Source organism: Saccoglossus kowalevskii, chromosome 13 (assembly GCF_978046115.1).
Source record: "Saccoglossus kowalevskii chromosome 13, keSacKowa6.1, whole genome shotgun sequence".
Lineage (NCBI taxonomy): Eukaryota > Metazoa > Hemichordata > Enteropneusta > Harrimaniidae > Saccoglossus > Saccoglossus kowalevskii.
Genome location: NC_140653.1, coordinates 32218148 through 32290236, shown reverse-complemented (window position 1 = coordinate 32290236; position 72089 = coordinate 32218148). Strand labels below are relative to the sequence as shown.

At 33.9% G+C, this 72089-nt stretch overlaps 3 protein-coding genes and 2 long non-coding RNA genes across 6 annotated transcripts in view; 2 read left to right on the top strand and 3 right to left on the bottom strand.

The window, feature by feature from the left end:
* The window catches only part of LOC102802788 (endonuclease 8-like 1), a 14051-nt gene extending 2759 nt beyond the window's left edge, over positions 1 to 11292 (bottom strand). Inside the window, exons 1-5 of the mRNA XM_085507224.1 lie at positions 10475 to 11292; positions 9950 to 10069; positions 2851 to 2990; positions 2269 to 2424; positions 628 to 698 (exon numbers count right to left, since the gene is read on the bottom strand). Coding sequence (XP_085363350.1) covers positions 628 to 698; positions 2269 to 2424; positions 2851 to 2990; positions 9950 to 10069; positions 10475 to 10932 — 945 coding nt within the window. The 5' untranslated portion in view covers positions 10933 to 11292. The remainder of the gene's footprint in view (positions 1 to 627; positions 699 to 2268; positions 2425 to 2850; positions 2991 to 9949; positions 10070 to 10474) is intronic.
* A 2859-nt stretch (positions 11293 to 14151) lies between these two features.
* On the bottom strand, positions 14152 to 17027 carry LOC100373871 (uncharacterized). Its single transcript, XM_078010880.1, has 4 exons — positions 16956 to 17027; positions 16277 to 16334; positions 15554 to 15723; positions 14152 to 15414 (listed from the first exon to the last, which is right to left on the bottom strand). The coding sequence occupies exons 1-4, from the start codon at positions 16986 to 16988 to the stop codon at positions 15394 to 15396; spliced, it is 282 nt and encodes a 93-aa protein (XP_077867006.1). The 5' UTR covers positions 16989 to 17027; the 3' UTR covers positions 14152 to 15393.
* A 1815-nt stretch (positions 17028 to 18842) lies between these two features.
* On the top strand, positions 18843 to 23085 carry LOC146735235 (uncharacterized). Its single transcript, XR_014931426.1, has 3 exons — positions 18843 to 18974; positions 19124 to 19234; positions 23014 to 23085. It is a non-coding gene; the product is annotated as an uncharacterized LOC146735235 (long non-coding RNA).
* A 10701-nt stretch (positions 23086 to 33786) lies between these two features.
* LOC144355847 (uncharacterized) lies at positions 33787 to 35220 on the top strand. The gene is made up of 2 exons (XR_013421321.2): positions 33787 to 34559; positions 35047 to 35220. It is a non-coding gene; the product is annotated as an uncharacterized LOC144355847 (long non-coding RNA).
* An 11170-nt stretch (positions 35221 to 46390) lies between these two features.
* LOC100374025 (molybdopterin synthase catalytic subunit-like) lies at positions 46391 to 70241 on the bottom strand. Of its 2 annotated transcripts, XM_078010881.2 has the most exons (5): positions 70066 to 70241; positions 68359 to 68472; positions 56866 to 57016; positions 52440 to 52563; positions 46391 to 47367 (listed from the first exon to the last, which is right to left on the bottom strand). In XM_078010881.2, the coding sequence occupies exons 2-5, from the start codon at positions 68462 to 68464 to the stop codon at positions 47281 to 47283; spliced, it is 468 nt and encodes a 155-aa protein (XP_077867007.1). In that variant the 5' UTR covers positions 68465 to 68472; positions 70066 to 70241; the 3' UTR covers positions 46391 to 47280. The 2 variants fall into 2 exon arrangements, with proteins under 2 accessions (XP_077867007.1, XP_085362921.1); XM_085506795.1 differs by lacking the exons at positions 46391 to 47367; positions 70066 to 70241 and adding an exon at positions 50440 to 50596 and having other exon boundaries at positions 68359 to 68468.
* Positions 70242 to 72089: the final 1848 nt, after the last annotated feature.

Below are 72089 nucleotides of genomic sequence, written 5' to 3'. Positions count from 1 at the left end.
ATACGCTGCCCATTAATTGAGCTGGCCGTTGGCCATGTTATTTTATAAGTTAGAGTGTAGATCATGTATATTAATAAGTTGATTATTATGCAGAACTTGTGTATAGGGTACACCTACCACAATTTCAGTATGCAGACTGTATGAGAACAATGAATATGAATTCCAAAATTTTTACTATATTCACATGTTGCATAATAATTGTTCTCTGACTTGTATAGCATATTCTATTTGGAAATACAGGCATGGTCTCTCTTTCATATTACCAATTTCATGCAGTATAGTTGACAGGACTCATCGAATGCCTTCAAAAGTATGAGAATTTCCCCAAAATATGTATATATATATATATATCTATAGATGGTCTGGGACGGTGGTTTCTAAGTCGGATAAGTTCCTCATACTCGAACTGTTCTGGGATATAAAGTCCTCCCCGCCTGTGGCTTTGACCCTTTCTCCTGGGTTGGACTTTATATCCCAGAAGGGTCCTTGTAATCTGGCTTCACCCTACACTCCAAAAACAAGATAGTTTTATTACATGAACTTCCATACACAGGAAAGGGACTGCATGTCATCACATGCAAGTACTGTGAATATACCTACATGTACACATAACAGAAACAATCCTACCTGCTTTTTGCTCTTGCTAACATCAGTATTCTTCCGCTTGTTGGATTTCTTCATTCCTCGAGACTTACCATCTAAACATTAACATCATATTAGCCTAGAATCTAAACTTCTTGCAATAGTAAATGTCCCACTCTACAATAGCCTGGATATCATTGGTATGATAGTAAATGTCCCACTCTACAATAGCCTGGATATCATTTGTATGATAGTAAATGTCCCACTCTACAATAGCCTGGATATCATTGGTATGATAGTAAATGTCTCACTCTACAATAGCCTGGATATCATTTGTATGATAGTAAATGTCCCACTCTACAATAGCCTGGATATCATTGGTATGATAGTAAATGTCTCACACTACAATAGCCTGGATATCATTGGTATGATAGTAAATGTCTCACTCTACAATAGCCTGGATATCATTGGTATGATAGTACATGTCTCACACTACAATAGCCTGGATATCATTGGTATCATAGTAAATGTCTCACTCTACAATAGCCTGGATATCATTGGTATCATAGTAAATGTCTCACTCTACAATAGCCTGGATATCATTGGTATCATAGTAAATGTCTCACTCTACAATAGCCTGGATATCATTGGTATGATAGTAAATGTCTCACACTACAATAGCCTGGATATCATTGGTATCATAGTAAATGTCTCACTCTACAATAGCCTGGATATCATTGGTATCATAGTAAATGTCTCACTCTACAATAGCCTGGATATCATTGGTATGATAGTAAATGTCTCACACTACAATAGTCTGGATATCATTGGTATGATAGTAAATGTCCCACTCTACAATAGCCTGGATATCATTGGTATGATAGTAAATGTCTCACTCTACAATAGCCTGGATATCATTTGTATGATAGTAAATGTCCCACTCTACAATAGCCTGGATATCATTGGTATGATAGTAAATGTCTCACTCTACAATAGCCTGGATATCATTTGTATGATAGTAAATGTCCCACTCTACAATAGCCTGGATATCATTGGTATGATAGTAAATGTCTCACACTACAATAGCCTGGATATCATTGGTATGATAGTAAATGTCCCACTCTACAATAGCCTGGATATCATTGGTATGATAGTAAATGTCTCACTCTACAATAGCCTGGATACCATTGGTATGATAGTAAATGTCTCACACTACAATAGCGTGGATACCATTGGTATGATAGTAAATGTCTTACTCTACAATAGCCTGGATATCATTGGTATCATAGTAAATATCTCACTCTACAATAGCCTGGATATCATTGGTATCATAGTAAATGTCTAAATGTCAGTTTGGTTGGTAGAGCGATTGCTAGTCAGATTGGTTGATACACAGTCAAATAGTTGGTAGATAGTAATAATGTTTGATTTATAGTTAAGTTGATCGATTGGTTGAAAGATAGTCATGTTGGTTGATAAACTGAGGCTTGTTGATAGACTGGTTTGTAGACAGTTGATAGGTTGATAGACAGTCTGGGTGGTGGGCAATCAGATTGGTTGTGATGTTGCAAGTCAAGATTGGTTGATAAATATGAAGAAATGTTGTTCCATGCACTATAAACGATGATATCTGTTTGATGCTTACGACTTTGGGGCCTGCACTTTATGATAACTTGATTTACCTACCCTTTGGTGCCATTGGTCCAGCTGGTCCTTTGAACCAAACTGTTCTGCTATTATGATCAACTATATTATTCATTCCTGGTTTTTGATAACACTGTAACCAATTCAGGAATGTCTGATAATCAGCAGCTCTGCCATCCGGATTAAAACCAGTAGTTCCTACATATATTAAAATATGGCACAATAAGTAATGCCTTGCCTATACACACATGGCTAAAACTATCATAATATATACATATAGTTCTCCATTCCTCTACCAGGGGGATATGTACATCTGACATCTACAGTAAAGACTTAATTTTTAAGCTGGCTTTACATATAATTTTTAAAGCAAGTGTCCATGTCAATAATTTCTACTTATACTTTACATAGTATTTACTTAATAATTTAGAAATGTAGCAGATTTGAAAGTAAGCTATTCTAATAAAATTCAATTTATGAAAAATCAAAATAAAAGCACAAATTTGTGACAAATGCTTTTAATCTTGTCCTAATAAGTTGATAAAAATTAATTTCCTGAAATTCTGCAATTCTTCGGTTCTTGGATTATCTGCAACTCATAATATCATAAATATTAATGTTTACCTTTTAAATTAATGACCTCTAGGGGGACCACATGACATAAATGCAGTATATCACACTTGTCCATTATTTTGTTATCTACTGGTATTTCAGGCAGCCCCTCTAGTACATTTCTGGCTTTGGTGAATGGTGCAATTCCACTCCTGAGGCAAACATAAAGGAATAAAACAGTGTATGTAAAATACAAATTTGTAACACAATTACATAATTTTTTTATACTATGCCAATGATTGACCCTTGAAGATCACACATCCTGGTACTTTGCTTGACCTCTGAAGGTCACATCCTGGTACTTTCCTTGAACCCTAAAGTTCGCACATCCTGGTACTTTGCTTGACCCCTGATGGTCACACATCCTGGTACTTTGCTTGACCCCTGAAGGTCATACATTCTGGTACTTTGTTTGAACCCTAAAGGTCACACATCCTGGTACTTTGCTTTACCCCTGAAGGTCACATCCTGGTACTTTGCTCGACCCCCTGAATGGAATACATCCTGGTATTAGCTTGACCCCTGAAGGTCACATATCCTGGAACTTTTCTTGACCCCTGAAGGTCACACATCCTGGGATTTTCTAGGGGGATACAATTTCACTATCCATGAAAATTTGTCAACTATACCGGTAAGAAGTAGTTTACACTCAGGCACCAGCAACTCTTACAAGAGACATGAATATAATAATAATAATAACTTTATTACACAACTGCACCATCAGTGGGTGCTGTATGGTAAGGATACAGATCAGAATAAACAAACACAAATAAACAAAAACAACAAAAGTTTCAAAATTACAAACAAATCAAAGGGTATATATAAAATATGTATTACAATTAGGTTTTATAAATTGTATTTTTTAAGTATTTTGCAAGTGCAGTACTACTATTTATGATGCAAGTGAATATTAAATTTCGGTTAATTGTACTGCATATTTCTAATGTACAATCTTAGCAATTTAGCAGCAACTGGATATTATGGTGCCAAGACAGATAGGCAATGTTTGTATAGTTCTGTCTTTTGTGATCTAATCAGGCAATAATATATAAATGCAGTTGACTGTGGCACTCAAATTTTAGGATGCCAATGTACTTACAATGCCATTTTCGAATGGTCATTGGTATTGCATTCTTCAAAAAAAGTCATTGTCAATGACACTTCCCCGTTTTGTCATATTTGAGTGACATATACACTCAAAGCAAATCATGACCGAAATCGTACATTGTACTAAATCTGAACAAGATCCATTCATGCATGACTGAGATCCAGTTCCGGAATTGTGAAAATACGTGATTTTGATGCATTTTCGGCCTTAAAATGGCCATCATTCAGCTATTGTTAAGCGGATCATGAAACAGATGCACATATCTATTTGTGACATGATGTACCATGTGTGTGTGAAGTTTGAACTTAATCAATCCAGACATGTCTCGGATACGGATCCAGAACTGAATTCTTTAAAACAAAATGGCCACCAGTCGGCCATTTCGAACTTGATCCGAAAAAAAAAATGACGTGCATCAAGGTCCTATTATGTTTAATGTATGTACCAAATTTGAACAAAATCCGTCCATGCATAACTGAGATCCGGGTCCGGAATGGTGAAAATGTGCAATTTCAATGCATTTTCGACCTCAAAGCGACCGCCATTTTCCACCTTAAAATGGCTGCTATTCGACTATCATTAATCGGATCATGAAAAAAATGCATGTGCATATGTCCCATATAATGTGTGATGTATGAGTGAAGTTTGAACTTAATCGGCCCATGCATGTTCGAGATACAGGTGATCACGGACGCACGGACACACGGACGCACACAGGGCAAACCATAAGTCCCCGTTTTTGGACTACGTCCGAACGAGGACTAAAAAGTAAGTAACCATGCTGGCAATGGGGTTTCAACTCCACCATATTTAATCCCCAGGGTAACGTGTTCAGACCTGTTTTTAAGTCGATCAGTGTAAGTATTATGTATAGAATATAATAGAATAATGCTTTATTACATCCTTAATGAAATCTGACATTTCAGTTTTGGTAATTGCTGTATCAAAGCTTTTTAAAATAAACTACAATACAATTAAAACTACACATACAATACAATAGTAGATTTCAAATAAACAAAAACTAAATCACACTGAAAATATAGCACAACAATACATTAATTAATTATCACCTTTTCTTTTCTTATTTTGTAGGCTTTCTGTATGTAATTTAATAACCCGAGTAGACATTGTTTGTTAGTTGTGTTTAAATATATCTTTGTTGTTGTAATTTTTGAAATTTGGATTGGAGAATAGACTAGATTTATAATCTTGTCTATTTTCTGTATAGAGATCACACTGACGAAATGGATTTCATCCTCAATCACATTACATTTGTCACATTTCCTGTCCTGAATTTTTGTTTTTGGTTTTGTGTGTCTACCCACTTCTATGTACAGTTGGTGGCAGCTAATTCTAAATTTGCTCATTGTTTGAACCGCTTGCCTATCAGTTAACTGTTGTAAATACCCCCCGGTAACATTCTTTTTTGAATAAACTGTAAGTCCTCAGTTTAGATTCTGTTCTTTGCATGTCTATGTTCCATTTGTTAGTGCAGTACTTTGCTGCCATTTTGTTGAAGTTTTGTTTTGTAATATCCATATGGATTTGATGTTCATTCACAATTTTGTTGAGTCTTGGAAGAAATTCACCCAAACTTTTGTTGTTTTGTTTTAGGAGAACACATCAATCTTGGGTATTTATGGGGAACTGGGAAAATACCCACTTGACGTATTCATCAAAAAACAATTAATTAAATACTTCAACAGAGTAATGAATACATCAAATGAATTGGTAAGGGAGGCAGCAATTATGAACAAACAATTAAACAGCAAATGGTACAGTGCCATAACTACACTGTTAACTCAAATAAACCAACCACAAATTATCGAAACAACAACTATACTGAACGACAGAGAAACTAAGATATGTTTGGAAGTTGAAAAAATATATAAATTATACTGGAAAAGGGAAATTAACATTGGGGCTGATGTTAACCAAAATAACAATAACAGAAGGAATAAACTCAGAATGTACAACAATTTCAAAAATGAATTTACTTTAGAAAATTATGTGATCAAAATAAAGAATGCCGAGCTACGTGAATGTCTAAGTAGGTTCCATCTGAGGAATCATAAACTAAAAATTGAAACAGGGAGGTACACCAAATCAATAACTGAAATAGGAAAAAGAATCTGCGAACTGTGTTCAAATAACAAAGTAGAAGATGAGTACCATTTCATGATTGAATGCCCCTTTTACGAAAAATCACGGAAAGCATTATTTGAAGAGACTACTAAGCACATTCATGAATATGAGTGACTACAACAAATTTTTAAAATTAATGGGTGATACCAATCTGAATGTGCAAATACCAGTTGCCCAATTTATCAAAAATAACACGAATCTTAGACAGCAACATCTTCTGGCAAATTAACATAAATACTTTTCTCCTTTAATACGTTTTTTAATTTATTTACTGCTTATTTCCAGTAATCATTTTCTTTGTTTGTTTCCATTTCCTTCATAGCATTGAAAGCTATGTTGTCTTTCGTCAATGTAATTAAATGTTTGTACATAGTTATTGCCTTATAGTATAGTAAGTGTAACAATGGTAATCTACCAGTATCCATTCTTACTGCAATGTTGCTTGATCTGTTATTCACATTTAGAATGTGCCTACAGAATCTGAGGTGGACTTTTTCAGTTTCTGTCTTGTCCCAGTTTTTGTTCGTACATACTCCCCATATTTCTCCCCCATAGAATAGAATAGAATAATGCTTTATTAATACCGCAAAGAAAGATTTAAAATTTCCTTTTAGGTTTTCAGATTAATAAAGTAAATAATAAAAGTACATGAAATGTAAAAATTGATTTAACAAGTCATTGTCAATGACACGTCCCCGTTCCGTTCATATTTGAGTGACATATACATTCAAAGCAGATCATGACCGAAATGCACCTGCATATGTACAACACATTGTGCTAAATCTGAACAAAATCCATCCATGCATGACTGAGATCCGGTTCTGGAATTGTGAAAATATGTGATTTTGATGCATTTTCGGCTTTAAAATGGCCATCATTCCGCTATTGTTAAGCAGATCATGAAACAAATGCACATATCTATTTGTGACATGATGTACCATGTGTGTGTGAAGTTTGAACTTGATCAATCCAGACATGTCTTGGATACGGATCCAGAACTGAATTCTTTAACAAAATGGCCGCCAGTCGGCCATTTCGAACTTGATCCGAAAAAAAAAAAGACGTGCATCAAGGTCCTATTATGTTTAATGTATGTACCAAATTTGAACAAAATCCATCCATGCATAACTGAGATACGGGTCCGGAATGGTGAAAATGTGCAATTTCAATGCATTTTCGGCCTTAAAGCGGTCGCCATTTGGCTATCGTTAATGAGATCATGAAACAAATGCACATACATATTTGTGACATGATGTACCTTGTGTGTGTGAAGTTTGAACTCGATCAATCCAAGCATGTCTCGGATACGGATCCAGAACTGAATTCTTTAAAACAAAATGGCCGCCAGTCGGCTATTTCGAACTTGATCCGAAAAAAAAAATGACGTGCATCAAGGTCCTATTATGTTTAATGTATGTACCAAATTTGAATGAAATCCGTCCATGCATAACTGAGATCCGGGTTCGGAATGGTGAAAATGTGCGATTTCAATGCTTTTTCGGCCTTAAAGCGGCCGCCATTTGGCTATCGTTAATGAGATCATGAAACAAATGCACATACATATTTGTGACATGATGTACCTTGTGTGTGTGAAGTTTGAACTCGATCAATCCAAGCATGTCTCAGATACGGATCCAGAACTGAATTCTTTAAAACAAAATGGCCACCAGTCGGCCATTTCGAACCCGATCCCCCCAAAAAAATGAGGTGCATCAAGGTCCTATTATGTTTAATGTATGTACCAAATTTGAACAAAATCCGTCCATGCATAACTGAGATCCGGGTCCGGAATGGTGAAAATGTGCGATTTTGATGCATTTTCGGCCTTAAAATGGCCGCTATTCGGCTATCGTTAATCGGATCATGAAAAAAATGCATGTGCATATGTCCCATATAATGTGTGATGTATGAGTGAAGTTTGAACTTAATCGGTCCATGCATGTTCGAGATACAGGTGATCACGGACGCACGGACGGACGCACACAGGGCAAAACATAAGTCCCCGTTTTCGGACTGCGTCCGAACGGGGACTAAAAAGAATTCAAAATTAGTGAACGACAAAAATACTACAGACAATTATTAATAATATAAGAAATATTAAAATACTGTCATATGTAAGTATCACTGTATGTAGCATAGAATATGTAAAAAATATAAAAGAACATGACAAAATAAAATAATTAGTCTTGTTTAGATTTAACTAAATATTTGCAGAGAGTGATAAGATGGTTTGTATTTGGTGACTGTAGTACAAGTTTAAATTGTTCTTTTTTGTTCAAGTTTTGGTAATCACTGTTAATTTCTTTAAGGATATTATATATGTCATCTCTGTGTTCTGTGTACAGTTTACATTCTAGTAAATGATGTAATTCATCTTCTATCTCTTTACAATGGGTGCATAATCTGTCTTTTATCAGTGTTTTTGGTTTTGTGTACCTTCCTGTTTCTACAGCTAGTTTGTGACTACTTGTTCTAAATTGTGCTAGTATTTTGATGTAATGTCTGTTATCAATGTGTTTTATGTAATGTTCCATGTCTAGTGTGGTTTTGTATGTACTGAAACGCACAGTTTTGCATCATCTCTTTTATTGTCATTGTTCCATGTGTTAGTGTAATATATTGGTATTTGTGTGGTCTCAAACAATTTTGTTTTAATAGTAATATTGTTTCTATTATAGATAGGTGCTTGTGCCCTTTCTGCTCTCCTTGCTTTTTTTGCTAGTGTTGACATTGTTAAGTTCATAGACCCATTACTATTAAATTAACACCCAGATAGGTGAAGTTTGTTGTTTTCTCAATTACTCCATTTCCATACCTTATATTTAGCTTCTCTGTATTGTAACCATTTCTATTAAATATAATTGATTTTGTTTTCTTTATGTTTACTTGTAGTCCCCATTTGTTTGCATACCTATGTAGACAATTCATGGAATTTTGCAGTCCATCTTTACTTTGTGACATAAGGATGATATCATCTGCATATAACAGACATGGAATTGGTGTGTTATATAATTGTGGTGGGAGACTGTCTTCTTGATCCAACTCGTCAATTAAGTCATTAATGTAGATATTAAATAGTGTAGGACTCAGTGGACAGCCTTGTTTTACACCGTTTTCCAGTTTGAAATTCAGGGTTACTTTAACTTCAAGCTTGACTGCACATTTCTTGTTCAGATACATATGTTTTATGACATTGTAGATATTGCCATTGATATTGTTTGTATTTTATACATTAGACCAGTGTTCCACACAGTATCGAAGCATTTCCTGAGGTCAATAAAACTGAAGTAAAGTTTCCTTTTCTGTGATTGATATTTTTTTATTATCGTGTGCAGGGTTAATATGTGGTCAGTTGTACGATGTTTTTTTCTGAAACCACCTTGGTTTGGGTGAATGATGTTGTTCTCATCTAGAAACTGGATTAGTCTATTATTATTGATGGAATTATATGATGATTTTTCAAAGGCAGATGTTTTGGGCGAGGGCGGTTTTATAGATCTGGCCATGGAAGTTTTAAACTTTTAAGCATAAGGACGGCGTATTTATATTTACATGTAATTGTCAATGTGTTTATATTTTGTTTATGATAAATTTGGCTCTATCCTCTTATATAACAGTTTTGTTAAGAACATTCAAAATCTTTTTAAAAACACTCAATCATGGTCGAAACATCATCCATTGGTGCTGTTTCCCTCTCCCCTTCCAAGGGGCTTAAACTCTTCCACATTCAAACCCCCTTTACGATGTTCACATCTATTTTTCTCTTAAAATATATACTAGTAGGTTATGTCAGCATAAAGGAATGCAAAATAATAATGAGACTAACCTCACACAGACAATTGTTTACTCTGTTCTTACCTGTAAAGTATTTCTGCTCTTAAATAATTTCCAATACCATTGAAAAACTTCTGATCTAAAAGAACTTCACAGATTGGTCGTTCAAAAACTTTATTACTGATATTCATCACAATGTTGGATCTAGAAAAAAATTATTTAGATTGTTTACTTTATGGTCTGAATCCTGATTTCAAATCTTAGATACAATGTCAGAAAATTTCGTTAAAGCCTAGACTCTCTAAAATCACAAGCCAACATTTTGTTTTATTATATGTTATTGCTAACAATAGATTTGAGACAACTTTATTTTCTTCAAAAATTATCCCTGAAAGCATATAACTTAGAAAAAAGGGGCAAGAAACTGTAGATATCCTTCTTATGTAACATTAGTAATAATCCCCTACCCAATTACCACCTTAGAAGGACTGACAACAAAGCTATGTCAACAATGCTGCATCCTCTCCTGTATTTTGTACTACCATGGAAGGTACTAACTTCCATGGTAATACAAAGTGTTTTTCAGTCTTCCTTTTAAAGACACCCTACCTGAAAACCTGATATTCGAACATTGGATCAGGACTCCTATCCTTTGACCAATCGGAATTCACTTCCCATCTACCAAAGCGTCTGGTGTCAACAAAACTCAACACCATTGGTGGAGTTTCTTTAGTGAAAAACTTCAAATGGGCATGTTTGTGTAGTTCATTAATTGAAGAGAAATGAAAGCTTCCTGACATTCCAAATCGAAACAAAATCTTCGTCATATTTCCGGACGATGTTTTATATTTCTTCTCCTTGTTTACCAACAGGCTGGAGTTCGGATGCAAAGCAAGTTGCATTTCTTTGCCACGCGCCGATGCACTCACTGTGTACGACTCGCAATCAAAGGAAACGTCGTCACATTTTGACACAACTGATTTCACTACTTTACCAGAGAATATCCGGTTACTGCAAACATGGTTCACAAATCTACAAGCCAAATGTATTTCTGGACCCTCTGGCATATTACTGTTTTGTTACCTCTTATTCCTTCTTAAACTTTTGTAACCATTGCCAATCCCTCCGGGGAATGTGTAAGTGTTAATAAAAATTACTGCAAAGTGCTCTCGTGCCCGCGGCGGCCCTCGTGTTCTGTCACAGTCTCTAAACAACCGGTTGGGAAACAATGTCCAAGGTGTTAATCACCCGACCACTAGTACAGTGCGTATTATTCTTTACAACAATGATGAGGGACTGAAGTTCTGGCATAGACCATAGACATTAGAAAAAAATCTATGGTTCTGGTAACAAGTAAATACACTGCTCAGCTGTTTGGTTCGTTTGTTTTTGAATAGCGCCACCACAGTTGAAACAAACTGAAACTTTTTTTTTTATGTATACAGCAAATTACAAATGTGATCTTGAGGCACAAAAGTTATGACCTTGTATTGGCAGACAGTAGTTCCCTGCACTAATATGGGAGGGCTTAATTATCAGCCTATTTCAGAGATAAATGTCTTAAATTAAAACCCAGTGAATATTCACAAACGAATGAATATGCCAAAACACCAATTGAACAGGTACATTTGAAATTCTGCAAAAAAATACTAGGTAAATACTTGGTAAATTCCCATTACTTATAAATATTCAGGAAAATCTTATTAAATACTGGTATCGTATTAGTGCCTTACCAGACAGTAATATTACAAAACAAGCCTTTGAAGAACAAAAACAAAAACAAAATTTAAATTGGTTTACATCAGTAAAAAACATGGTCTCCGAAAATATTACAAACTTATCCTCGTCTGTTATACCTCAAAAATTACCACACAGTAAAATAAAAAAACATACGAAAAAACATCCAACAAAGGTATGTAGAGTTCTGGAAGTTGGGTGTAACAAATGATAATAGAAAACTGAGAACGTATATAAAGTTTAAAGACTCGTACACTTTTGAACCATATTTGCTCTTATGTAATCTGAAACATAAAATCTTATTGACTCGTTTCAGAATAAGCAGTCATGTATTAGAAATTGAGAAGGGTAGACATACCCAACCCAAAATACCTTTAGAAGACAGAATCTGTAAGCAATGTTCCCAGATCAAAATTGAAAATGAAGAACATTTCTTCATGGAATGTCTTAGGTATCAAACAGAAAGACAAAAGCTATTTAATAATATCAGTATTCCAGAAGAATTGAAAAGTGATAACCAGATATTTAAATATATTATGAGTTCAAGAGAAGATGTACTAATAAGACAAGTTGGTGAATACTTATACCAAATATTTGGAATCAGAAATAACAATAACTGACATTTTACTTTTACTTTAGTTTTATATGTATTGTACTTTATTGCTAACATTTTATTGCTGTTCAACCAAGGATGCAATAAATTCATTATTATTATTATTATTATATGCCTGCAACATCAAAATTAAACATATTAAATGTTGATCTACAGTAGTTTATGCAATTGCAGCTCCTATTTATTATGCAAATAGTGAACCCCTAATTTAAAAGGGTTGCAACAAATAAACCTATGGAAGATGTTACCTTTGAATGGTGACATTCCTTGCTAATGGCCAGATTAACTGGACATGTGTATCAGTGGCGGATCCAGGGGGCATGCCCCCCCCCAAACGCATGATGATTCATATCATCTGGATTACGCATAGCTTCTCTGCGATTTATGCTCCGTATATTTTAAGCATACATTTTGCTGGATCCGCCACTGATGTGTAATAATAATAATTATCTTTATTGCGTTCGTATCCCTATTAGGATTTTGACTAAAATGCAATACAGATGTGAATAAAGACAAACAAACAATTAAAGTGAGAATAAAAATACACACAGGATAATAAAAAAAAAGTAAATTGGATTGTTTTCCACATTTGTGTTGGTGAATGTTTAGATTACTATTGCATGTACATGACCTTATCTTGAGATAGCTGACTATAATGTTTTCAGTTTTTCCTCTCTTGTTTTGAAACCGTTCTCTATGTATTTTGCTATTTGTATTATTGATTTCTCATTTGTATTATTTAAAATATATTTTAATTCTTCTTTATTGTTTGCTAAATGTGGGGGTGATAACAGAGATCACATGTTAAAAGAAAATGTTTTTCGTCCTCTATGGCGTTATTTTCACAACAGACATTTTCTGTCAGATATATCTGTGTTGTTATATCTCCCAGTCTCTATTTGTAGTCTGTGAGCACTAAACCGTCGTTGATGACCTGTGATGAGTATTTTTGACTATGTGTAAGTAGTATTCAAAGCCAAAGTCTGTTTTCAGTTCTCTGTAAGTGCGCAATTTATTTTTGTTATTTTTCCTTTGTTATCATTGTCTAAAATCTGTTTACAATTTTTTTCAAATTTTGTTTTTAGTTTTTCTGATATTATTTTATCTATATTTACATTGTTCGCATTTTGCTTGTGTATATGTTGATGAATGCTACTGATTAGATGATACCTATGAGCACAAATATACGTCACATGATCTAATTTAATGGACATGTGTATTTGGATTGGGGGAGGCCATTGATTGGATGGTACCTGCAAGTGGCAGGGGAAAGCAACTCGTATGAAGGCTGCTGATTGGTAGATTGAAACATCACATGAGCATATATAAAGTGTAATGTGACATTACACAAGACTTTCCACGTGACATAAGCTGTGTTGAAACATCAAATTGATGGACGGTGGTTGAACCAGGATTACTAGAAGAACATTCACAGATGTTTTTTGGGGTACAAAATGCCATGGTCAATTTCAATTCACAGACGGCAAATCTGTCAACAAAACAAACTATCGGTATTTTTTTCTCAAAAACAACGAAACCTTGAGTATCACACAACATTCGCACAGAAGTTGATGATGCTGCTACGTTGATCTTTCAGCTTAATGAGCCCTATTTCTAGAATAGTGTTTTTTGGAAAATGAATGAGGATAGCAATACAAGCGATGACGTCATAGTGATTGGACATGCATCAAAGTGAAGTCAATGGATAATGAGCATATCTAACAATAGAGTTTCCAAGCTTCAAGGAAAGGTGCATGTTTTGTGCTTGGCAAACTACTCCTGTGTGTCACCATGTGTCTGTGAAGGTATTGAGAGACAATTTCGTATGAGATTACAGCTGCCAGTCTACACCTATGTTAATCACAACAGTGAATTGCCGAGACTGAAGAACACCCATTAATGCGACATTGGACACATACACCACCATGACAAGATATCCGAGTTTTGGCTGGGGGTTTATTGTAACGAATTATTTTGATATAATTTTTTATAATCTAACATGCCATTATTTTGATCAACTGGTATATTTATCACATTACATTGTAAGCCAGCATAGTTATCATTTTATTTAATGTTTGGTTGATTTTATGTATGCATACATTGCACATTTTTGTGTATAATAAATGTTAATATAATTTATTTAAACATTTCCATTGCATCTTTGTAAGAATTTGTGAGGGTGAAAATATATTTTGACCTTTTTATATTTTTTATATTTTTGAAAACATTACGCCAGTGTGAATATGGGTTAATGAGAGTTTGATGTCACTTGAAAGAGGTCAGCACCCACATAACCAATTTTTTACTTACTCTGGCAAATATGTTAGTGAATAAAATACAGGTACACAACAATGTTCATGTTTAGTGATAAACACGGCAAACATAAAATACATCCATTATTCATGAATAACAACAGATTATTCTGAGACTGTCATTGAAAAAGTAAATTTTTTACTGTGACTACAAGTAGTGAAATATTATACATTAATTGAATCAAAAAGTCACAATGCTAAATGAAAGCCCAACTGGTGCACCAGCCAAAGCACAGCAAGCACAGAAACCTGTCACCAGGCACAAAAACATCAGAATCAGGTATATGTAGCAAATACAGAAGGTAGTAACCAGAGCCAGGTAACACTCATTGGCACCAGATATAAGAGCCAGAGATCAGCATTTGGAACCAGTCATCAAAGCCAGGTTACCAGCTTCTTGAGCCTGCCTCAGAGGGCTCTAGCCAGAGAGCTTTCAGTTGGACTTATTGCAATACAAGGTTATATTAATCAACAAAACATAATTAAGATTATAAAAGTTCAATAATTACAATCTTGCACAATGTGTTGATAATATATCATATAGTCATTTCACTGTGTAAGTTAGTGTCTGCCAGCAATGTACCATCAGGATAAATTGTGTCAGAGGAAATAACTACCAGTAAGAGAAAAAACAGTTTCCATCTTTTTAAAAACCAAATTCATTTTAGTGATATTGTCTAGTGAGCTAAAATACAGGTATACAAATGGGAACATTGCAGCACATCTTGACTACGATTTCACACTGTATACACAGGGTCATTGTTTCATTTTCTTCAACAACTTGATATTGCTACCAATTTTCACACAGACATTAATAATTCAACCGCTGACAAACTTGGAGCCGGCATATAAACATAATGACTAGATCATAGGTCAGCACCACCTCTCTGTAAAATAAAGTAAATTAAAATATAATAAATTCAAAGATAAATATATCTGCAGAGCTACTTCCACAGTCAGGTTACAGTTTTAATAAAAACATCTCCACACACATACTCTTTCAATATGTATGTTCATTATACTGACCTGTATAATTTCAATTTCATCTGCTGTAAGAGGTTTGGATTTATACTTAGATGACACATGCTTTGCTTCAACACCAGAACCTTTAACACTTGTGCCTTTTACAACAAAAGATGACTGCTGTGGTGCTTTGTGCACAGGAGTAGCCACAGCAGGAGGCACTGTGAAATGCTCTATAGAGAGAATAGCATGGTACATTACACATCAACAACAATACTCTTCAAATGCTATATGTTACGATCACCTTTCTGATATGGACAATTTGAATCCTATTTGTGTCATATTTAAACATACGACTGAACACAGTAAACATGCTACCCAGTAACACCTGGTGGCATTCAAGGTGGTTATAACTCACTCAATTACAAGCATGGCAATACATTACTAACCAGCCCCTTTTAACATAGTGTCTGCTAACTCCTTTTTTCCCATTAATTTTGGTATGTCTGTGGAGCTTTCTGCAGGCATTGTGTTACCGTAAAATGAAATATATCCAAATGATATCAGATTGAAAAACAGAATGACATACATATACAGACCATGTCTTGTCTATTTCTACTCTGTACAGAATTGCTCAAAGCGCTAGAGGAACTAAAATTTGAAAGTATTTGTATACATAGCTGTAAACAATACGATAAAATGTTTATTGCCCTTGTTCATGGCGCACCAATAATAGCACCATTTAGAAAATAATTGAAGCAACAATTTGTTTGTATTACACCTCACCTTTTTTGGGTCCTTTGCCACCGCGAAACTTGATAAGAGGGACATGGGGTCTGAGGACCTGTAATGACATAGTGTTATAATAATGAGTAAATCAAGATGATTACCTTTTAAAACTAACAAATGGAGATACATGTACGTCTCTTAGGATTAGTTTGCCCCACACAAGTGTTGTTATACCTGCGACAGTAAACAGCTTTGAATATGTGAACACAAAACTTGACAACAAAACTGTTTTGCAGAATAACCCTTTGTTTAGATGTACCACAGATCTGCAATCATGAGAAGGGGTGTCAAATTTACAGACTGTGAGGTCTTACTATTTTTATCTCTATGTGTACTCTTTTGAGTAATTAATGACCATTTGGGTTTTACATCACTATAAAACTGTCGATTTTCTTCACATGTGTTTGTACACTCTATATCAACCAAATTACACCTCTAGTGAAGTGTAACTTTTACACAACCAGCGATGCCAGACCCCTCGGCCTGAATGTTAGGAATTGTGTTGATATGTCCAAATTCAATTTGCATATTTAGTACTAGTACTCTCGAATACTTACGTTAATTAGGTTTTGTTTATACCCAAACCTCCCGTATTCATCACAATAACCAACCAAAATCACGGAAAGCATAAAATATATTAAATTTTACGTGCAACTATGGAGAAGATGAAAATTACCTGTGTCAGAGCTATCGTTCGTGCAGCCGCCATGATGGACGTACTTTTATACGCCCTCAACGATAGAATTTGTTGACCAATAGATCAATAGAGGGCATAGTACAATCTCCTTCCCGTGGATCTTTGAGCTTTATTTGTACATTCCCGAACAAGTAATACAATATGATTGTAATGACTTACTATCTACTGTAAACAACAAATACAAAGCTAAATATATATATTACAGATGTTTTATCATAATCGTTTTCTCGTGTCAAGTGTGTGTAGTAGTGATTCTGTTGTCTGTTCATATGCACTGGCCACAATCTTTATTCGAACAAGAAATATTTGTTTTTTCGTTTCTAAACTATATTCTACATTTTTCAAAAAAAAACACAGAATAATCTTGTCACGAGAAATAGAAAACGATAAACTTGTTGCCACCTAGAGTAAATGAGCCTTAACATAACACACAAAACAGTTCAATTCGGATGGGAGATGAGAAGATAGAAAACATTTGACCTGAAAGATAGAAAGTGTTCTGTGTAAAATCTTCGGGACATGGAGTAAAATGCCCATTTCGTCGAAAGTTGAATATATCGTTATTCAAATATCCAAATAACAACTAATGCGGTAGGAATTGAAAGAAATGTTTTGCGTAATTGCCAGTTTAAAAGCAAACAATGTCAGCGTTTAGCTGTCCGTGATCACATCTGATTCACATATTATTCGCCGGCAGTTTGTTTGGTTTTAAGGTTGCGGTGATTTCGAATGTTGATCAACCTTTGCCATAAAGTCATACGAATTGATATAATTTGCTATGCATGTATTGTATTAAAAAAAATGAAGAAATACGCCGTAATCATTACTAATTGGTGTTATGTTGATGATAGAGTGGTAAAATTGCGCGTACTGATCCGCCCTTCACTTGAAACAATTGTGAGCAATGATTTCGTTGATTTCTACTACACTTCATTGGGAGGTAGTTGAACACTTAAATAACAATAATATTGACTTTCAACGAAACGGTCTTTCGATGAAATGGTTTTCGACGAAATGTTGTAAACCCATTCACCAAAAAATAAAATTAGAGCCATTTGATAAGAAAAACAAATACGCTATTAAATCTGCTTTCACATGTTACTTTTACTAGGTAATATGCTTAAACTTAGATAAATAAGTATGGTCAGATAAAGGTTTACATACGAAGACAATAATCGTGTTTTTCTTTACGATCATATGGCACCACCTGTCAGATTTAACGGAGTAATGTTTTCTGTGCACAATGTAATTAATTACTTCCTTCCCATGAATTTTACAATAAACTGTCAAGCTGGGTCTACTTCATTGTAATCGTGGTCAGTACAATGTAAAATAAAAAAAAAAAAATAAAAACTACTACGATTCTGCGTTCCATTGATTGAAACATGTTTATATATATATATATCACGGATAATGCACCGGAAATGGTATAGGCGCGGGTGATGAACCGGAAATGACATCGGCGCGAGCCGTTCACTGGAAATGCCATGATGTTATGTATTGCATCGATGCACCAAACATTGATAAATTGGTATACATAAATCGTTGAATTATTTGACGGTGCATATTTTTGCAGAAATTTAGAAATATTTTGCGATAGCTTCCAGGTTAATGCATATGAAATCCTGGACGATGAAATGATATGTAGAATATTGATCTTTCGTTGATAATGTAGTTTTATTGTCAGATGTCCTTGACGGTGTTGAGTAAGTGACTTTACCCATTAGGGAAATGGATTAGCCTAGCGCCATTTCGTTGTCATGGCAATAGATCGATACACAGGTGGCACGAACTGCCATAAAATAAGTGTGTATGTTTCAGCGTTTGACATGATATTTCGCTGGCGTAAACAAAACAGATAGTGGCGTGAAAGACTGGTTCTTCCTCGTCATAACAGTGCGTCTACGTCGTCGTCACCATAGGGATAGTCTTGTTTCCCCGGATTCGTGTCTGCTACAAGATTGGATCATTAGTCGAAAATCGGAGACTTGCTAGTCGGTAATTTGAAAATTGTCCTTTTTTTCTTATATTTCAACAAAGCATACCGCATGCGCATCCACTTTTTGCATTAAGGCCAATCAGTTTTATTTGCTGGGAGGAATATATATGAATCGATAAGAACATTTGTATTTGGTCTTTCACTATAGCTCGAGCATACCTAACCTGTGGCGTAATTGAACCTGCACGTGGTGTATCAATATGTACAGGGATTGCTAGCAACAACCACCATATAGCATCGTGTCTTCATAGACATTCAGGTGAGTACGTCCACTCATAACACACATACTCACAGTGTTAACACGCGACATTGCCAGGGACGATAATACCCAATATGCAAACATGTGCCTACAATAGGAACGACATCGTCACCATCACTACCGAGGTAGTGCGTGTACAATTCACTCATTTACATAGAAATGAGTATTATAAAATATACTGACAATTTTAATAAATCGACGCGAGGAGGACATAAAACGTTAGTTTCGAAGTCGGTTATTACCACACATATCGAGCTTGTTGGTGGCAGTAAATTCGTGATTCCAGTCAAGCATACATCTGTGTATTCGTGTTTTTTAATTGACACGTTTCGTATTTGCTGCTACTATACTCATTCCATCTGTGTGTGTTTTATGTGAGGAAATTATTGATCTGAACAAAGGTACTCGTGAATACAATCAATTAAAGCTCTGTTTTAAGTACGGAAGTACATACTAATACAATAGTTGTTGTAAAATTTACGTTATGTATTCGCTGGTTAAAGCGACCCTAAATGATGTTATCGCAGCGAATAGAACATATGTGAATTAACGCAGGTTATATCTAACGAATATGTTGATTAAATTGGAATCCATGATCAGGTGCAAAAATAAGAATATAATAAAGTAAACATAACATAAACTAACGGCACTCGCATTCAAATTTGTGAAAGGAATTGGCAATTTCAAGAACGTAAAACTATTTACTGACAATTATTTCATAGTACAAAATTGGTTGAAACAATTATAAAATAATTACTGACAAAGTTTTATTTATTTCGCCACGCATTGTGTTCCGTTGCTGCCAGTATGTTTTACTGGTTTTAGATGTAAATGGTGGTTTATATATCGATAGGAAGTCGAGGGATTACTTCGTTCTGAGAAACTCGTACATAGCACTCGTAGTTATGTAAAATTAAATCACACATCAAATAATACTTGTGTATCATTCGACATAAATATGGATAATGAACAGGGCTCCACAGGCGGCAGTGAATTAGGTTATAATAGGGCAGTATCGCAGTATCAGCTGAATTACATCATTCTTGTAAGGTCCCCATAGTAATGAACTATGTTGAAGGATTAATTGAGGTAAGTTCAGCAAAAAGAAACCCTTTCAAATGTCTGCTTGGCATTTACCAACCGTCGTACTTGCATCCGATAAGTCAACTAACGACAAGAATGGGGCACGTGTCCGTATCTCTTTTTTCTCATTTGTTATTTTTTTCTTGATTCAGAAATATTGTGATATATTTCTGAGCAGGAGTTATGCCTTGAAATGCTGGGAAACAAATCATAAATTGCTGGTATGTTTGTTTGTAATTAATTTAACTATAATTGTTAAGCTGTTTGCTTAGATGCAGGTATTACGATGAACATTCATGTTCTCAGTTTATCCATGTTGATAAATTACAAAGATTTCAGTGTCACAATACTTGTTCAAGTGAACATGAAGAAAATTCAAGTCTAGTCAAAACACAAGCGTTCGCTCGTGTATTTGCTCTAACATATGAATAGTCATTTTGTGAAACTATTTTTTCATGAAGTCCAAGCTTAGATTCATTGTAGTTAAATAATAGCACGTGGATGGTTGAAATACAAAATACATGTATAGTGATTCAGATTTTACTTCTACAACTATATTAGGTTAATTGCGGAGAGATTTGCTTTAATTTTAAATGACGTTCTACATTGCCCAGACCAACGTTTGTCGATCCTCTGCAAACATTTTTCTAGACAAGGCTGATGATTTTTCATGATTAAACATACCGTGACGTAGACATGACGTATTGAGAATCAGATAGTGTTTGTTTTTTGTCTGCGTCTGATACATCCATTTAACAATCGTAATTAAACCAATGTAAGATGCGCGACTATTTGGTCCTAATATGCGTGAGAGGATTCCGAATGTCAAAAAGATGAAACAAGTCTCCGATTATATCAGGTTCTCGTTGTGCGCGGTTAGTAGTTTTATTGAGACATATAAATTGAACCTTCAAATTGTGTTCCCGTTCGACATGATTCCAATGTCTAATGGTGTGTGCAATAAATGATTTAGAGCTGTGTCGTGGATGTATTTGTCTTCCTATCCCGACACGCCGTGTCAATAATAAGGGTTATCCACTTCAAATAAGGGAGAAGGCTTCGGAGTGTTGAGTGAATTGTTCCAAACTTCCCAAACATACAAATCAGTTTATATAGATATTATGGACGTCAGTTTTTAAACTTTGGTTTCTCTAAAAATGTTTACACGCCTATGGCTCCAAACATTCCCGCATTGATTAAACAAGTTATGTTACCAATCAAAGGCTATTGTCTATCAAATTAAAAAAGAATAAAATACGTACAATAAAACATGACAGAAGTTGGTCAGTATTTGTCATAAAACAAAGCTTGCAATAAAAACTTAGCACATACAAACTGCTCAAATCAAAATTTGAGTTGTAAATTTATTTAATCAACATTTTAGTAAGCGTAAACGACAGTGAGATCAGGTTAGATTGAAGAAAACACAAAAATACCCAGGCGGTGAATACTATATAAAATGATTGTAAAACATATGAAAACATCGCATTTGAGAAACACTTCATTATAGATTGTGTTGTCCTTGGAATTTAAAGAATCAAATAAATAATTAAATTAGATTCAAGATTTATCTAAGAATCTAAATTCATAAACACTTGCACAGTATAATTAACTAACACATTCACAGAGCCGTTGACGTTGAGTTACGGCCTTGGTCACAAGAAGACGTTCGTAAAATTTAGTCCATAACGTTCAACAGGCTTTATCTCCAGAACTATGGGGCACATAAAAATTTCGAGACGCATTCTCAAAGATCACTATCTTATAAAGCAACAGTGCAACAGTGAAAAGATCAGAAACATAGAAAAAAAGGAACGCCGAGAAACGGCCAATCCCGCAAAAAAACTCTCCGTTTAGGAGGTTAACGGGAACGATCGTAACTTAATCTCCTGAGCAAATATCAAGACGAAACATATATGATCGTATTCTGCTATATCTCAGCTTTCTGAAAACATATACATTGCCATAACTGCATGCTTAGTAACTGGTCAGGAAAGTCCTAAACTCCATTAAACTATAAATTATGTTTTCCCTCTCGCTACCTTAATATTCTGTCGTATGTATGTCATGTTTGTTGACGTGATTTTAAATGTATCGTATGATTAATAGTAGTGTAATAAAGTTGTTTTGTTGTAAAGCTCATAAGCTTATCTGAAACAGCTTTTTGAATATTGCTCTACTGAAACGTGTTCATATTAATTCAGTGTATTATTAGACTGCCACCCAAAGCACTACGTGGAAAAAATGAACAACACAAAACAACGCTATTGTACGCGTGCCTATTCAGTGCAGCGTTCGCCATTTTGATTTTTCTTTATATGACCAGATATTAATATTTGCGTGTATCCTGTCGGGATAAATATACTAATTTCTCGCAGCAGTATTACTGCGGTATTCTCTTATATTTTCAGATTAGTATTTTGTTAAAAACTATCTTATGTACTACACTGATCACTACACCGATCTTATGAACATGACCCGTTAAGTCATCTCTACCAACCATTGTCGTTTTGTCGGTCAGAATGTGCAGGCGGTGAAACCGTGCAATTCAGTCGATTTCAACTCGAATCACTCTGCATATTATATATATACATTATAACCGAGTCACGTTCACCATTATGTTCTACCAGCACCAAAAATTATTATAATAATTCCAATTTACTGAATCGGATTTTTAATTTCAATTTTCTTTTTAGATTTGTCGTCATAGTGAATGCCTTCTGGGTGTATAACATTTGGTGACTAAACATACGCGTCTCTGGTACAGTAATATGTGTTTTTAAATTGGAACCACTCACTATTTGCCCCAGGGGCATATATTCAGTTGTATGAGTGTTGAGCACGGTAATTACAGTAAACATGCGTTTTTCCTAAAACTATTAAATGATATTCCATTTACAATCGTTAATATCATCGCTTTCATTTATCAAAGTAACTCTTCTCGGTATGTATTTTGGGCAGGCGATTTGTTTAATATATGCATGGGTTTTTTTTAATAACTTTTTTAATTGTTAAATTTATTTTCCTCTCATTTAGAAAAGAACAAACACATATCTGCGTTGGTAGTCCGACAGTATACATGGTGCGTCGTCGTTTTCTAATCCGGTTGCACGGTTTTTCTCAACGAATTACCGATAATACCTTCGTTGTTACCATTGTTCTGTATGACGTACCCTAATTATATTCGCTAAAATACACAATGGCTACATCACTTCAAATCAATCAATCAGTGTTCAATATTTTTATGGCGATCTATGCTTTGCAACCAGGACAGGATTGCAGACGCCAGGTCATAATTGGAATATGTATTCATTTCACCAATAATATGAACATGAAAACAATTAACAAACAATGCCGGTGTAGATAAAACTGGGTAAAATAATACACAATGTTAATTACACACCGATTACATATCGCGTTACCGGTTGAATGAATGTTTTCACACTGTATTGCCACGGTGTTCGGGTAGGGATTCCATGATGAGTGCAAAGAAAATGCCAATGACATACCCAAGGTTCACTCAAACGCAAATAATTAACCAGGCAGGATCAGGGATAACCAGGGTCTCAAAAGTTCAAAATGCATGAGGTTGATAGGAATGTTTCTCAGATTATCCAATTCAAAAAAAATAAGGTTCTCAGGGAACACCTGAGATAAATGTTCTGTGAGAGTATACAAGATTAAGCATGGTTACAAAACATACCATTCCCTGTCTTCTACGTCGGTATCACCGTAGTTCAACATAAATGATGGACCACCATTGTCCAAACATTTCAATAATAACGAAACATGTTGTTACGTTTATATTTTTGTAATCGAGATATATGTCTTCCAATTTGAGTGACACAGTTACTCATATTGGTCAAAGATTGAATTAAAACTGATCAGAAATATTTACTACTATAACTAGTGTCTCAATTATACAGTGGATACTACGTTTATTCGAATTAAAACTTCGCATACCGGAGATAGGATGACAAAATATGTATAATAAATGTGAACTTAAAAAATTATCATGTGACCCTACTGCTACAATATTTTGACTGCAACCCAGTTCTCCTTATAACTTATATTACATGTTATATTACACTCATTAAAAAAAGCTTCTTCACTCGTCACCCTTCCTCGTCTAGTTGCTTGCTCTTTGTTCTTTGAATTTGTTTCTTTGACCATTACTACTCCTGTGGAATGCTTATGTGTTTGAATTGTTATAAACAATAGTTGCTATCCACCAGTCAATCGACAAATACATAGAGTGCACATAACTGTTTTGTATACTGTATTTGTCGGCAGGTTAACGCCAGTGTGACCATTTATACGGTTTAACACCACTCAATTCATTTCTGCATTTATACTACCATACAATAACTTTCATTCGGTCTCACATATATAGTATATCACCATATAGTATATTGGTCTAATCCACGCTGTATCGGTCCGCGGTAAAATTAAGACATCGCCATCATCATTCATCGAACATTTAAACGAATCACTAATTATTTACCGATCAATTCTTCTACTTACATTTATTTCGTTAATAATGATAGGTCATGCTGGCCAGTAAGTCCAAATAAATAAAAATAACCAAAACAGTTTATCTATATACAATGATACGTAAACCAGCAACATATAATTCTCTATTCAAACCAGTTAAAAGAAAAAAATAATTGTAACAAATGTCATTGAATGAATTGTCATGGTTTTTGGAATTTAAACGTTATACAATTTTGGTAACAATGGGTACGATGGATCTGAATATTTAATATGTCCCCTGACAACGGATTTGCATACGTTTCCTGTCGAAATACATCGTATCATACTTATATCTGAATTGTATTGTACCGTCAGGAACTGTATTTTGTAAATTTGATTATTTGAATGAAACGTCGATGGCAATTGTTCCTTTTTTCATTCATTGTAACCAGCAGTAATCGGTATACCCTAATCACGAATGACATATATGTCACGTGAACAACGATACGCGGCAGTTGGATTAGAAGCAGGGACCTGGCCTGAACGCCCAATCTTTGGAGGTGGACGCGAACACGAGTTCGCAACTGACTTACATCATATCTTGATCAACGACCTCAAATATTACATAGAGATTGTGCACGCGGCGACATGTTTAAAGACTATGAGGAATCATTTCAACTATTTTGTTTACACGAATAAAACAACATTTTTGTGCATAGTTATTCTGTAGTATAGGGTCCGTCCTTTAAATGACCAAAGGCAAAAAAACATGTCTCGCGCACGCGCGTGAGGTGAGTTCATGATATTTAACACTAGAGGCGATTTCAAACATATACAATGTAATTTATTATTTGATAAGGTATATGTACTTCATCTGAGATTATATTGTGTCGCTTCTTTTTCTATCATGTCTTTTTCAATACCTCAAGATAAGAAATAAGATTTAAGCGAAATGACAAATAAAATTCATTACAGCAGATAACAATGCCAAAGAAAATGTGACACCTTATGTCTCCATGGCTTCCATGTACAATGATTATAACGCCTATAACCTTACTGTACGCATTATGTACAACACTAAACTCGCTTATAGCATGGACTTAATCAATACACATTAAACTCTCCTATAGCATTGGCTACACCCACACACACTAAACTCTCTTTTAACATGGGCTACATCCACACACACACACACACACACACACACACACACACACACTAAACTCTCTTCGAGCATGGTCTACATCCACAAACACTCAAATCTCTCATAGCATGGGCTACATCCACACACACTAAACTCTCTTTTAACATGGGCTACATCCACACATACACACTAAACTCTCTCCTAGCTTGGGCTACATCCACACACACTCAAATCTCTCATAGCATGGGCTACATCCACACACACACTAAACTCTATTCTAACATGGTCTACATCCACACACACACACTAAAATCTCTTCTAGCATGGTCTACATCCACAAACACTAAACTCTCTTTTAACATGGGCTACATCCACACATACACACTAAACTCTCTCCTAGCTTGGGCTACATCCACACACACTCAAATCTCTCATAGCATGGGCTACATCCACACACACTAAACTCTAACATGGGCTACATCCACACACACACACACACACACACACACACACACACACACACTAAACTCTCTTCGAGCATGGTCTACATCCACAAACACTAAACTCTCTTCTAGCATGGGCTACATCCACACACACTAAACTCTCTTCTAGCTTGGGCTACATCCACACACACTAAACTCCCTTCTAACATGGACTACATCCACACATCCACATACACTAAACTCTCTTCTAACATGGGCTATATCCACACACACTAAACTCCCTTCTAACATGGACTACATCCACACACACACACACACACACTAAACTCTATTCTAACATTGGCTACATCCACACACACACTGAACTCTCTTCTAACATGGGTTACATTCACAAACATTAAACTCTCTTCTAGCATGGGCGACATCCACACACACTAAACTCTCTTCTAACATGGGATACATCAACACACACTAAACTCTCTTCTAGCATGGCTACATCCACACACACTAAACTCTCTTCTAACATGGGCTACATCCACACACACTAAACTCTCTTCTAACATGGGCTACATCAACACACACTAAACTCTCTTCTAGCATGGTCTACATCCACACACACTAAACTCTCTTCTAACATGGGCTACATCCACACACACTAAACTCTCTTCTAGCATGGTCTACATCCACACGCACTAAACTCTTTTCTAACATGGGCTACATCAACACACACTAAACTCTCTTCTAGCATGGTCTACATCCACACACACTAAACTCTCTTCTAGCATGGTCTACATCCACACACACTAAACTCTCTTCTAACATGGGCTACATCCACACACACTAAACTCTCTTCTAGCATGGTCTACATCCACACACACTAAACTCTCTTTTAGCATGGTCTACATCAACACACACTAAACTCTACATCCACACACACTAAACTCTCTTCTAGCATGGGCTACATCAACACACACTAAACTCTCTTCTAGCATGGTCTACATCCACACACACTAAACTCTCTTTTAGCATGGTCTACATCAACACACACTAAACTCTCTTCTAGCATGGTCTACATCAACACACACTAAACTCTCTTCTAGCATGGTCTACATCCACACACACTAAACTCTCTTCTAACATGGGCTACATCCACACACACTAAACTCTCTTCTAACATGGGCTACATCAACACATACTAAACTCTCTTCTAGCATGGTCTACATCCACACACACTAAACTCTCTTCTAACATGGGCTACATCCACACACACTAAACTCTCTTCTAGCATGGTCTACATCCACACGCACTAAACTCTTTTCTAACATGGGCTACATCAACACACACTAAACTCTCTTCTAGCATGGTCTACATCCACACACACTAAACTCTCTTCTAACATGGGCTACCTCCACACACACACACACACTAAACTCTGACAGCAGAAATATTTGATTAATGCCAACCCTGGAAAATATAACATATCATTATTTGATGGTAGAAGGAACAAAGATTAAGATCTTGGAAGGTTCTTTGTTTTCTGGAGTAGAAATCCCTAATGACTTCATGAATGACTTGTGGTCAGCACGATATTTGTCCTTGCTGAATGTAGAGTGCTTCTAGGAATAATTATCAGATGCATCCGAGAAACCAAGTTTCTTGATTAAACATTCATAACATTTCCTACAAACAAAAACAATATTATTGTTAGAAGTCATATTAGATATGGAGACACTTGCGTGGTTCTAGATCATTGTATGAAGATTTGTATCTACTCTGGAAGCATGATTGAAGTTTGTGAACTGCTTTGACCCATTCTGACAGTGTGTTCTTAAAAGCATGCTCTTCAAAAGAGCTCATTGTGATATTTTTTGACAGTATTACCAATTGATTTTATGAGGCTCTCTCTAAATGTTGGTCCACATTATTTCGAAGACAATCATGTTGCACACTACTCAGACCACCTGTGATAAAATGGGCAATAGGAACATAGTTGAATGGAGAAGACGAGCAGTCACAATGTTAATGTGTATTCACTACAATGCATATTTGTGGTTGAATATTTTAGAGTCTATTGTAGAATCGGAAAAGGCTGGAAGTAATTTACCTTCTTATTGTGTAATCTATTGCAGATGATAATAGTATCGATTATCTTATTTGCAAGAAATAGGTGCACCGAATATATATGATATAATTAATCCATGACGTCACATAATTGTCTATAGGAAATAACCGCAAACTATTAAGCTAGAACATTGCCAGTAATTCAAATAATTCCCCAGGACGATAATTGTCTTCTGAGTTTCAGAACGAGGTTGTTCTCCGATGATAAAGAGTGCAACTTCCTTCTTGATTTCAAAAGATTTTTTCTTCTAGTGGAAAGTTGTAGACAGTTGTAGCAGTATAAATCGTAGCGACATCAGATAGTAAATAATACATATCATGAGTACACTTTCCGGGCGTTGTTTTTATTGTCACGACCATCGACCCCACTCCCATTGACCGTAAAGGTCCAATATTATTTATTTATGAGTAAAATTATGTGATAAAGTGACGTCATCAAGACGCCCAGGATAGGTTAAGCTTCACAACAATTTATTAACTCATAACAATCTACTGAAGGAGGTTAAAGGTTACAACAACAACAACAAAAACAATTACAGATACAAATTAATCAAATTACAATGGCTAATAGTTTAAAGACAACCAAAAACAGACTAAATTTAATGTGATTGGTTAGAACATAATAACCTGTCCAAATAAAGAGTGAAAGACAGTCATGATAACCTTAGACATAGTGTGAATATGGTCTAGGCATGTACAATGAATTAATGTTAACTCTAGGTCTAAGAAGATAAAGACAGAAGTAGCATTGCATAGGAAAATAACACATACAAATGAATACAAGTGTTCTTTCATATGCGGGTGACGCACCAGATTTGTTAGTTTTGAATTCTAGGTTATTTTAATGTAATGAAATACTATGTGATTGTTTAAATGGAGAAAGACGGGTTACATACTCACATACAATTTTATTTTATTATATTTTATTTTATTGAAAAAATAAACATGAGACTGTCTACAAGTCTACATATTGGTGGCACACACTTCATGGAGTGGTCGCCGCAATACATAGTCAAGAATTGATGTCAGGTGTTTCGAAAAGATTTTGCACATATATACTGTAATGAAAATACAATTTACATTGGGAAAAACATTAAAAGATCGACGTCATATTCCTGGAGTATGTTCTAATCAAACGCACAATGAGTGTAATACTCCGCGGGGACTGTAAACAAGTACAGTAATAGTAGAGGCTTGTATACCGAGTGGTTCCACCTCAGTTCTTAGATAGGGTCGACGAGTTTACCCGCTGTAGTGTGCAATCATGCGACGTACCTTAACTGAACACTGGCGCCATGTCATCGACAGTTATCACACTGCATGTAATTCCATATTACATTAACTTTTTGCAAATCAGGGGTTAATTTGAAATGTAAGTGACCGTGATGTCTGTATGCTTCCATTCACACAAACATTTTGTATGCAAATGGATCCTATCGTATATTATATCATGTTTAGTACACATAATACATACATCATACAGCATTTGCACATTTGCTCAATGTTCTGTTTAGGATGCATGTTAATTTCCGTTCGGGTCACATGTCCCCGCGTATTAATAAGAGGCAATATTTGACTCAAATGACCCGAAGTAAATTATTCACAATCTAGTTGGATCTTGTGACGTCATAGGCCATTGTGTTTCGTCACCCACTGTAATTATGTGATCGATCGGTAGTGGTATATTCCACTTTATCGTCGTCATTATGATTGCAATGCCGTATACTGATACACACCATCCTGATAAACGTAAGAAGATTTCAAATACTGTCAAACATCCACAACACTTCAGATTGCATTAAAGATTGGGTGAAACAGTCAGTTAAGAAGATGACTTGAAACTTTGCAAAATGCATGATGTTTAATTTGTTCTCGACTTGATGGCACCGCTTGACAGGTGGCGTGCTGAGTGTGATTCACCATTTCGTAGAAGAGATCAACAAGATGATTTACAAATCTAGTGTACGTATTATGTGTGATTCAAAAAGTGTTAAAACATCAACATAAACCGCGCTTTACCCTCATTTATTATGAAAATGAAATGATCTGAACTGATCACCTGTCAATGAAATTGCGCGTATAGTTTGAACAAAAACAAGTGTTTTGCGAAGCTGCAAGCCATTTGTTTACTGACTATCCGAATATTCCTCAGAACAGCTGTAAAGTCAATGCCCATCCTGATAAAACCATGAACAAACAAATAAACAAGTCATTCACTACTGAACCTTCGATCAGTGCACAACACATATCCCCACTACTACATGTGTACAGAACGGTGTTGGTTGGTTCAGTTGGATATTTTGTAATTTTACAATTGTTTATAACAAAGAGCTTCATGAGAGTAGCTAGCTAACTTGGCAATGGATGGCTTGGACTGTCTGTAATTTTGCATAATCACCTTCTTTGCGCCAGGGTTGCTATACCTAATTTAAACATTTGCATAATTACATGTTTTACGCAAAAGTCGTCATACATCTTTTACATGGCCAAACCATCAACTGAATTCGATGTATTAGTGTTGTGTCATTAGTTATGTATAGAAAACCGTATTAGCAATCTCTTATATGCACAATTGATGGCCTTGCTAAACAACAGTGGTCTAACACTCCCTGTAGCAAGGTACCTAAATAAGTGTTTTTAAATAAGACAGTGACCCCAGTGACAATTTTCTTTCACATCTAAGTTTTGCATTTTGTTTTCTATCTTTTTATAGTATAATAATTTAATATTATTTTTTTTGTATACAATACTTATATACTTTATTAAACACATAAAATTCCCCAGGAGGAATTAAAATGGTTACATTTACACTAAACAAAACTAGAATAATACAAAACATTAAGACTAAAGTAATGATTAAAAATAATAATAATAATAATAATAATAATAATAATCGAAATAAAAAAAATTAAAAAACATGAATAGTAATATATCCCACTCACAGCAAAGATAAAGGTATAAGAAACCATTGTTAAAAAGTAATAACAATAATAATGCGTTAATGCATTGAGAGTTAAAAATCTTGGAGGTGTTGCTGTCTTAAGTCGAGGGTAGTTTTAATGAATTGTTCGATGTGATATGAAATGAGGTAAAATTATAACTCATTGTCATTTGTAATGTATTAGCTTTTATCTTTTCTTTCTATTGCTAATATAGTGTAAACAAGCCTTTAGCCTTTCAAATGAACATGTGACAGCGTAACTTAATTAATTTTAGTCTACAAAAATTAAAACAAGCGATTTTTAATCCTGAAGTGCATATAAATCTTATATTCTGTTGAGCGTATTAAAGTGGTTTAGTGATTTTAAATGTTACTTGTCGTCGCTGAACTATCAATGTCGAATCTTAATGCTGAGCTATGTAATTGTAATTGTTTCGGCAACCTTAAGTCCTGGAATGCAATGCTTAGGGTACTCGGTAAGTATGCAATGTTTAACGTTCGCTCAGACACCGTGATAATATGTATCACATTCAAAAGAAGAGGGTTAAAGGTCATACCGCAAAACATAAGTCGATTTATTCGATTAGCGAGATTGCGATTTGCATATATTGTATGCAGTCAATACTGCACCGGAATTGATACTGTACCTGATTACGTAATGTTATGTCGTACTTTTGAGGTACTCTTGAATAAAATAATGGCCGTTGTATAATTTACATACCGTATATAACATATTCGTTGATTTTTGAAAGTTTTTCTGTACATGTAAAACACTAACCTTGACAGGTGTTCTAAAAATACCGACGTCATGTTATGCAATGGTTCTTACTTTGTCGTTCGCTTACTAATTACATTCCTGTCAAAGTCGTGTCCATAACAACGAACGACGTCATCCTAAAGATAACTATGTTTTTTTAAAAAATGATATAGACAAATATTTCGTGCTAGCGGCAACAATGCCTCATTAAATTCGATTTGACTACCATTTGGTACTGTTGTTTAACGACTGTTTGCGCATAATAGTGTTATTACACTGATTGTGTTTACAGTTCGCATCCATGGTATCCGGTTCAAGTAATATTCGTACTGTTTGTGAGGCTTGGTTATGTTCATTGCCATATGACATTTGTTTTAGGGGGCCAACGTTCAGATTTTTGTTGAGAAAAATACAAAAGACAGGTTACATGAACGTAAAAGGCGAGTTGTTCCAATGGATAACCGAATAATAAATTATATCGTGTAAGCAAATGATGTAAATTTGCCAAACATGGCCGAAAAATAGCGGTAATGGCAACCTTGACAAGACGCGGACTGAATACCAATCGTGACATTAATGATATGTGAAATACACTCAGTGTAATAAAAATGGCGTCCGTAATATAGATCGCTTGATTGCGCAAAATGGCACCCATCTATTCTAATAAGTTATGCTTATTTCGTTTTGAATTGTATGATAAAATATATATTGTAAATTAATATGTAACGTAAGTAATATCAGGATGAACAACATAAGGATGAAATACCACATGATAATTCTTAAATGTTTGAATTCTTGTATCGTTAGAAATCGTCACAATCGTTTCAAAAGTGCTCGTATTTCAAATGCAGCGGGTACATGTTGGATGTCAGATGTGAACATAGGAAAACTCGCGGGATAATCGTACAAGTGACATTTATGATATATTATTGCGTTGGTTACATTGTCGTTCAAAAAAAACATGATATATTTATAGAATACGGTAGTCATAGTGAATAAATCTAATGGAATTCCCACGTCCCGTTCTTTCCGTTTTTATTGTAATTGGTCGACTACAACAGGAAATTTCATATAAAACATCACAGTCAATTCATATACGCCTCAATTGCTTGTCACGTGCCTATGAACTAGTGACGAAAGTAATATTGTAGTTTTAGTAATTGTGTGTATACGATATTATTGTCCAACCCCATTAAAATCTTTCATGAGTCGATCAACCAGCGTCAATATATTTTTATTTTCTTTGCGAACACGAATTTGTGTATTGTATATTTATACAATACATTGCAAGAAGAATTGGGTTGTTAGTGGATGAAAATAAAATATTAACCGAAAATGTATCATCACATTTTAATGAGATACAGCCATGTGACATTTATATAAGATATCATAACAATAACACTACCATGAGATACAGCCATATTATATTTAACCGGCTTACCACGAGACTTAAAATACGCAAGGCAAATGAGAGAAAAACACTGAATTTATATAAAAAAAACAACAACATGTTTTCAGCAACATCATTCTGAAAATAATTTAGTAGCCAAATGAAGAAAAACATAAATTGCAAAATTGTTTGGTGCCCCAAGTTTCTATCGGCCCGTCCCTAACACGCTACATACACTAGTGCAGCCATTGAGACAACAATCGACACTCTCACAATTACAATGATTCACAAGTGGTGATATTAATGGCTAGGTGACCTCAGTATGTTATACATACAAAATGAGTGTTACATCTGTAATTATTATTTGTTGTATACACATTCTGTTCGTTTTACATCAAAAGTCAGATATTGTAAATATACTCATGTACACTTGACAGTGTCGTAATGGCATGACTCTGCAGTTCCGGATATGTGTGTTATAGTTCATAATTTATTCAACATTCTGTATTAAAACAATTTCTGCTGTAGAAAAGTTAAGAAGCTTTTCTTCTATCGATACAGGTTAAAGTGAGTGCATGTGAGTTGTCATGGTAACTGATAGCTTCGTTCCTGCCTTCTCTAATGTATGTTGTGTGCAATCTGATTAAAATCTGATGTAGTGTACGGGCTTTAATTATTTTGGCTATAAACTTATTTTAATTTTATTTTTTATTACTTTTGTTATTAATGCCCTTTTATTTTATTATTTTACTTTGATTTTGATTTTGTGATTTTTTTTAATTCCGCCCTACCTACATCTGAACCGATGCCTATGTAACGAGATTTCAACGAGACCCACTATCGACGATTTTAGTCAACGAATCACAGACCTCCTTCTATAGCGCACATGATGGCGTCACCGGGCAGAGTCTGATGGCAAACACACTCAAATAAAATGGCGGATTATACCGACCGAGAAAAACACGGCTTTTCGGTAAGTTTATCATTGTCAAATGCAACGAAAGTCATTTTTATGTTAATATTGTGGCTCGAATGGTTCGACTTTAGATCGTTATTTTGCATAGTTATTCTGGGAGTGACGATTTTGTTTCCACCGGTTCGACCGAACACCAGTGTCTTTTTCCAGTCGCCTGCCCTGGAGACGGGTGATGTTTTGTTGACGATCGGGCCAAAATCGTCTACGATATTGAAGCCGTAAATATTCATCAAATTGTATCAACATTTTGTACATTATACAATAACACTTTATTAAAGTAAATGAGCTGATTTGGACTGGAATAAAATATTTTTTATTTGGAACACATCGCAATTGATCAGGAAATATTGTTTTGCTCCAATTTTCTGCGTCGATGCCGTGGGCCGGTGACCGCTATACAATTTAAAATCAGTTTGCATTGTTTACTATAGCTGTTTACAGTGTTCTAATCATTACGATTTACTTTTTTTTGCTTCCATTCTAGATAATTATGCTCAGTGATGTAAAATTGAAGCGATGACTGAATGAACGAACCTTGGCTGGCGAAGATGTATCTGGAAGTGTACACATTTGTTGGAAGTGAAAAAAATATTCAATGAAATGACAAAAATTGTAAAATGCTGTGGAATTTCTTTTGCAAATAAAAATATACTAGCAATTTTCTATTAATGGTTTATTCAAGTGGGCAAAATATAAATGTACAGAAGAATTGCCCGTATACACTGAAAAGTAAGCAACCGACAGCCTGTATAAAAGGGGGACTGTGATTGGCTGTTACATAGGCGTCGGATCAGATGTAGGTAGGGCGGAATTAAAAAAAATCAAAATCAAAGTAAAATAATAAAATAAAAGGGCATTAATAACAAAAGTAAAAAAAATAAAATTAAAACAAGTTTATAGCCAAAATAATTAAAGCCCGTACACTACATCAGATTTTAATCGGATTGTGTTGTGTGCTACTAAATGTAGAAGTAAAATGTCCACATGACAACCAACACAATCTGCCGAGAAAAAAGGCTACATCGAGGAAATGCAAATATAAGGGATACACAGACTTATTACCATGGAAAAGTAACTTTGTGATTTTTAAATTGTGTTAAGCCTTACTCGGGTTTGAAAGTAATCATAGTTCATACAATTTTGACCTACCACGGTAGGTGAAAATTGTAGCCAGGATTATAGATAGATAAACTGAACGTGTTAATGCATATCATACTCGTTAGAAGTAACCTTTAAGTGGTTACATAGTATGTAAAAACACCTAAACTGAAAAAGAAGCTGGCGGAAAGCCAAACAAAAAACATATCCTACAATTTTGTATCAATTCATGAAATATAAAATAAAAATAAAAGAAAAAAACAAACATTTTACAATTGAATTTTAATCATTTATTTTTAATCAGTTCATTTTTAATTTTCGAGTTTAATATGTGTTCTTTCAAAATACACATATGCAAAGAATATGGTGACTTGTTCTTAGTTGTGTCTTGTCCGTCTATTTTAAAATCAGTTTTAATGTATAAGAGGCTTTTATGGATCTGATGTTGAAGCTCTGTCAACTATAATCTCACCTGATGATATTGATGTGGATCTAAGTATATCATTCATTGGGATTATTATGATTAAACGTTAGAGATCTGACATCATAGTTCAATAACTATCAAATAAGAACAGAATGTGTTGACTTACTACCAATACAGCACAAATATTGAAGGTGGATGAACTAGTAAAATGAAATCAACTCAACGTGCCTTTTACATAAGCAGTGTTGATATATCTTTATGGATCTTCAAGGGTGCCCTTATATAAACAAGGTCAAGTCGACTGCCCCCTGTCGTAGTACATCCAACGTCTGTGAAGACGAGTTTACATGCTCCATTTGTTGATCTATATAATGAATTGTTTTAGACGTATACGTTTATTTACAAGCTGAAATGAAGACGTGATTACATATTTCCTGTATAGAAGGGTTTTTCATTTCACATATTGAATCACCTGACCTAGAAAATTATCGACTTTTCAAGCGATATAATTTCAACGAATGGATATTAAACTAGCGTGCACTCAACCCATATTCACATATATAATGTCTCGATTTTATACCTGTATCCTATGACACTCTGTGAATATATGTGTAATAGTACCTTTCCTTTCATTCATATCGTTTTTTGCTTTGCATTCTCTAAGGATAAATTTGTTTTACTGATTATGTTCGTTCCTCATTGTACCTTGAATAGTTTACGTCTGTTACCGTTGCTATGGTTATTGCATATACTCGTTGATTTCTTTCCTGTTCAAATGTATACCAATTGATATCCTTACCCACACGCCTCATACCTCATACCAGCGATAACGGGAATGTTGAGAGGGGCGCTTGTTATGCACATCTAAGTTCTAGACATCGCACTTAAATACTAAAATTCTACATTGAGCTTAGGCCCTTGTCCAGTAGTTAAATTTTTGTTAGTAATTCCACGTTTTGTGTTTTGCCGACGTCTATATTATTGCATGCGAAGCCATACAACACAACGTGTAGAGCACATGATTCGTTATCGTCGCAGTAAAATCATTCACCGGGGTTGCTAGGCAACTGACTTGTGACTATCACACCATAACAGAGGTATATTCTCATATAGCTATGTTTCTTGTTTCATTACATTGTGTTGAACTTCACCTTTAAATCTAAGGTCACATGGGATGTTTTCATGTGTATGTGTGTTACAGCAAGTACTTAAATTACAATTCTTTTATACATTGTACTTTACACTACAGGTGAAATTCTATCCAGACATTATTTGTAATTTGTGATATATTTTACTCATTGGAATCGAAATGTTTTATTTTCTCTTCTCCCCTTTGGGCATAGTGTAGCACGTGCACGTGTATTATATGTTGTGGATTTCAGCTAACGTATTAATGTCTGCATATGCACACGCACGTTTTATTGTGCGAAGATTATACACCAGGCACAACAAACCCGTTCCCCTCATCTTCAACTATTCACACCGTATTTATAAATTTCAGAATTGAAACTAAATTGAGAAATTTCTATTGAACGATAGAATACCATTAATAGAATGTCGTTGCGTACTGTGCTCGTTGATTGGATGGGTGGAATCCCCTCTCATTGAAATTTAAATACAAATTAAATATGTATAAAGCTTAAGGGGGCGGTTTTGGTGTATCGAGAGTACAGGATGCAAATTTAAAAAAAAAAAGGTTCACGTCCCGGTGTGTGTAAGTACAATCAGTGGGTGTCACAAGACGACAATTAACATTTGTTATTTAGAGATGTGACATACACGGAAAATACAATGCCATTTACCGATTAAATCTTACCGATGCTAGGCTATGAATATTTGACATTTAATAAAAACAGGAGCCGAGTGCCATTGGCGATTTGTAATTAAAGTAAAGTAGTAGTTATATTTCTTATTATATGTTTCTTGTCGCGGATGGCGTTATATTGTAAACTGAATAGGGAGGTCTGAAATAAGGCTCGATTGAGAGCAATAAGACTGTCGCCATACAATGCAGGTGGTGCATCAAATTGCTGTAACGAACGCTCATGTCCTCAAGTTACACTGTAATACATCGAAGTAATGATAAAGCACTCATGTAACAATCACCCTCCAGCCTAGCACTACGTCAGTGTTCGTCAGACTGACAACCCACCATCGTCCATCCATCCTAGCACTACGTCAGTGTTCGTCAGATTGACAACCCACCATCGTCCCTCCATCCTAGCACTACGTCAGTGTTCGTCAGATTGACAACCCACCAACACCTTAGTACTACGACTTATTTAAAGAACTAACCATTGTGAATGAATATTTTTCTCACTTATAACCGTAAGTACAGGAACCCCCAAAATATACAGTCTTTTCATATTTTATTTGATTTCCCATTATTATTTCAAGTTACCTTACAAATTTGATCACTTTGTTCAATTTATTTAGTTTGTTCCTCACTTTGCTCATTTTTGAGGCTGAATGTATTAATTTCACTGTACGTACGTCTGTTTTCAATAAACATGGTTACCTAGCGATAATATTGTGTGCATTTCAAACACCTTGTTTGTGTTGAGTTCTTATGTAAAGATAAACTGGGAAAATACAAACAAAGTGTGATGATCTTCTGATGATATAATGATACTAGTATTTCAACACTCAACACAATTGATGATGAACATGACAAACACATGGTGACCCAAGATAGTTTTATTGATGACAACTTCACTAACTGGCGCTGTAGATTATGATATCGCATCAAACTAGCAATATGGTAATATTCAATATTTCATATCTCACTTGAACGATATAAATAATGACTCCGGTTTAAAAGGAGGAAATAAATTTAGGAACCACAGCAAATTCAAAAACAAACTTGAAAAATATCTCTCTACAATAGAAAATTCATTTGAATAGAATATGGAAGCCAAACCCAAACTCTGGAGGAAAAAAAACCCACTCATAAGAAAAATATAATGTCCTTTTTTAAACAAGATTTATTTGACGAAATAACTAAATACATTACGCACTTTGATATTCTAAACAATCAAACACAATGTATAATGATAATGAAAAACATTAACACTAATTTACTTTTTTATATTATATACTATTTAGACAGCAACATCTCGTAATTTAAGTTCCCTTCACCAACTTTTGCCTCATTGTCTATTTTATTTATTTCTATTTTATTTCAGGCTTGGACTTATTTAATAGGCCATAAAAGGTGCTTATGTTATTTCCGTTAGTAGATATGATTGTCTAGCTTGATTTATATTGTTATTCTTACCGTATAGTGTCAGGTTAGTCATTATGGATTAACCATTGACGATAGTTTGTTTTGTATTCATTTTCCTGTCCTGGCTTTTTTTGTCCTTCAATTCCTTCATTTCACGTGTTTCAATAAACTAATAATGCGATTCATAGGTTTGAATCTAAGCTGAACACAAATTGCAATCACATTGGTCTATTTAGTTTAAGTTTCCACTGACAATGTTAAACAGCAGGTTTTTATAAACACATCAGTACTGTTCATCCACCCATGATACATTTTATACACCCATAGTGCGTAGTTATCAGACTCATTATACAAACAACAAATTCGCAGTAATTATGGGTATTATACACCCAGATTCGCGGAGTGCTCAGGTTCATGTATATACCCCTAAATGCAGAGTGGTTTATACTCGCATATACGCCGGGTTCCAAGGTTCATTCATATATCGATATTCGCGGAAGGCCCAGAAAGTCATTTTAGAAATTAAACAATACAATGGTAAAACAAACGAGGCTGCATCAAGAAGCCATTAACATTTAAGACTGTAACTCTAAACAGGCTTTTAATAAAGGCCACCAGGTAATGTGTTGGCGACGATTAGGTTGCACTGCAATATCCTGATTCCTTGAGGTTCATCCACAGAGAAAAGGTGATGACCGTAGAATGACGCAATGTATCAGTTAAACATTACATGTAGATAAAGCATGTGCTGTAATTTCTAAAATAACGACATGCAATATCATCTCATAACATTGTACATTATATTGTGTCTAATTGTAAATTATCATTTGTTATCATTACGAACAATACAAGTGGTATTAACAGTAGAGCCACTCGAGAAATGTGCTTTCAGGGGAAATGAATATTATATGAGTGTATTTTGTAGGAGAATATATCTTTCTTTCTATACGCGATGTATCAATAACAAGACTCCTTCAGTGTTTTGATTTATAAGAAACTTAGGCAGTTCACAGATGAATGTAATTGTCACTGGGAGTCTCATGAGGTGAAACAAATTAAGATTTTGGACAACTACTAGTATACAGTGCAATGCATCATCTCACGGGAGGTTGTTAAGATTTTAATAATCCTTTAGACGTACAGTGTCGTATAACGTATAATGTCAAGCATGACGATGCCAATAGTTACTGTTAGTTTCTCTGTGAAGTAATAGTGTATAGATCACCATATTGTGCTCGATATAAGAAATGACAACAACAAATGGAATACATTAAGGTTTGGCTCCTCTTTATATACATCTCACATTAAACCTGCCTCCCCAGGGACCTCCCACCCTCTTCGAATGTTTGTACTTTAATATGAGAGTATAGACAATGATTTGCACACATTCTTAGGACTTCAAAAACACGCTTTCATAATGTCTCCATTCTCTCCTGGTCACGTGACCTTTCTAGAAGTGTGCCGTTTTGACATATGACGTATGCAACTTTACTGACCATGTGATAAGTCTTACGCATTATATTCAAGTCCATGTAATTTTAAAATGGTATTGCCATTAAATTCTGGAATCGGAAATATTCGTCAGGAATCGGAAATATTTGACTGTTTTTTGTCCACGTCTTTACTAGCCTGAAGGAGTAGATGAAATGTTGATCCGTATCAGTGTACTTCCCAGCTGTACACCTGGGTTCACTGGATAAGCTAGTCTGTAATTTAGTCTGTAAGCCTCAGGATACCATGGTAATTATAGTAAGTTGCCAAACGTCACTGCGTTACTTGATACGATATAAGATAGATACGAGTGCTTATAACAAAATGTCATGCAATACTAGGCTAATTACAGCTAAATAAAGACTATGTTCGTGAAAATGTCTTCATATATACCATTCACATACTTATATCTTCATATATACCATTGCACATACTAATATCTTCATATATACCATTGCACATACTTGTATATTCATATATACCATTGCACATACTTGTATCTTCATATATACCATTGCACATACTTGTATCTTCATATATACCATTGCACATACTTGTATCTTCATATATACCATTGCACATACTTGTATCTTCATATATACCATTGCACATACTTGTATCTTCATATATACCATTGCACATACTTGTATATTCATATATACCATTGCACATACTTGTATCTTCATATATACCATTGCACATACTTGTATATTCATATATACCATTGCACATACTTGTATCTTCATATATACCATTGCACATACTTGTATCTTCATATATATCATTGCACATACTTGTATCTTCATATATACCATTGCACATACTTGTATCTTCATATATGCCATTGCACATACTTGTATCTTCATATATACCATTGCACATACTTGTATCTTCATATATACCATTGCACATACTTGTATCTTCATATATACCATTGCACATACTTGTATCTTCATATATACCATTGCACATACTTGTATCTTCATATATACCATTGCACATACTTGTATATTCATATATACCATTGCACATACTTGTATCTTCATATATACCATTGCACATACTTGTATCTTCATATATACCATTGCACATACTTGTATATTCATATATACCATTGCACATACTTGTATCTTCATATATACCATTGCACATACTTGTATCTTCATATATACCATTGCACATACTTGTATCTTCATATATACCATTGCACATACTTGTATCTTCATATATACCATTGCACATACTTGTATCTTCATATATACCATTGCACATACTTGTATCTTCATATATACCATTGCACATACTTGTATCTTCATATATACCATTGCACATACTTGTATATTCATATATACCATTGCACATACTTGTATCTTCATATATACCATTGCACATACTTGTATCTTCATATATACCATTGCACATACTTGTATCTTCATATATACCATTGCACATACTTGTATCTTCATATATACCATTGCACATACTTGTATCTTCATATATACCATTGCACATACTTGTATCTTCATATATACCATTGCACATACTTGTATCTTCATATATACCATTGCACATACTTGTATCTTCATATATACCATTGCACATACTTGTATCTTCATATATACCATTGCACATACTTGTATCTTCATATATACAGTGCACATATTTGTACAAATTTTAATACACATTTTAATATAACGTGGGATTGAATACTAGATGTTTCGTTCATATTTTTTTTTTACTTCAGTGTTCTAAATTGTTGTTTTCTTTTTTACCCATTACTCGATCATTGGTTGAGGGGAAAGCACTAGATAGTATCATATCACGGGGCTGTTGGCTGTGTTGGAGTGTTGAGGTGGGGTGCCACCGACACAGTCACTTGGCCACCGAGTCTCGAACAGGGTATATTTTCCATTCTTATTCCCACGAAAGCGTCTACTTTCAGCTCCAGCACCTGAAATTAATCCTTGAAGACCAATAAAAAGCGTTCATCAAGAATCAAAACGGTGCTAAAACACAAAGACCAATACATCTAGTCTACAAATTGATTCTAACGTGAATGGCTCGGTGTAAGATTCCTGTACATCCCATGCGTGGAGGGCGTTGGTGTATATTACCACATGTCATTCACATGATGTACATATTCGCCCCCTCGAATTTTTTTTTAGAAGGATCGCCCTCTCAAAATCGAGCTGAATCCTTTTATGCCCCTCAAAATGCAGGAAATGGCGTTTCCGAGGGTCTAGATTGCGTACTTAGAAGACTCGGTGTATATCATCAAACGCCAATCACTGTCCTGAACACATTTCATAACTGGAAGGCTCGGTGCATATCACTACACACAATACCCGTGAACGCTTCCTACCTAGAAGTCTCGGTTCACACGCGTCGTATCGGGTATAGCAATTTATTCTCCAAACAAACTTAATTAAGTATTTGTACGATTCCGATGAATAAATTGTCCGCATGATGTCGAATTTGTTATTAGGAGACTACTGAGTACTTGATGAACGCATCTTGTCAATTATTGCTAGTTTAATGTGCATGGGTCGTCAATTTTTCCCAGGCTGTTAGTATGACTGCAATACTCTATTTTCAGTAGGAGACTATATCTAGAATACACATGTGAAGCTTCACTGCAACGTTTACTGTCGGGTTCTAGTGATTATAATGTATATCGTTCACTTACTGTTTCTTATACTGTATTGCAATATTTGTTCTCCCAGTTGATGTAATACTGTCGTATAAAGATTATACAGTGTTGTGTGTATGTTTTGAATGAACACACAGGATTCAGTCGTTTGGAAATAAGATGAATCGACTTTAAGTAACCGTAGAATAGAAAATCGATCAAAATCGAACGGCAGGAAACAGCTGTTTTCGTTTTGGATTGTACATTATAAACAACGTACCTTACACAGTACGGGGGTGTTAGTACAGTTGTCTGCGTCACATACAGACATAGAATTGACATGGCCGACCAGTTGTTATGTTTTGCCGTTATACGAGTTATGCTTATCTAGTTTATGTTGAATACAGTTACCTGCCTCTAAGCAAATAATGACACATTGCTAAATCAATTTGGTAAATGAACCATTGAAGTTCACCTTCGGCTATTAGATCACCCAACTGATTGAGATCATACGTGCAATGACATCCAATCTCGGGAAGTGAAGACTGTTTGTAATAATGATTATTCGTCAAAGAAAGAATTCTGCTCCACTATTGTTATCATAGATCGATTGTATTTCAATAGAGTATTATTATACATCCTTCACCGTAACGCTATATTTTCATCCTACCATATTAGGAAACGCGAATTCCAAATATGGAAGGTTATGCGCATGAGCGTCCTCTAATAATAATAATTAAAAAAAACGTGGCTGCCCCCAGGGTTTGGCCGGACCCCATACAAAAAAAGTTCGCTAAATCTGTTCTAAACGTTTTGGATTTCGGCATTCCCATGATGTATTCCTGGGAGGAAAAGATGTATAATAATAAGGTTATTACGAGGATACTTTACAATCTCTGTTCCTTGCTCATGCTTATTTCACGGCAGGTTGAATTGTTTTCGTTCAATTCACAGATAATATTAGTACATATCTAAATTGTGTTATACCCTTTTCCACTTCCTCACTCCTTCCCACACTTCGTGCGCGTATGTGCTCCGTAATACGTTAAAATAACCCGTAGACTTGTATTATATATATTCCGTGTATATTATTTTGTGTCAATTTATAATTTGTGTTCTATTCTACTCTATTTTACACATTCGTCGTTACCAGTTATGAGTCCATTGATATGTGTACACCACTAATCAAATCAAAACAATGATGACCATACAGTTAGACTAGCAAGCCATTTACATATATATATATATATATATCACATATACATCTCACAGTCTGGAACATCAATTCACAACAGTCACGCAGTCTAGAATGTCAGTTACTGGAGAAATAGACGAGCCTATAAACAGTTGTTCGGGAGACATGAACAGACAATTACCGAATATGGAAGCATTCATAATAACGGCTCTACATAGCTCACTTATGACTTGTAAAGATTACTGGCAGATCCTTTTTACTTGACATGTATTACAATATGAGACCAAGTCAGAAAGGTATGCTCCTGGTACCACGACTGAGATGTCAGTGGTTCATGATGGATGGGCAGTTCTTTTTTTGTTAAAGTGATCTACGTCTCATGGACCTAGCAACCCTGTAATGCATTAAACACTCCTCCTGTTGTTGCGACATTCCTTTTTCATAACAATTACACAGTCTTAAACATCAAATCAGAACATTTACACATTCTGGAACATTAATTCATAACAATTACACAGTCTAAAACACCAATTCATAACAATTACATAATCTAAAACAACAATTCATAACAATTACACATTCTGAAACATAAATTTATAACAATTACATAATCTGGAACATCAATTTATAACAATTACACAGTCTAAACATCAATTCATAACAATTACACAGTCTAAAACATCAATTCATAACAATTACACATTCTGAAAAATAAATTCATAACAATTACATAATCTAAAACATCAATTCATAACAATTACATAATCTAAACCAACAATTCATAACAATTACACAATGTTGAACATCAATTTATAACAATTACACATTCTGAAACATAAATTTATAACATATACAAAATCTGGAACATCAATTTATAACAATTACACGTTCTGGAACATTAATTCATAACAGTTAAACATTCACAACAATTACACAGTCTAAACATCAATTCATAACAATTACACAGTCAAAACATCAATTCAGAACAATTACACATTCTGAAACATAAATTCATAACAATTACACATTCTGAAAATGCAATTCGTAACAACTTAACATTCATAACAATTACAGAATCTAAAACATCAATTCATAAAAATTACAAAATCTGGAACATCAATTTATAACATTTACGCATTCTGGAACATTAATTCATAACAACTAAACATTCATAACAATTATACAGTCTAAAATATCAATTCATAACAATTATAAAATCTGGAACATCAATTTGCAACTGATGTGAGAGGCTAAATGTATATAAATAAATGCAGGGATAATTTAAGGGTGCCACATGAAGCTTAAACCTCTTGATGTGACTCAAAAACCCAGCTTTTGCATAGTGCCACACCGTACAGTATGGTTAATAGTATTTTGCAATACTGGCAATCATAACAATTTCCACTGCAATTTTGTGATAAAATGTCTTATGGTAAAAATCAACGAATCAATGAACAAACAAACAAACCAACCAACCAGTCATACATACTTAAATCCATCCATCTAACACAGAGTAGGTTTTGTAGATGCAGCAAAAACACACATCATGAACACACTGTGTGCACAATTTATAGATAATATGCAATATGGTCAAACATTAATCCGGGTCGGAGCTATTTAATGAGCACGCTCTGGCCTGTTAAGACCCAGCATATTGAGTGTATGTTAGTGGCTCCGTGCGACTGAACCAGCTCACATCGATGATGGTTACAATTGGATGGTTTCTGTACATTATATCTCTCATTTATAATGAATATCACTGTGCTTTGTGATAGGATTAAGTAAATCCCAATAACTTTAATTTTCTTGATAGTTACATTAACAGAATAAATTCAACATTATATAATATACCATCTAACCCAGGCGCAGCATAACAGAGATATTCAATAAAGTCTGTGTGAAAGATTGTTGCTGTTGTAAAATATTCATTTATTCATTGTAACATATGTGTATTTCAACATTTATTATATCTAACAATCATAATTCAAGAGGAAAGTATACATAAATAACTTATGTGCCAGTAAGTTATTCATCTAACCATAACATAGGAAAATTCTACACACATTGTGACATTTAGGTTTTCACATGATTAACTTACAAAAATCGGAAATGTTTCAGACATTTACAGGGCGAGCCAATCATTTTTCTTTTATTGTAGACATTACACAGTTGTGTTCAAAGATTATGGATTACATTTTCTGTCTGGGTTGTTCGATCAATCGTCATGGCGACAGCACTAAAAATGTAGAACGACGTGGACAAAAGACAAGAGACGCCAAGTTTCAAGTATATTATCTTGGCAAATAACTGTTGAAACGTGAGAAATGTATGTTTACACACTATAACAATATCTGAAGTGGTTATTAAGAATGGTTTAATGACAAGTTATTACATTTTTCTGTAATCTAGTATGTTTATAAAATATATCATCCCTAATACAATTTTCAACAACAATAATTATATTTTAATTAATGAGGTCAGCACTCATTGTTACATGTAAATTAGCTATGCGTAGATAATATCACATAACATTATGCAATATGTGATACATTAGTGTGTATGTAAGATGTAGTCCAAATGACTTAAACTGTATATATATTTAGTAGCTACATTTTTATATTTTTAAATATATTTATTGTTACATATAGATATGCATTATGATGATTGACTATCAGTGTTTCTAGCTGCCCAATCACACTCTTTGTTTTCTTTCCAATTGCAACTTCCATCACCATATACTTCCTGGAAAGAAATATTAAAATAGACACAATTACATATGATTAAATGTTAAATGTAATATTAGTAGTATCTTAATTGCAACAAAAATGAAAAGTGAATTAGATAAGCAATACATTATTATAATATAAGTATTTAGACCAAGTTTGTTTCTTCTAGTGTGCGACAGATGATTTCTACTATAACCACACAAAAGCATAGATTGTAAGAAATATGTAACCGGCAACCATTTGTTTTGTTGTTTTAAATTAGTGATATTCAAATACATGTTATGACTTGTGTCTACAATTTGACACGGTGTGTCATTTATATATTGATGTAGATCGTTTTATGTCGAAATATACATCTCACAAAACTGGCTTCAAGATGAATTCCTAAATTGCAGAGCTAAAAAGTATCACTTATAGCTAATGAATTAATCAGGAAGATAACATAGGATACATAAATTATAAGAGCATATATACTGAGTGGCAATACTTCATTTGCAAATGAATTCTGTTTTAAGGATTTGTGCAAATTGAAATTTTCACTCTTGGAAAATGAATGCTCGTGAGTGAACTGTATTCCGAAGTATAAAATTCAATTAACCTTTATGTGCACTTAATGTGAATGGACATACTCTGTCACAAATTGGATATGACATATGGTCACCCACAGACATTAACCAAGTGACACTGATACTGACGCTTATTTTGCAATTCAATATATGTATATGCATATTGCATATACAACATTTGTCACATCTTCTAGAAATGACATTGCATTTGATAAGATATGACAACTGTAAATTGCCATGCCATTCTTGTGCCATTTCAGAGTAATAAAAGCCAACCATACAAAAATAAAGAATAGATTGAGGTGATATGGCTTGTATATTATCTCTAAAGCTAAAGCTTTAAAACATTAATGGGAAACATTAGAATGAGACCATTCATGGCGTATACTAATTATGCAATGAAGAACTGCCTGCATAAGGTATTTCAGACACAGAGTTAAAACAATTAAGACAGTAATACAGGAATATTGAAAACGCTGTACACAGACTTCATTAGATATTACATGGCAAAGGAGACAACAAATACGAATACGAATGACCTCGCAAACTTTGCATGGCAAGTTAAAACCAATTTCGACTGAAAACAAGTGATTACGTGCCATTCGTTTTCAGTGCAAGTTCATTAAAAGCTCTGATAAATTTTATAGTTATGTACCACATTTGAACATGCAAGAATAAATGCCCAAATTATAGTTCAACAAATATCTGTGCAATTATACTATAACAGACACCAGATCCAAAACTAGTCAAAGATGTGGCTCCGGAACGTCACAAAATGCCTCTCAATCGATCAGCAATACATCCTATTTGAGAAAAAAGATTATGTACAATGTAAAAAAATCAAGACAAGCATGAAGAAATGCTTGCTTTTACTGCACTTTAAGCACTAAAAAGACCACCATTCGTCTATCTTGTGTTGTATCGTAAAACGAATGCACGTACAATGTATGTGTGAAGTTTGTACATGATTGGTCGAGACATGACAAAGTTATCATTGAATTCGATTTGTTAAACAAAATGACATGCAGCAAAATTCTGTCATGTTTGAACAAAATTAAAAGTACGAGTAAATTCGGCTCGGACATGCATTCTCAGCTTTGAAATCCCATTTTAAATTGAAATTGTATGTGTTTATGTGTAGTATAACGTATGTGTTAAGTTTGAATTAGATGAATCAATCAGTCATCGACAAAGGACTTAATTTGAACGGGAACTAATAAACAGTTTCCACGTCATTTTTAGCAATTTTTGTGATCGCGAGTTCGAATAGTGCCTTTCATTCACAATTGACTCTATGTGTACCTATTATTAACAATTACTATTATACAACATTCTATTTTTGATCAGTGAAATCTGATGAGCCGTTCGTCACGGGTATGGAAGATGCTCGTCACAAGCAAAAATCTCTTGCAACAAATGGTAATATTAATGTTTCAAAACAGTATTTAACACCTGCAATTAAATATCAATATTATCATCTCATACAATTTAGGTTTGAAGGATGTAAACAATACAAATTGTTTCTTATAAGGTGATCACACGTCACAATTATCTTCAGTTGTTCACTAGAATTGAATTAATGTTTGTTTTTGACAAGGGAATTGCTACATTAAACAATGGTGGCGTCTATTGGGGTCAATTGTATCCATGTAATGAGTCAAGAGATGTATATTTAGCACTCTTAAAATGTACTGATTGCTTTTCTGCTACACACATGAGGATAATGCAAAATAATGTTGTTCAGGTCAACCAAACACAGACTGAATTCACAGAACGCTCATTAATCTGCTAAATGAGATTGCAATGACAGAAATGCTATTATAGCTTTTTTAACTGCGAGTATTCTGACACCAAAGTAACAGGACTCTAAATGAACAATCCCTTGATAATGTTCACAATTCTAAACTTGCCAAAGTAACCAATCTAGACTGATTCAGAAAGTGTGTACGTGTACACTTTTAGTGTAATATGTGGAAAGGTGGTGTTTCCATGCTGAAATTCAAATGCTGACATAGGAAGCATAAATTGCAGGAAATCACTAATCTAATTTTACACTCGTATATCTAGCGTTACCTCACGTATAGCTTATTTTTAACAGTATGAGTTTTCAGTAATACAATTAGTGATGCAAATAAGAATGAGTAGCAATTTTGTTAAATGACTATGGATTATAGATGAACAGTTCATAGAATAAAAAATGGTAAAATAAATATGTGATTATGTTGTGGCCACTTGTGCAAATTATTCCGACAATGAGCCTTGATTAACATTATAAACACGAAGGAAGCTTTTTCCAGATTGGGACTCTTGCTAGTCAATGTAATATTCATGCAGGCGTTTTGTTTAGGTTAGATTAGATGACACTTATTTAAATGATGTAGTCGCAGATGGTACTAAGTCTTACAGATATAAAGACCTTCTCCAATCTGTATTGTATGAATGAATGAAAAATATACTATAGACTTTATAATTAGATACTTATCTTGATTATTTTAAGATATTAGAGAATAAACTATGCTCAGATACTGGTTCAGAAGAAACTGGATTGAATCTTGATGGTATATTCCTAAACAAGATTCGATCAGTTACTATAATCAGATCAGCTTATGATTTTGATAATATAACCAGAAATAATCAGCCATTAGACTTGAACTTGATAAGTACTAGATTCAATTCCAGCTAAAATAAAGTATTTTACAATAATCAGATACTGGCTTCGAGGATAATGGTATAACAAGATACACCATTTGATCCAGATGTTATAATCAGATACTTGATTCACTCATGATGGTATAATCAGATATCTGATTCAATCCTGATTGTGTATTACGATGATGCAGTCAATCCTGATGATATAATATGATACATGATTTGATACTGATGATGTATCATAAGATGATGACATTCATGGAGGTATATTCAGGTGCTCAGTTTGACCCTGGTGGAATATACTGATACTGGATTCGATTCTAATAGTACAATTAAATACATGAGTCAATCATATACTAGATTTGATCATAGATGCATAATCCTATCTGGATTTCATCCTGAAAATATTACAAATCAGATACTAGTTTTGATCTTGATAATATAATCAGATATTAATCTGTCAATATGGTACAAATATTACATAGTATTTAGATTGGGTTTGATAAGAATATTATAATTGAAGATTATTGTGTTACAGATGATGTTGTCTGACATAAATGCATCTCAGTACAATCTGAGTCAATGATTAGGAGGTGTCAACACTGAAAGTCTAGTGTTTTTGTCTTCAGACTGACCATCTTCAGACGATACAGCAATTCAATCTAGATGGCTAGTTAAGATAGGTAATACTAGTTATGATTTGTAATCCTAGCAATGTGATTGGTAATACTGTTTTCTATAACACTTAGGAGACTGTGAATAATATAACTAATTATTTAGATAATTACACTTTGGTGCACCAGCATAATTATCCAAAACTGGCTTCCTTTAAAATGTATTCCCAATGGATTGAAATATTAACGTTGAAGAGGAAAATAAATGAAAAGAATAAATAAATAACATAACAGTAAAACTAACGGAGGCATGAATTTGTCTTCCCCCCTGGGATGACTATTTGTCACAACCCATTTGGAATTGAAGGACAATATAGTCACAATAATTTATTCAGAGTTATAAATTAAATTAACAGGAAACATGTACTACTTTTCAATTGACTCTCAATAATCTCAGCAGCCATTTATCAATAATTCATGCTTATATAATACATTGCATACATATGAATTCATTCAATCACAATTTGTAGTAGTGATATCAATCAGTTTTTACACATATCGGTGTGAATAAAGCTACGTTCAATTTGTAAATGTAATTTGATGAGTTATGTTATTTCTTTAACGGATCAAGGACAATAAAATCAAGGTCAAGTATGAGAAGTGCCCATTGTGTTAAGAACACATTTCAATGCTGTTTGCCAACTGTGATGCTTATTTGATGCAATTGTGATATTTTTGTAAAATCTTCAAGTATCATCTGAGGGAGCTTTACAGTAAAAAATATATTTATACATTATGACGACAAATATAGATGATACACTTTTGTGTAACCGAAAAAATATTCACCTCACTGTTTTTTCTTTTTTCTTTACCTAATACAATTTCCATATTATAGTCATTTATTTATAAAGTCTTCGGTACCATAGTATTTGGAGACAAATCTCACCCCAGGTAAATTCTTTGTTGTCCAATCAGGCTGCTCTCCTTGTGAAGAATGTAACAGTTCGTGCATGCAATATATTTATTAAATATTTCGTATGTATTTAAAAGCTTATAAGCCTAACAGGGAGGGCAAAATACTCGGAAATCAATTAAACTTTGGATTCCTGACATAAATTTTATCAAAATTTAAACAATAAAGAATGTAGTGCTATTAGGATTGGTCAACATTGCATATTTTGGAAATAATTAAATGAAAACTGAAAAAAGTTGCTTGCTACTGAAAAACAAGTGGTTGACTTTACAAACAAGTAGTATACCTTTTTCCATATAGGCACAGATGATTTCAAAGAGTCAATGCAATAATGAACAGCTTCCACTGACTCCTTTCTGTGGACAGAGGATACTGCAATGATCACACTGGCATCCATAACAGGAACAATTCTGAAAGAAATAAAACATGTCAGAGATATGACACATGAATAACACTTGTTAAAACAAAATAGTAAGCCAATTTGAATCTGATCTGAAAGACAAAATGACAAACATCAAGATTTCATTATGTTTATTATACATATATACCAAGTTTGAACAAAAAACGACATGGTTCCAAAATGGCAGTAATACATGTGCGTATGGGTGACATGACACAAATGTGTGTGAGTGTAAAGTTAGAACATAATTGTCAGATCTAGAGATACAAATGAATACACCATTATATCTGTATATCTATGAGATGATGTATAATGAGTATTTAAAATTTGAACATAATCAGTCAAATCATGTCAGAGATATGACACTAGAACCACATTCATTTAAAGAAAATGGCTGCCAGTCGGCCATTTTGAAACTTATTTAATAGCCAAGGTGGTAGGTCAAAAGTAAATGACTAATAGACAAGGTGCTAGGTGCTAAGAGTTGAATAATGGCCAAGGATCATGATCACGATGAGATGACTAATAGCAAATGTATGAGTGTTAGGTCAAAAATAGATAAAGTATACTGTAGAATACTTTATTTTCGCTTGGAATTAATTTTCGCTATTTTCGCTGAAGGGATGATTCCATGAAAATAAAATCCAGCGAAAATTTTCTTAACTATTTTGGTTTTTGGATGATTAACTTACATAAATTTTTCTTCTCAAACTAACTTTAAATTACAGACTGTTTGAGGTAAATGCATGTATACTGGAGTTTTTATGGAGGTTACTAATGGGTTCAAAACTCTTGTCTACAATTATAACTCACACTTTTGTGGTTATAATCTTCTTCAACCTCATGACATTTTCAAGATTCCAGACACATCAGTGTAGTTCTAACTGTAGACACAACACAAGTGTACAATTACCTTAAAAACAAAATGGACTACCTGCACAGAACACAAGCATATTTTCCCAAAACATTATTCTGTAGAATTTCAAATTTACCAGCATTTAAATAGGAATCTCATTACTAATTTACATGAATCCTAGCAAAATGCAGGATAGCAAAATTATTGTCATATTGATTTTGAGACCATTTTGACACACAGGTAGAGGGAATAAGATTAATACAGCAACTGCTACAGTATACACATATATTGAGACATTGTGACTACCCAACTGTTTTGCTGATACTGGACATTATTGTATCGATAACGCTGACATTATTGAATTTTGTCAAAATCTAATATACATATATGAAGTACAGCTTCATCCAAACCATAAACATAAACCACAATTAGTTTTCATTCTGGTTCAAAGGAATTTATCATGAACAGAATTATAATTGAATCATCTAAGGCATAGACAGGAAGTATTAGCACTGATGATTAGTTAGTGTCTGCACTAACACACTGAAGAAGAGTAATTTCATGAATGGACACAAAGATTAACATTTCATGTCAATTTCAACAATTTATTTTACCTCAGGGTATGATTAATAAAGACTGGATATTTCTGGGTTTAAAAAAACACAGATGACTTATCTACCTTTCCTAAGCGAACTTCAACTAAGGTTTATATTTTTCTTTATCCAGTCTCATGTGATTTGTGCTCACATTTTATCATGCAAATGTCAATAATAATGCTTGCTAATATTCAGATCATGAGTTGTCTGTAAGTATGTACATGAAATAGATCTAAGAAAGCCATTCAAGGAGGGAGAGAATAAATATTCTAATGTTATTTGGAATCAGTAACCTAGGTTATATTGTTATCACAATCTGTGTGAATTAAACTTTAGGATGCATGCAAAATCTCTGACCACGCACTTTTCTGGAATTGGCAGAAATGCTTGTTGGATTTTTAACATTTAAATTGCAGTAATTAGGCAATCTTGAACCAAAATGTCAAACATGTGCACACAAATATATGAATACATACATGGTATCAACACACATAAATATATGAATTAGTTGCAGTAGCAGGTTGAAATAAAAACATGCATTAATGTTACTTCAAAATCAGGGAGTATCAAGAGATTTATGCAAAACACCTAAAACATAAATGGATCTGAAATTGTTTGTTTTCACATTGGTCCCAGGTGGTGCAGTAATATGACTGAGCAGAAATGATAAAATGCCAACAACTAATTGATTCATCAGTCATATTTAATTGAAATTGTTATTGCGATTTGATTGAATGGTTACAATTATATTTCAATATTTCTGATAATGATTGAAATAAGGATATTAATGTACGGCAATAAAACAAAACATTTATTTGATGCAATGTGATGACTTCTTGAATTACAAAGATTATGCAAATTGTAATGTCAACGAATACAAGGATTATGCAAATTATGAATTCTAGAAGTACACAGATTATGCAAATTATGAACTTACTAAGATAGCAAAGTTAAAGTGTAGGTCAAGGTGACAAAAATTGTGGGCTGTATAGATCATAATAACCATTTCCAACAGCTTTGTATCCATGTTATTTTTTTCTCATTATTCTTGTGGTTGTTGGTGACTTTTAAACATGTCCTGAATTAGTCCATGGACGCCGTTCATGGAGATAAGAAACAACGAACAATAGCTAAGAATTAACATACTACATCCGGGCATTTCTGTGACGTTTTAGGCTAGGTTCAGTTGAGGGACAGCTATAGTGAGTTCATTGAGTACTGCAGTGTGTGGTCTATATTTTTGAAGAGCGTTGTCGATTTACATACTTTTTGTGCTGTGACAGGCTTTAAAAATATTCAATGAAAAACATCGTTATATTTTGACAAACGGCTGGAATTTGACCACAGTTCAAAAAAATAGGCTGAGATATATTAGAGTTCACGGCAAATCAGTTGCAAGTTTTGAAATAAGGTGAACCAGAGTAGGGTCGATGATTTTCAGTACCGAAGGACTTTCGCGTGTGAATCATGATTTTCGAATTGTTCATCGACTGGTCACCAAATATTTATGACTATAATTAAATTTGACACGTTTTTTTTTTCTGAAGCCCAATAAATTATTCTTACATGTCAAGCTGTGTTCAATTTTTTCAGGGCATGAGGCCGTTTTATTCGAAAATATTATTTTGTGGGAATAATTTACGACACTGATCGTGACTTAATTTTGAAAATTGAATGTCAAATGTTACCATACCAACCGCCTGTGGACCGACGTGATTTTGGTATCGTTATTTTTGGAATTAATCATTAATATTCTCCTCGTTTCTCCGCTCTGTCGAAAGGAGTTAGCTATCTTTTTTTCACGTAACTGTCTCATTAAAATAAAATAAAAATATTACATTTAGAACAAGCACCCAAATCACCTAACAGGAGGTTCCAGAGCAGTTGCTTTCTCGAACGATACAAGTTTTGTACAACTATAGATTTGAAGTGTCGTTCAAAATTTAATAATAGTATTTTCATACTTTACTATCAAAACCACCAATTCGACCACTCATGTATCAGTGATCAGTGTTTGGGCGAGCGGACGGTGTTTTCAATGAGTGAGCCAACGAGTTAAAAAAACGATTAAAATGCGGTCAATATCCGGTCGGACAAAACCGCGCGGTCGGAAATTAAGCAGTATGCGGTCGATATACCACTTTCCCGGAAGTAGCAAAACAGGGGTGCAAAAATACTTCTGCTTTGTCACGGCTGAAAATACAAACATGTTAGATTGTTGATAGCCGATAGAAGGGAATTCTATTTTGTAAAAGCAGAAGGTTGGGCAAAATGAGTAGTGTAGTGTATTTGCAGACAGCCATCACTCTCTTGAAAGTTGCGCGATGAATTATGACTCTCTAAGTGATTACTTTTCTCTTCATTATACATTGTGTAACCCCCGAAGTTGGACACTAATTAACCTAGCCTTTGACGTCACAATGCACAAATAAATCCTGCTCGCATTCTGTTTGACCCAATAGAGGGCGCTTGAAAATTGACAAGATGGCGGCGACTATATGGAATATTATATGGTATCATAACTCTATTATTTCTTTATTTTTTTAATTTGTTTTGTCCATTATTTAAATAAGTGTACATAACTGCTGCTATATGGCCAACAATATTGACAGGATTGACCTTTCCTTTAATGTACTGTAAAATACTTTATTTTCACTTGGGATTAATTTCAGCCGAAGGAATTATTCAGTGAAAATAAAATCCAGTGAATATATCTTTTTTTGTATATTTTAAATTCAACTCGTCAAAAATCAATGAAAATAAGTTCTATACAAAACACCCAAAAAGTCTTTTCAGCGAAAATTAATTCCAACTAAAATAAAGTATTTTACAGTCAATGAAATGCGATAGGAATACTTACCCAATACGATGAATAATCGCAATCTTTTCAACATTCCATTTCTCTCTTATTTGATGACATAATTTCCGCATTTCTGCTTCAGCCATAGGAACATATGCCTCATACTCTAACTTAATAACTTTTTTATCTTCAAAATTGTCTCGAGTTGTACCTATAAAAGTAATTGCATCTTTCACTAATCACAAAAAAAATAGAATATGCAATATAAATCAAGTAATATATATAGACATAGATAATAGACTTATACGCTGGCATAAACAAATTTTGCCAGGGCACAATGATGAATACAATTTCTTCACAGTCACTCAGGCAGTGATTTGTGACAAGTTTATTAAAAAAAAGGCCACCTGACAGCCATTTAGGTACATCCAATCGAGGAAATGACCATCTGACAGCCATTTAAGTGCTTCCGAGCAGATAAAAGGCCATCTGACAGCCATTGTAGTGCTTCCGATCAGATAAATTGCCATCTGACAGCTATTAATTAAAGTACTTCTGATCAGATAAATGGGCATATGGACAAAAACAAAATTAGCCAACATGTAAGACAAATTGGATGAGATCTAGAGGCAAAATATTATAGATGAATAACATAGCATTTGAGGTTGCTGTAATGCCTTATGAACACCAATTCACCTGTCCACAATTGAACGTTTTCTCTCTGTTACTAGTCAGACAATGTTCCCACAGCAATTTTGACTTGCTAAATGATATGAAATAACAACAAACTCTTTCTCTCATTATATTTCACCCAAGGCATACATTAGACAGTTAACAATATCATCACAAATTAGCCTTTCAAGTGTGTGGTTTCTATGTCCTGAAGCATCAAAATCCTGCCCATATACAAGTAGTAGTCAATATTATTTTTGTATCATTAACAAGAGTACTGTAAAATATTCGCTTTGAATTATTTGTCGCTATTTTTGCTGAAAGAATTATTCAGTGAAAATAATATCCAGAGTATATATCTTTATTTCTATATTTTACATTCAACTTGTCAAAAGTCAGTGAAAATAATATCCATACAAAATACCCAAAATGCCTTTTTAGCAATAATTAATTCCAGCTAAACTAAAGTATGTGGTCCTTGGTTAAACCCCATTTTGACTACGGTATATAATGGACCTTGAAAAATATCTCTAGTCAAATCAGCATACATGCACAGTCGCTCTATATAGAGTGATAAAGGAACTGTGGTACAGGCAACACCTTGGAAAAATAATTTAGGAAGAAACCTGCATATTTCACTGCTAAGACATTTTCTTACAAATTTCCACTTGTCCATTTTTTTTACAATATGCAACTATAAATATCATAGTACGTACTGATTGTACACCATGATTGCTTGAACATTGGTCAAGAATTCCTTGACAGCAAGAAAGAAAAAGTAAGTCCCCTGTGAATAAACTCTTGTTAATCACTGTTATGCAAGAGTGATGGCAAATGAACTACCCTTTGTTATCTGTTTTTAAGCTGGCTCTCTGTATTTACTTATACACTGTTTTAACAAACTGCCAGTTAACACTCTGAATTTGAATACTAGTAGTTACATCTTCTTTAAAGTATGTTTGAGCTAATTGCGATGGTGATGTGAAACTACATTCAGCCTGTAATCCATTTCATGCAGTAAAATTATGAACAGCTGAAGAAAATCGTGACATGCACATCAAATGCCAGCAAATATTCTATTGGGAGCTCCTGTATCTATTCGTTTATTTCTAATCCTTCTTTTCTTTAAAAGGCCAAAGGTTTACACAAAACTATTGATTTCAGTGTAACTGATTCATGTTTTGTTGCAGATGCACTTTATTGATTACATTGAGATTGGGACAGTGTCAGTAAAGGAGGCTGCAAAGCCACCTTCTACATTTACAATTTCATTTCTCTCAAATATCAGTAATGGATCTGCTTTAATCTATAACAAATTCAACACCAGTGAAAGGAAAGTATTGGAAAAAGTAATTGTTTTGTATATATAATGAGAGGCAAGCAGCTGTTTTGTTAGGATGTCAGGAAAGAATCTGTAAAAAATATACTGCCATAATCACAAAGGGTTTCATTGAATTTGGAATCCAATAATATTTCTCAAGCATTCAATCTACCTTCCTTACAATGGAAAGAAGCAATATGATCTTGTCAGCTTAGGAGTCCAATTTCCCACTGGTTGCTAGTTCAGGAGGTTCATGTAAAATATGTTTTGCTTAGCCTAATGTTAATATACTTGGTTTAAACTCAATTACGTGCATATATTGGAGGAAATCGTTATTTGTTTTTATTATTTGAATACTGCCATGAAATAGGAAAGAAAAACAAATTACAGTTTGTTTTTCATCTGCAAACACATCTAAAATTTCAAAATCTTGCCATTAAAGAACAAAACTATATTTGTTTTGCACTACAGCAACTACAGTAGAATACTTTATTTCGGCTTGGAATTTATTTTCGCAGAAGAGTTGCTTCAGTGACATTAAAACCCAGATTAGACTTTTGTTCCTATGTCTCACATTCAACTCATCAAAAATCAGTGAAAATAAATTCCATACAAAAAACTCCAAAAGCTTTTTCAGTGAAAATTAGTTCCGCAGTATATGGTCTTTATTGATGTTTATTATACATGTACATGCTAGTAGTGTGAATAATATGTACTGACATGCTATATTATTTCACATCATGTCAAAACAGATGAGTCACCCAATAATTTCTTTCATAAAATAACAAGCTTTACAGCTACAAAATGAAAAATGAAAGTTCTTTTTTTAATTTTTTTAATTTTAAAAATGTCATTTAAATTGCCTTTTTGGCTTCATTAAAATGAACTTGTATTTTATTTTTAAAAAGTGGTTATTCACACAGACCTAAAAAGTAGAAAATAAATTCAGAAATAACTAGGAAAATTGATTTAAAATATGCTATGCATATTTATGACAATCACTTTAATTTACACACGCATACCATAGCATGTGCAACTATTATTCTAATTCAAATTTAATTTATGAGCTAGGTCACCTGCAATAACAACTCATAGTGAGAATAATTACCAGAGTCATTCAGTGCAGTTTACTTAGATTCATTATTCTTGTTAGTAGAAATAAGTACAGAATGCCATTAGCTTGTCTGAAGTTATTATAATAATAATATTTATTGCATCTTTAGAAATACAGTATTTCTATCAGTATAGTAGCAATAAAAGTATAATAATAATGAAATAATAAAGAAAGAGAAAATATTATAATGTTAAGTATAAAAGTAAAATGTAATGTGTAAAATTTTTTACTAGTACTAATAAGTTTAATAATAATAAAACTAAGACTAATAATACTAAAATTCAAAGCTATCAACTATCTATTCTTTCTTGAAAGGCTTTGTAAATAAACTGTGAAACCTTTTTTATAATTTCACAATCATCTGCACTGAGCAATCGAATGAATGTATTGTGTGCATCATGTGATAGAAAATTAAATTCAGACATAAGTTGTTGGCGCAAGTTTCCATATTTTGGACAGATCATGAGAAAGTGAAATTCATCCTCAATCACATTCATGTTGCACTGTTTGCATTTTCTTTCATTTACTGGTGTTTTAGGGTGTGTATACCTGCCCTTTTCAATTTCAAGTTTGTGTGTGCTTGTTCTCAATTTTAGTAATGCGTTCCTATGGTTAATGTTTTGTAGTGTCAAATACGGCTCAAAAGAGTATTTAAATTTGATTTTTGCAAATGTTCTAAGTTTACTATTATCATTTGAGATTTGTGACTTCCACTGGTTTACATATTTTTGTTTTATATTTGCTTCAATGTTATTTATAATCTTATGAATGTTTCTTTTTGGAATACCTGTTGTAAAATTTATTAATGATGTGTAATAATTATCTTTTAATATTTTATTTACTGATGATAACCATGTATGTTGCTGTGATTTTCGTTGTTCATAGTATGCTTGTTTTGCAAGGTTATCCTCTGGCATATCTTTTAGTCTTAACCAGTATTTTATTAGCATTTTTTTAATTCCTATTAATAGTGGTAGTTCGCCTATTTCGCTCCTACATGCTGCGTTGCTTGTATATCTGTTTAAACAAAGTGTTCTCTTACAAAATTTTAAGTGGGTTTTCTCAATTGGACATTTCTCCCATTTTCCAAAATCCAAAATGTCTGATCCCCAGACATCTGCACCATAGAGTAAAATGGGTTTAATGTTTGAATGAAATAATTTCAGAAAAAGTTTGATGTCAGTGTTGCCTTCCAATGTTTTGTTCAGTATAAACATAGCTTTGCATGCTTTCTCTGCTAATGTTTTCTTTGCTTCTATAAAATTTCCAGATGATGATATTATTATCCCAAGATAAGTATAACTTGTCACACAGCAAATAATTGTATTTTTGTAATAGAAGTATTCAGATGTTTTTAATGATTTATTCCTAAAAATTAAGATTTTTGTTTTAGATAAATTTATTTCTAGGTTCCATTCAGAACATTTGATCCTAGCTATATAACAATTAGATATAGAGGTAGATAAGGTAAAATTGAGATGTGATCATTTAGCCCATAGCATTATGAACACCCTATGCAATTCACAGGTTATTCCCGTAACTGAAAGTATTAAAAAAAAACCTGTTTCAATCAAAGTACAAGAATGCAATTGGCTGTCAGGTAATCACTCAGACAAACATTGATACTACCATGTTCATCTGTAGTAGTGTTCATGCTACACAAAGTACTGGCTAAGATTTAAGCTGATTTAGGCTTATTTCACGTGTTTGCATTTTGGCTAGACCCAATTGTGTCCATGCACTGGGAGGGCAAGTCTTTAGCATTGGCTAAGGGGCGCCATCAGTCGGTGACCTTTGTTAAGCTGCTGTTAAGAAGTTTTTCTATTCCTCAGCAAGGAGTCCAACTGTTTTAAGATTTTGCTGTCTTTCCATATACTCAGTAAAGCTTTTGACTCTTCGTCGCTCCAGTTTTTGCAAGGGAATGAAGTTTCGTACACACTGAGCTTGGTTGCTCACATGCATAATACTCACACCCAAAGGTCGCCACAGAGGGCACTTAGCCCTGGGCTAAGCGTGCTAAGGAGCTGTGCGTGAACGCAACTTATATCTAAGCTTTCAGATGATGTATAGGTTGCTTAGTAACTTGAGAGAGTGTCTGAATCATAGATTCATTTTGAACTCGTTTAATTTCTCTGTTGTCTTGATCCCTTTCAATGACCAACTTTATTGAATTGTCATGTGCAGTATTATTTCAGTTCAATTCTCAACATAGTGATCAGCCAACAGTTTTCTACGAGTTGAGTATTCATGGGAAATAATATCTTTGATCACAGAATACCACAATAAAACAGTAATCACAAATTCAGTATGAAAATGAATCAATCATATTTATGGATTTGAATATCTATTTTAATCCTGATTACAGGTGAAAGGATTACATTATGTTGAAAAAAACGATGACACTCTAACAATCTTACTTTTCATCAAATTAATTTAAAATTTAAATGCAATCATATTTAAATGCTGGAACCACAAGTATGCAATGTACCTAAGGAGGACATGATTCAGCATGTGATGAAGTAAATGCTAGTAGTATTTTATACAATAAATTAATTAACTTGTTATAAATGCCACATTTGATTTGTAATTTATGCAGCTCCTATTTATTTATTCAAATAGTGAGCCCCTGATTCAAAGGGCTTGCAGCAAATAAAAAAAAGATTATAAAGTTTGTATCAGTCTAGGTACATTTGGGCTTACTGCTCATTTAGTCACATGATTTTACACTTCAATATGAATTAAAATTCCTACAGTTTAATGTATTAGAATAAATAAATAATTAATTAAAGAAATATACATATAATTAAATTTGTGGCATAGTAAAATTTTATTGCAGTCAACCGAAATTGTATTATTTTTATTATTTTCAAAAGTATATATTTGACGTTAGGTATCAATCACTGTTTTCATTACTCTCAATCTTATATTAAAGAAATATGAAAAATATGGATTTTTGTACATTCTCTGTGGATGTGGTATATGTGCATGAGATTTTTTTTTTATCACCTTTCTTAATTTATTATTTTTTAGATTGAGATATTTTTTAAAGCTACAACTTTATTAGTATTACAATGTACATGTATAATAATCTAAAAAATAATAGTATAAGTCATAATATATAATAGATTTTGAAATTTAAATATCATGATAAAAACTCATATTTATATTTTACATATTATTTATAGACGAATTTATATATAATGAGACTACAAATTCTATACGTAGCAGAATTCATGCATTGAATACATATTAAGAATCAGTTCACTGATTTCACAAGGCTGAGTAGGTCTCTGCTCCCACAATGCATTTAAATCACAGTTATGGGAAATGTGAAAAAAAAAAAAAAAAAAAAAAAAAAAATAGCTTGAATGTACTGTTAACCGCAAGGAATTTTTACAATTTGAGGATTTTATGCCATTTGTGAAAACAAAATATCGTGAAAGTCACTGACACTTCATGCGTAAAAACCAAGAGAAATTTATACAGGAAAAAATTTTGCAATTTCCACTGACTTGTGAAATACAACTGTAAATCAGTTTACAGAATTTCTTTGGACATCAAAACAAAACATGTATTAATTCCGTGAAGCAGAGCCTAAATGTGTTGATATATATTAAAATTTTGACCATCCTAGATTTCACAGCTTTGAATCAAAATAGATCAGAATTAATTGAAAAATTGGAAATGTCACTTCATTTGCTTCAATTTTTTATTAATCGTGAACATTCAATAATCAATTAAACTGAAAATATGTCAGTTCTAGTAAAAATTGCATGTTTCACTCCAAATAGATATTTTCTCTGAGTTAATTAGACAATTTTCAGCAGTTGTATAATATGAATATAGAATCAAAATGAAGAAATAAAGATGAAATAAATAATGTATGTGGTAAAATTATGAGTAGAATGGAAAACTAACGATAATAACAAGCATTCTCATATCGTATATATAATTTATTACTAAAACTCTAAATATAGTGTATTTTTATAAAAAATAGAAGCTTTATTTATTTGGGTCAAATTATTCTACCATTGTTGACATGCCAACCACAATATATTTGAGAAAATTTGCAGCATTTCTCAGAAAAGTATAAATTGTCGATTTGTCTTAGATTATTTCTGAAATAAGTTGTGGTCAATTCTGACAAGTTTTCAAATGCTACACAAATCATGATGAATCATTCCATGATGGGTATCTCCTCATTAAATGGTGCCTTTTCTAGAAAGGGGATATGATGGGTATCTCCTCATTAAATGGTGCCTTTTCTAGAAAGGGGATATGATGGGTATCTCCTCATTAAATGGTGCCTTTTCTAGAAAGGAGATATGATGGGTATCTCCTCATTAAATGGTGCCTTTTCTAGAAAGGGGATATGATGGGTATCTCCTCATTAAATGGTGCCTTTTCTAGAAAGGAGATATGATGGGTATCTCCTCATTAAATGGTGCCTTTTCTAGAAAGGGGATATGATGGGTATCTCCTCATTAATGGTGCCTTTTCTAGAAAGGGGATATGATGGGTATCTCCTCATTAAATGGTGCCTTTTCTAGAAAGGAGATATGATGGGTATCTCCTCATTAATGGTGCCTTTTCTAGAAAGGGGATATGATGGGTATCTCCTCATTAAATGGTGCCTTTTCTAGAAAGGAGATATGATGGGTATCTCCTCATTAATGGTGCCTTTTCTGGAAAGGAGATATGATGGGTATCTCCTCATTAAATGGTGCCTTTTCTAGAAAGGAGATATGATGGGTATCTCCTCATTAAATGGTGCCTTTTCTAGAAACAGGATATGATGGGTATCTCCTCATTAAATGGTGCCTTTTCTAGAAAGGGGATATGATGGGTATCTCCTCATTAAATGGTGCCTTTTCTAGAAAGGAGATATGATGGGTATCTCCTCATTAAATGGTGTCTTTTCTGGAAAGGAGATATGATGGGTATCTCCTCATTAAATGGTGCCTTTTCTAGAAACAGGATATGATGGGTATCTCTTCATTAAATGGTGCCTTTTCTAGAAAGGAGATATGATGGGTATCTCCTCATTAAATGGTGCCTTTTCTAGAAACGGGATATGATGGGTATCTCCTCATTAAATAGTGCCTTTTCTAGAAAGGAGATATGATGGGTATCTCCTCATTAAATGGTGCCTTTTCTAGAAAGGGGATATGATGGGTATCTTATTAAATGGTGCCTTTTCTAGAAAGGGGATATGATGGGTATCTCCTCATTAAATGGTGCCTTTTCTAGAAAGGGGATATGATGGGTATCTCCTCATTAAATGGTGCCTTTTCTAGAAAGGGGATATGATGGGTATCTCCTCATTAATGGTGCCTTTTCTAGAAAGGGGATATGATGGGTATCTCCTCATTAAATGGTGCCTTTTCTAGAAAGGGGATATGATGGGTATCTTTCTCTAGAAAAGAGATATGATATTTTTTTGGATATGATGTGAGACTCCTCTAGAATATGGATGTAATAAGGGTCTTCTCGAAGAACTAAATGTGGTGGCATCTCTTCTAGAAAACAGAAAAGGAATATGACAGGTGTTTTCTAAAGTTATATAAATGGCAAGAAAACTCAATTTTGTGAGAAAAGGATCTTTCTGGAGTTCCATCAATCAATATTTAAAATTGATTACATGTTTTATTGTAGGGCACCAAAATGAATGCAAAATTTGTAGCTATTTTAACTGAGCATATAAAACTGAAATCAGCACATAAAATATACATGACTAGTTGATGTTTATATTTTCTGACCTATTTTTCAAAAAATAGCTGAATTATGCATTCTTGACTAGCTGACATTTACATCAAAGCAAAAAAGATCATCCTATATCTAAAATGTATGAGGAATGAATCCATTTAATTTAAAGAATTAGGACAGAATATAAACAGATTTTGTACCACATGCTACCCTTAACGCAAGAAAACCAGCAGCTGGCATTAGGTACTGTACATGTTGTTTTTAATCTCATTATTTCTTTAGGATTGACTAAGATGACATGAACAATAAAAAGACACATTGAAATTCACATTGCATAGCCATTCTGTCAGCCACCTAAATAAATTCAGATCAGGATAAACTAGCTTTCACATGTGATATCGTTGTATAGACAATGTGACTTGTTGCCATGATAACCAAAGACATCATCAGTACAAGTCTCACAGTTTGACTACTGTGAGAATCTAAATGAGAACGTGATGTTACATGAGAGCTGCATATAAGAATTTTAGGAGCAGCTACATTTCCTTCTCTAAACCTATAATTGCAATCATCTAAAAATAGCTCTTGCTATTACAACTCACACACACAGTATGTTTTGATTGCTGCATCAGGTGTTTTATATCTTCTTGTGATTTTTCACAAACTTAAGGGGTTGACACTTTTTGTTCATATGTTTATTGAAAAGCTTAAAATTCCACAGAAGGAATTAAAATGATTAAACTAACTACTAGAACACATATTTTAAAAAAAATACAAATTTTACAAAAATTACTATCTAAAACACAACAAACTTCAATTAAAAAAACTGGTGATAATAATAAAACAAACAGACTGTTGGCTGAGATAGCTCCGCTGTTAGCAATGCACATTCCAATTAAAAACAGAAAATATCATTAGAAAATGAATAATATGTATAGTACATTGTGTCAAAGCAATCAGAATTGCTGTTTTTAACAAAAATATCACTTTTTTCCAAAAATGACAAAAATATTCATTAAAAATAGATAATTGAAGATATCATCATGAAATAAACAAATCTGAGAGAGGTCTACATATAGTACCTATATATGTAATATCAAAGTAATCAGACTTGTGGTTTTTAACAAGAAGTCGAAAATATCACTTTTTACCAAAAATTACAAAAATATTCATCAAAATTAGAGAATTAAAGATATCATCACAAAATAAACAAATCTGAGAGAGGTCTACATGTAGTACATATATATGTAATATCAAAGCAATATCAAATTTGAAAACATTCTGACTTGCGGTTTCGAAGAAGAAGTTGAAATTGTGAAGTTGACGATGCCGGATGACAGACGACGAACAATCAGTAATATGAACAGCCCCACTGTGTCAAATTTGTCAACAGCGAAGCTAAAAATACTTTATTTTCGCTATTTTTGCTGAAAGAATGTTTCAGCACAGTCACTCTACTAGTAGAGTGACTGTGGTTTCAGTAAAAATAAAATCAAGAGAATATACCTTTTTTCCTATATCGGTATTTTACATTCAACTCGTCAAAAATCAGTGAAAATAAATTCCATACAAAACACCCCAAAAAGTCTTTTCAGTGAAAATTAATTCCAGCTAAAATAAAGTAGTTTACAGTAATTCAGTTTTTATGCCCTTTTGCGTACATGCATTTTAGTTTTGCATACTACCTGTTTTATGTCGTGAATATACAATGTTTTACGTTTATTCATGTCGGATTCTAGTCCATCTTTTTTTGTCTTTGCAATTTGTTGGTATTTTTCTAATTCTGGATGTGCAGATAATATTGCGTACAGTCCCTCCACAGTCCCTTGTGGAGGGACTGTGTATTGTGTTATCCCTCCATAAAGGTGTTCTTATCACAACACAATCAGTCTGCGGTAACAACTTTACTTCAGGCAGTTTAGTGAGAGACAAATAAAAAAAACTAAAACCACCTTTGGTGAATAGTATTGAAGAGGAGAATTCTGGATATTGAAAAAGCAGTTATCTATCACTGTTAGCGTAAGTAAATGTGCTTTCAGCTAAATGTCTGCCATTACTTCAATATGTGCACTCATATAAATCATCACCATAGCAATGACGCACTTCAAAGTCATTTTAATTACATCACAAATTGGTGAGAGACAGAAAATTTCTCAGAAAGATTACCTTGATACTGGAGTGCTTTACAATCTCTGTTTTATCAGTACTGAGATAATTCAAAAGATATGTGGAAATGTCAATTTCAGACAACAGATGTGTATGAAAGGGAATGTTAGCCAAATTACCCAATACTTCATACAACATAGGGCAGATTTTATCCGTCTTTTTAAAATAGCAAACTGGCATCTAGCTAATATCTTTTTTCCTGCAACATGGAAAAGTGCATGGAAGGAGAGGACTATCATGTGAATTAGTATCATGGTATCTCATTGTAACATAAATATTAAACAGTGCATGGGTTGTACCATTCTATGAAAGGGGTGAAATGTAGTAGACTGAGCAGGCTTTTGTTTATACCAGCGATTCTGCTTCCCGGACCTACTTTATTGGGAATATGTAGATTACCTAATAGTGCCAAATGTGACAAGAGATCTGAGATACATAGAGAATGATATGCTAATAATTCTATCAACCACGACTAAATTTGTAGAGGATTATATTTTTAGAACACCAATAATTTGCTGCAATATTTTAATATTTTCCCATTTCTTTGTCAATTGTCTTTTGATAAGATTCTTACCAAGAAAAACAGTGACAGCACCAGCCTGTGGACATTTTACCATCTCTGTAATTTCTTCCACATTCAGTTTATCAGGTGTTATTGCAACCACGTCTTCACCACTCATAGCTGTAGCTATTCAACAAAAATAGAAATAAATCAATTATAGTCATCACCTATGTCCTCCACTGTCAAATGTTGTTACCATCCACAAAGCAGATTCTGTGTTATGTGAGAATCGAATGTAAAAAGGTTGTATTGTAGTAGCAACAAAACATCGCATCGGATTCATTTCCATGCTTAATAATGTGATCTACACATTTGATGATGGTCAATTTTGATGAAGCATTTATATCTCAACGAAATATCTCTCACTCTGAAATCTGTTTTTACAGCAACACTTGATCAGTGTCATGCATGCATTACACAGAAAATCACCTATTCAACCATTTATATTCACAATTTCTCACCATAACTGATATGGTGCCAATAAATCAGTACGGATATCTTATCTAAACGCCATATTCCCCTCTGAAAAATCCATGTTTCAATATTAAGCTATAAAAACAAATTAAATTCAAATTAAAAACATTTGATTTTTGCAGGAGAATTTCGGTTCGCGCCCTTCATGCAATATGCAAGATCTTGCTGTGAATGAAAAATTATGTATTGTATTTATTATCTGCAAATTTTGACAACATTCTTTAAAAGTTTTGATCAAATCTTGTTTGCCAAAAAAAAAAAAAAAAATATTTAAATTTATTTTTAAACTGTCACTGAAATTGTACTTTTATTTTGATTTTATAATGAAAATTGGATTATTTCATTTAATTTTTTTAAAGTTATGACCAAGAACACTGAAAAATGCACATTTTTCAACTGACTCACAACCACATTACATGTTTAGTGACTTCATTTGTAAAAAACACATTTTACACAACACGAACAGATATCTTTATTGGATGAGTATCCAAGTTATGAATGAACAGGTGTCGTGGGCCAATTAATGATTGACACAATAAACTGTGTGACGTCATGGTATTTTAAACTAGGTTTGCTGCTTGAGATTTCCCCAACAAAGCAAGTCCACATACTAGCATAGCCGAACCTGGCATTTAACATCAAAGTCTCAGAAGTCTGAATTCAACTGCGAAGGAAGCATGAAGCTATGATACTTTATTTGTGAACTCCAGTCACTGGCTATGTAATGTTCATTGGAGCAACCAACTCCATGCAGAATTGCTATGATTTGACGCACATCGTGAAATATCAGGTACCGAACATTCCTACACACACACGAGGTGGTAAAAATATGACCCGGCCCTGTGATCTTGTGACAGGACACGATTGGAATAAATTGTGATCACTTCAATCCATTTTTAAAGATAAAGTAAAATATTGAAAAGTACAGTAAAACCTTAGTCAATGACCAAAATTGATAGCAAAACCAAATGACAGAATACACATTACAAGACTTGAATATCATAGTCCCCATTATTTAATTATAAAATACTCATGTTAAAATAATACATGGAACATCTGCAAACAATTGAATTAATATGTACTCTATGTGAGTACAACTCATCATAAAGTGATTTCCCTTAATCTGATAACTAAAAACTTTCATTGACCTGGGTCCAAAATCTCAGAGTACACAAGTGCAACCAAACTATGTCTCATACATGCTCAAGAAACTGCATTCATAAATCTGAGTAAACCTTGATGTACCTTTAATAACAACTTGACTTCTTTGTTAATTCAGGTCTTTGTATATTACCAGAACCTGGGTTTGTTTCAGTATCACCACTATAATTCCCATCAAAATGTAGCCCTGACACCCCTCAACATTTCCCACTGAGGCTGGTAATGGTACGACCCATCTGTCACTGATTCAGATCAAGGTTGGAGACATAAAGGAGGGTTGGACAGAAGGAAAAAAGAAATGCCAAGAGAACTTTGAAAAACAAATATCTGCAGAGGAAATTACAGAAAAATAGGCTTTACAACTACTGTTATTCTGAAAAAACAAATGTGAAGTAAAAAAAAATGGTCAATCCCTAAATTTCCTTTTGTTTCCTCATTTAGCATGTCTTGGTGATCTCCATGAATCCCAAAATAGATGCCTGCATCCAGTAATTGGCCGATGCTCACAGACTGATATTCCTAAAAATGATAAAAGTGGTAATTTAAAATTTTTAATCTCAAAAAATATCCATTATGGATAAAGTACACATCTGGGTATTGTATCTAGTGCTTCTAAAGATCTAAATTCTCGTTAAATATATCTTGATGTAAAAGAATTGTAGGCAATTACTGCCACATACATTGAAACATTTGGTTCTCTTCCTTCTTTTATTTGCTTTTATTCAAAGTTTTCTATTTGAATATAAATAAAAAGATTTGTTGAAAATGTGTATTACTATGAAGTGCAGTGTACTCATACTAGAGTAGAGTTTAGTCATGTTTTTGTCATGGACTATGGTTTAGTCATGGAGTATGGGTTTAGTCATGGCTATGGGTTTAGTCATGGCTATGGGTTTAGTCATGGACTATGGGTTTAGTCATGGACTATGGTTTAGTCATGGAGTATGGGTTTAGTCATGGACTATGGGTTTAGTCATGGACTATGGGTTTAGTCATGGACTATGGTTTAGTCATGGAGTATGGGTTTAGTCATGGCTATGGGTTTAGTCATGGCTATGGGTTTAGTCATGGCTATGGGTTTAGTCATGGACTATGGGTTTAGTCATGGACTATGGTTTAGTCATGGACTATGGTTTAGTCATGGCTATGGGTTTAGTCGTGGCTATGGGTTTAGTCGTGGACTATGGGTTTAGTCGTGGACTATGGGTTTAGTCATGGACTATGGTTTAGTCATCGACTATGGGTTTAGTCGTGGACTATGGGTTTAGTCGTGGACTATGGGTTTAGTCATGGACTATGGTTTAGTCATGGACTATGGGTTTAGTCGTGGATTATGGGTTTAGTCGTGGACTATGGGTTTAGTCATGGACTATGGGTTTAGTCGTGAACTATGGGTTTAGTCATGGACTATGTTTTAGTCATGGACTATGGTTTAGTCATGGACTATGGGTTTAGTCGTGGATTATGGGTTTAGTCGTGGACTATGGGTTTAGTCATGGCTATGGGTTTAGTCGTGGACTATGGGTTTAGTCGTGGACTATGGGTATAGTCGTGGACTATGGGTTTAGTCGTGGACTATGGGTTTAGTCGTGGACTATGGGTTTAGTCATGGACTATGGGTTTAGTCATGGACTATGGGTTTAGTCATGGACTATGGTTTAGTCATGGACTATGGTTTAGTCATGGACTATGGTTTAGTCGTGGATTATGGGTTTAGTCGTGAACTATGGGTTTAGTCATGGACTGTGGGTTTAGTCATAGACTACTGTTTGGCCATGGTTTATGGTATGGCCATGGACCACAGTTTGGACTATGTCCTGGGGCATAGATCATGGTTTTGTCATGCACTGTAGTGGTCATGGTCTACGGGTAATGCTCCTGCAAACCAAGGGGATACTAAATTATTACTGATATTATTATTATTACTTTTAAGTTATCTTCATAATTAGTACTATTAGTCATTGTGCCAACAATACAAATGCAAAATTTTAGGCAATGCCCACATTAATATGCTAATTTTGCAAGTGTATTTAGTGTTTGTCTTTATTACTACATTATTGAAGACAATAGGCATATTACCGTACAAGCTATTTTAATGCACAATTTAA

Coding starts and splice junctions, on each gene's coding strand:
- LOC100373871 (XM_078010880.1), bottom strand. CDS start 16,988: ATGGCGGCTGCACGAACGATAGCTCTGACACAG. Junction 16,335..16,955: donor GAACGATAGCTCTGACACAG/GTAATTTTCATC, acceptor ATGTCATTACAG/GTCCTCAGACCCCATGTCCC. Junction 15,724..16,276: donor TGGCAAAGGACCCAAAAAAG/GTGAGGTGTAAT, acceptor TTCTCTCTATAG/AGCATTTCACAGTGCCTCCT.
- LOC100374025 (XM_078010881.2), bottom strand. CDS start 68,464: ATGAGTGGTGAAGACGTGGTTGCAATAACACCTGATAAACTGAATGTG. Junction 52,564..56,865: donor GCGATTATTCATCGTATTGG/GTAAGTATTCCT, acceptor TATTTCTTTCAG/AATTGTTCCTGTTATGGATG. Junction 47,368..52,439: donor CTGTGCCTATATGGAAAAAG/GTATACTACTTG, acceptor ATTTCTTTCCAG/GAAGTATATGGTGATGGAAG.